At 41.1% G+C, this 72,089-nt stretch overlaps 1 long non-coding RNA gene across 8 annotated transcripts; it reads right to left on the bottom strand.

Annotated features, from left to right (window-relative positions):
* Positions 1-31,428: 31,428 nt before the first annotated feature.
* Positions 31,429-56,031, bottom strand: LOC147347676 (uncharacterized). 8 transcript variants are annotated; one of them, XR_015152452.1, is made up of 5 exons: positions 55,621-56,031; positions 42,208-42,347; positions 39,144-39,245; positions 37,186-37,575; positions 35,452-35,761 (listed from the first exon to the last, which is right to left on the bottom strand). It is a non-coding gene; the product is annotated as an uncharacterized LOC147347676 (long non-coding RNA). The 8 variants fall into 8 exon arrangements; XR_015152450.1 differs by lacking the exon at positions 37,186-37,575 and adding an exon at positions 38,656-38,740 and having other exon boundaries at positions 55,621-55,974; XR_015152449.1 differs by lacking the exons at positions 35,452-35,761; positions 37,186-37,575 and adding an exon at positions 31,429-31,862 and having other exon boundaries at positions 55,621-55,964.
* Between the last annotated feature and the right edge of the window lie 16,058 nt (positions 56,032-72,089).

Genomic DNA, 72,089 nt, shown 5'->3' with positions numbered 1-72,089 from the left:
ATGGATTCTGTTAGTTCCTGGATATTTTCCATAATGTGGCTTCCCAGGTGGTACAATGGTAAAGAATCCACCTGCCGGTACAGGAGACACAGGAGATGTAGGTTCAATCCCTGGGTCAGGAAGATCCCCCGGAGTAGGAAATGGCAACCTACTGCAGTAGTCTTGCCTGAAAAATCCCAAGGACAGAGGAGCCTGGTGGGCTATAGTCCACGGGGTCGCAGAGTTGGACATAACTGAAAACGCACGCATGCATTTTGCATGATGGATTTTATTGACATAATGCTGGACCCAGTACTTGTGTTTCATCGGCCACATTGCTAGTGATAATCTGTGAATGCCTCGTGGCCTTTGGCATGTAAAGGAACACTGCCGGGCAGGCTCTCCCTGTACCATCACATCCTCAGGGCAAGATCATCAGTATGTAGAGAATTCCTGGAGCCTCTCCCCCAAGTGATACATGACTTAGCAAGACTGTTCTTGTAAAATAAGAAAAGAATCCCCAAACTGGAGATGTCTTTTTGAAACCTTGTACTAAAGTTCAAATCTGTATTTATACATAAACTATTTCATGTACTTTGTTCATTACATTTGTTTAACTCAGGAATATTTCATCCATTTAGCTGCAGGCAAAGATCAATATTTTTGGTTTACAAATCCCCTTAAAATATGAATAGTCACATTTTGATCCCTACAAAATGAGCAGAACACTTAAAATATCTACTGTCATTTTCCCCAGATTTTCACCATTCTTTCCCATCACCCAGGATGTCACCCCATAAGATAAGGTCAGTGGTTTTGAGGTTCTGGTTTCAAGGCTATAAATGATTTTGTTTTTAAATGAAGGATAACTGCTTTACAGAATTTTGTTTTCTGTCAGACCTCAACATGAATCAGCCATAGGTATATATATATATATATATATATATCCCTTCCCTTTTGAACCTCCCTCCCATCTACCTCCCCATCCCACCCCTCTAGGTTGATACAGAGCCCCTGTTTGAATTTCCTGAGCCATATAAATGATTTTAAGTAGCACTTGCAAAGCAAAAAAGGATACATGGATGATGATATCCACAGCATATAAAATTTACTTTGCAAAATGTGTGCAGTTTAAGAAACGAAAAGGAAAATGTGCTGGCCAAAAAAGCATCACTGACTATGGCAGAAATTAAATGTGTAAGAAATTCAAAGCACTTCATATAATCAAGGGGCAAGTGCACAGTCTGTCTGCCCCACGCCCCCCAGACTAAATGGCTAAAGTTCCTGTTTTGCAAATCTGATTTCTTGCCCAGAATGCTGTTAATAATTGGTTCCTGGGCTGGCATGCCCATTGAGATGTACGAAATGGCTCTTGTTGATATTTTGATATCAAGAAAAGCTCTGTCAAAGTCTTCTTTCCCATAACCACTCACTCTCTCTTCGCCTCTTGTCACTCCATGCCCCGCCTCACCCACCCCCGCCCCTGCTAATTTTACCCACATTAAAGCTGTAAGTAAATAAATGATAGGCTGTAGCCCATCATCAGGTGACAGATCATCCTCACTGGCTCTGAAGGACGAAGACACTGTCATCTGTCTGGTCCCCCTCACATCCCCTGTCAGCCTCGCTGCATCCGGGTGGCACGTCACAGCCATCGGAGCAAGATGAATACAGCAGTGTAAACATCAGCTGGAGAGCAGAGTCAATCAAACATGTGACTTTGCACAGAAGCCCTTCTGCTGCCGGAAAAGAAAGGCTCGCAGAGGGAAAGAGATGCCTTAGTAGCCTGCTTCTGCTGCTGGTGGTTATTATTTCATTGAATTTAACAGGGTTTGGCTTTTTTTTTTTTTCCCCAAATTGAATGTGAAAAGTTATCGTTTTCCTCCATCGAGAGTGAGAGGCATAGTATTAAATCTCTTCGTTCTTAAGAGTTAATCCATAGTTATTGGACCTACCTAATCATCCAGGTGGCTCAGTGGTAAAGAATCTGCCTGACAATGCCGGAGACACAGGAGTTCAATCCCTGCATCGGGAAGATCCCCTGGAGAAGGAAATGGCAACCCACTCCAGTATTATTGCCTGGAGAATCCCTATGAACAGAGGAGCCTGGTGGTCTACAGTCCATGGGGTCACAAGATTTGGACACGACTGAGCTTGCAGCACAGTGTCAGAGTATGGTAGACACAGAGTGTAGAGTGTCACAGTGTCAGAGTCCAATGAGACCTCTTGAGAACCATGACATTGTGGTCTCAGAGCATCACATCCTTACCCATGATGAAAGTTTAGCCAAGGCGCAAGAAGTGACAACAGAGGAAATGATGAAACATCTCACTGGCGAAGCTGAAGTGGCATTGGGAAGGGTTTCCAAAACAAGTAATGAACCATGTATTAAAATAAACAAAGTCATAAAAACATCAGGAGGCAAATCCAGAATAATGATTTCCCAGTGTGAGGGGAAATTCAAAGAAGGGTAAATGTAACTCCTTCCCAAATGAAAACAGCTGGCTGTGTGCATCCTCATGGATTTTCCATCTCCCTCTTGTTACTCTTTAAGAAGCTTTGTGGTGCTGTCACTTTAGAAGACCTTGCTCGTGGCATGTGAGGAAAAGAAAAATTAAAGTTGCATTAAAAAAAAATCACTGTCAGGGACTTCTGCAGCAGGCCAGTGGTTGGGACTTTGCTTTCCAATGCAGAAAGTATGCGTTCTTTTCCAATGCAGAGGGTGTGGGTTCTATCCCTGGTCAGGGAGCTAAGATGCCACATACCTCATGGCCTTGTAACAAATTTAATTTTTTAAAAAGAAAGACAAAAAAAAATATCTTGTAGTAGCTGGGGGTGGATGTGGAATGATTAAATATGACAACCAGCTTCTACTATGATTTCTTGGACACCGAACACATGGACTCTCACATTGAGAGCAGCATTGACAAAACTTCCACCGTTTGAGGCCATTTAGTCAAGCACTGATGCTTTCTGAAGACTAGGTATTTTTGTTGTTTCTCAAAAGCACTTATGCAGCTCTTCAGCATTATAAAGCACTGAAGCAATAATACCAACAACACTGGAATTTTCCCAAACCCTTAGAGATTCTAAAGAAAGAAAACCTGCAGATTCTGTCCATATCATCAGATTCAAAGCCATTGAACACTCACTACTGATATCTCTACATTATTTGATCTATCTTTAAAGGCAAATTCTGGTCCTATCCTAACTATTCAATCATATTTCTTTATTATTTTCCTGCTATGGTTTGAATGTCTGTGTACCCTAAAAATTCATTTGTTGAAACCCTAATCCTTGATGTGATGGTATCTGAAGATGGGTCCTTTAGAAGGTGACTACATCATGGGGGTGGAGCCCTCGTGAATGGGATTAGTGCCCTTATTAAAGAGATCCCACAGAATTCCCTAGCTCCTTCTTGATCTTGGACTTCCCAGGTTCTAGTACCATGAGAAATAAATTTCTGTTGTTTATAAGCCACTCAGTTTAAGCTATTTTTGCTACAGCAGTCCAACCGGGCTTAGACTTTCCATTATATTCTCTTCTCCAGGCAAATCACACCACCCATTTCACTCCATCCCCGGTGGCCTGTACTTTTCTATATCTAAGCTGCTGCTTACATTATCCTCACCCCTGGAATATATCTTGATCTTCTATGTATACATTAAAAATATACAGATGCAAGACTTGCCTGGTAGCCCAGGGGTTAAGACTCTGCACTCCCACTGAAGGGATGTGGGTTTGATCCCTGAACCAGGAAGTTCTACGTGCTACATGGTGCAACAACAGCAACAAAAAATTACAGATACAGTGACCTGGAAACTCTACTTCAAGATATTCATCCCTAAAAGAATGAATTTGCCTCAAGGATTTCTTTCAGCATGTTTATAATAGGGAAAAAATTAAAAACCTCCAAATTCCCAATATCATGGGATTAGTTAAATAATTTCATAATACTCCAGAAAATTTGGAAAACTCAGCACTGGCCACAGGACTGGAAAAGGTCAGTTTTCATTCCAGTCTCAAAGAAAGGCAATGCCAAAGAATGCTCAAACTACTGCACAATTGCACTCATCTCACATGCTAGTAAAGTAATGCTCAAAATTCTCCAAGCCAGGCTTCAACAATATGTGTGAACTTCCAGAAGTTCAAACTGGTTTTAGAAGAGGCAGAGGAACCAGAGATCAAATTGCCAACATCCATTGGATCATCAAAAAAGCAATTGACTATGCCAAAGCCTTTGACTGTGTGGATCACAATCAACTGTGGAAAATTCTTCAAGAGATGGGAATACCAGACCACCTTCTTGAGAAATCTGTATGCCAGTCAGGAAGTTAGAACTGGACTTGAAACAACAGATTGGTTCCAAATAGGAAAAGGAGTACATGAAGGCTGTATATTGTCACCCTGCTTATTTAACTTATATGCAGAGTACATCATGAGAAATGCTGGGCTGGAGGAAGCACAAGCTGGAATCAAGATTGCCAGGAGAAATATCAATACCCTCAGATATGCAGATGACACCACCCTTATGGCAGAAAGTGAAGAAGAACTAAAGAGCCCCTTGATGAAAGCGAAAGAGGAGAGTGAAAAAGTTGGCTTAAAGCTCAACATTCAGAAAATGAAGATCATGGCATCCGGTCCCATCACTTCATGGGAAATAGATGGGGAAACAGTGTCAGACTTTATTTTTTTGGGCTCCAAAATCACTGCAGATGGTGACTGCAGCCATGAAATTAAAAGACACTTACTCCTTGGAAGGAACGTTATGACCAACCGAGATAGCATATTCAAAAGCAGAGACATTACTTTGCCAAGAAATGTCTGTGTAGTCAAGACTATGGTTTTTCCAGTAATTGTGTATGGATGTGAGAGTTGGACTATAAAGAAAGCTGAGCGCCGAAGAATTGATGCTTTTGAACTGTGGTGTTGGAGAAGACCCTTGAGAGTCCCTTGGACTGCAAGGAGATCCAACCAGTCCATCCTAAAGGAGACTAGTTCTGGGTGTTCGTTGGAAGGACTGATGTCGAAGCTGAAACTCCAATACTTTGGCCACCTGATGCGAACAGCTGACTAATTTGAAAAGACTCTGATGCTGGAAAAGATTGAAAGCATGAGGAGAAGGGGACGACAGAGGATGAGATGGTTGGATGGCATCACCAACTCAATGGACATGAGTTTGAGTAAACTCTGAGAGTTGGTGATGGACAGGGAGGCCTGATGTGCTTCAGTCCATTGGGCCACAAAGAGTGGGACACGACTGAGCGACTGAACTGAACTGAACACATCTACATACAACATACTATTCAGGCAATAAAACATGATTCTATAGATTAATATCAATTCCCATGAAAGATATCCTTGGTGTGTTGTTTGGTGAAATAAAACCCATCATACACAAAATGTTTATATTTTTTTAAATTAACATATCTAATTATGTATATACTCATGTATAATTATACCTATGTTTTATATATCCACATTCATATTTATATCAAGAGAGTCAGGGAATTCACACTTATGTATACATGTGGATTATTTATGGACCAGGGAATCATTTTATGTGTATCTGTGTGTGTGTGTGTGTATGTGTTAAGTGTATCTGCACTTTAAAATCTTTCAATAGTAAACACAGACTGCCTTGGTATTATGGACTGAATAAAAACGCACAACCTAAAACCTGAGGGAAAGAAAGTGAAAGCGTTAGTCATTCAGTTGTGTCCAACTCTTTGCCATATCGTGGACTGCAGCCCGCCAGGCTCCTCTGTCCATGGAGTTCTCCATGCAAGATACTGGAATGCGTTGCCATTTTCTACTCCAGGGGATCTTCCCCACCCAGGCATTGAACTCTCACATTTTATACATTTTATTTGGTGGACTTTCTGAGGACTTCAAGCCCAGGAGGCAGCCTCTCAGATAGCTCTGAGGCATGGTTCTGAAGAGGTAGGGAAGGAACCAGGATATATAGGAGTTTTAGCAACAAAAACCAGGTAGTCAAAACATCAAAAGATTACTGTTCATTAAAGAAAACAAGATATCTCAAGTTAATGAATTTTGCAAGAGTCTGGGCTCACTGAAATCATTTCTTTGATATGCACCTTAGCTCTCTAGGGCCAGTATCCTATTCTTTTCCATCCTGAATGCCTTTAGGGTGCACTCTTAGGGGTGGCAGCGTGGCTGAGGGCTTGGCAGTGGACAGCCCATTGGTCTCTGTACTGAGTTCCCTCAGGGTTCACCGTTGTGGGGGATGTAGGGCTTGGTAGTGGCTGAACACCTGTTGGCCACAGCATCCTTTGCTGATACAGCAGGCAAAAATTTTCCATCCATAGTAGCAGAAATAATTTCATAACCATCTTCAAACTCCAGCTCAAATGTTCTCTTTTCACACAAAGTTTTTCTTGAAATCTCATCAGCAAGTTCTTTTTCTCAGTTGTTTCTGTATCTATTTCATGCTATTTAAATTTTGTTGCCTTAGTCACTAAGTCATGTCTGACTCTTTCATGACCCCATGGACTGTAGCCCACCAGGCTCCTCTGTCCATAGGATTCTCCAGGCAAGAACACTGGAGTGGGTTGCCATTTCCTTCTTCAGGAGATCTTCCCGACCCAGGGATCAAACCCATGTCTCCTGCATTGCAGGCAGATTCATTATTGTCTGAGCCACCTGGAAAGCCATCTGTTTAAATTTTAGCTTTGGGTTAAAAACATCTGTGTATTATTACAATATAAACTACATGAGAGTTGCAGTCCTTCTAATTTATCCTTGCATGTTAGCTAGTAGCAAGTATTTAACAAATATCTTTATATGAATCACTATTAATCATCAGTAATTAAAATTTTAATAGCATGTCATAATCACTTGAAATGTACATTTTAAAGGTCCAGAGAGCTGGGTCCATCCATTCTGTGGCCAATGGAACCAGCCTCACATTTAGGTCAGAAGTGGAGGCCTACAGTCTGAAATTTAATTCCTTGTTTAATCTAAGTATTTCTCCTTCAGCCAGGCATGCTTATTCTATCTGTTCACATAAATGCCCTGAATTAATTCCTGCCCTTGCAAAAAGTGTAGAAACAACGGTAAACTGATTAGCTATCATAATCAAGGTGCCAGGAACAATGCAAACGTTTAATAAATGTTTGCAGGCAAATCATCATACTCTCCCGTCACATTCCTAACCTTCAGCACCTGTAGATAACTTCTACAGGAAGTTCTCTAATTGCCTTTACTCTCCTCTTTTCTAAAGGTTTCCCTGATACTCACCTGTCTACTTGAGAGCTGATTCACCTCTAGTCTGATTATATTTTTGTAAGGACAGGTAGTTCAGCCAGCCTGGCAAAGGAAAGGTAGATATTTCAGCTGGCTTGGCAACAGGAAAGCTTCAGGATCAGGATGAGAGGTTCCTGGGTAGGGAATGGGATCCATGGTGATGAGTTTTGGTTATAGGCTTATCTTATCTCAGAGGTGAGTCGGCACCGACAGGAGCAGGTAATGAAAATCATTACTGGGCAATAGGGAGATAGGAGGGAAGGAAATCCAAACATGAATATTCTTAAGCATTAATTCAAGGAGAAGTGTGCACAGTAGGCAGGTGGGAATTCCATTAAGAAGATTAAACCAGGGAGATATTAGTTAGATAATAGTTAAAACAGTTCTGCCGGATACCTTCTGTATTCAGTACAAGGCAACTAAGTGCGTGTCACTGCCTGCTGTCACTGCTGCTTATCAGCTTTGTTCTTTACTCATTGTTTCTCCTAACCTCTTAGTTTGCTGTTGTTCAGTCGCTAAGTCATGTCCGACTCTTTATGACCCATGGACTGCAGCATGCCAGACTTCGCTGTCCTTTGCTCTCTCCCAGAGTATGCTCAAATTCATGTCCATTGAGTCAGTGATGCTATCTAACCATCTCATCCTCAGCAGCCCCCTTCTCCTTTTGTTTTCAGTCTTTCTCAACATCGGGGTTTTTTTTTCCAATGAGTTGGCTCTCTGCATTAAGTGGCCAATTGTGGTAGCTTTAGCTTCAGCATCAGTCCTTCCTATGAATATTCAGAGTTGATTTCCTTTAGGATGGACTGATTTGATCTCCAGGCAGTCCAACGGACTCTCAAGTCTTCTCCAGCACCACAGTTTGAAAGCATCAGTTCTTTGGCACTCAGCCTTCATTATGGTTCAACTCTCGAATCCATACATGACTACTGGAAAAACCATAGCTTTGACTATATGGACCTTTGTCGGAAAAGTGATGTCTCTGCTTTTTAATACACTGTCTAAGTTCATCATAGCTTTCCTTCCAAGGAGCAAGCGTCTGGGTCCCAAATCCCAGGCACTTATCAGTCCCCACCAGTACAAATCAGGATCCATTTCTGGGAGGAACTGTGTGTCTGACCAAAGAGATGAATATTGAGGAAGAGGGTAAGGATGGGAAGAGAAACAAATACAGAATGGAACATGGCCATTTAGACCAGTGTATTGCTGGACACAACTCTTTATCTGTGTAATCAATACATTTAAACAATACAGTACATGGAAAACCATTTATTGCAATGTTGTGTGCATGCTCAGTCGCTCAGTCCTGTCTGACTCTCTGCAACCCCATGGGCTGTAGCCCGCCAGACTCCTCTGTCCATGGAATTCTCCAGGCAAGAATACTGAAGTGGGCAGCCATTCCCTCCTTCAGGGGATCTTCTTGACCCAAGAATTGAACTTGGATCTCCTACACTACAGGCAGATTCTTTACCATCTGAGTCATAGCAGGATGTGAGTTTTTTCCTTAAAAATGCATATATTTGAGACTTCCCTGGAGGTCCAGTGGTTAAGACTCCACGTTTCCAATACAGGGGGCACAGGTTCAATTCCTGGTTGGTGAACTGGATCCCACATGCTATTTGGCCAAGAAAATATCCATATGTTTACCTAAAATTATACTTTGATACTTTCTCACTCTAGACATTTCTTTCCTTTTATCAGGTATCTGACCTGCGGTGCCCTCTCCCCCAAGCCAAGTCTCAGTTTTATTTCCAGCTACCCTATGGGGATTTACCTGTGATTTCAGTTTTCATAGGAAACATACTGATACCTTGTTTTCTTTGCCTGAATTGTAATGTATAAAAGCCTGCTTGAATTTTCTCAGATTTGCCCACCAGCTTCCCTTTTTCCTTCACACCAAGACAGAAAACACAATGAGTCCATGGAAACAACATGGATGTATAATCATAATCATCGATAATTATTATTATAATAATAATCGATGATTATGATTATAAATTCATAGTTCTTCTCCTTCATAGATGAAAGATGAGAAGCACACAGAAAACTGTCCCTCTAGCCTGTCCCGCTTGTGTGGTTTGGCCCAAGTGCAGAGAAACTAGGCGTGTGCAACTGAAGCCATATGGGAGAAGAGTGTGTGTGCCTGTGTGTGCATGTGTGTGTGTGTGATGGAGAAACAGAGACGGAGAAACACATGAGATAGGAAGAGAGAGAAAGACAAGGAGAAAAAGAGAAAGAATAACAAACTGAGAAAGAGGATGTAGCTACATACGAACATTAAATCCAGAGGTCACCCTGAGAAATATGCTGGTTAATAGCAGTCCACTCTGAAGCCTGGAGTCCGAAAAAGGAAACCCAAGAGACTTATGGTCACTGAGATGATGTTTGTACAAATACAGAGAGACTGGCTCTAACCTTTCCACAAATGTTCTCCTTTCCCTTGCCCACCCCTACCTGTCCTCCATACATCCATACACACACACCCCTAACACCCTAGAATAAGACAGGGCACCCCTGCCTTCATCTGTGTAGCAAGATGTGCTGCAGGATTAATCACTCCCTGGTGGCTCACTCGGTAAAGAATCTGCCCGCAATGAGGGAGACCAGGGTTCGATTCCTGGGTTGGGAAGATCCCCTGCAGAAGGAAATGGCAACCCACTCCAGTATTCTTGCCTGGAGAATTTCATGGACAGAGGAGCCTGGTGGGCTACAGCCCATGGGAACACAAAGAATCAGACACGACTGAGTGACTTTCTTTCTTTCACTTTGCTGCAGGATTCCTCTAAGTAACAAATACCATTAAAACACTTAAAACAACATTTCATTTAAAAAACCAATTTTATCAAAATAATTCCAACTTCATAAATCTAGGCACAGCTTTCCAGCTTTTTTGGAGTACCTTCACTTTCAAACCATACTTTTTTCTAATTTAATACAAAACTATGAAAAACTGAACTCTGGTGGGAATGACACCTATTCTTTTAAAGATCTGCAAACGTCTGCTCCAGTGAAGTGCTTTGGCTCTAATCTGTCATGCTGCTCTTCTACTTCCACCCTATGGAAAGATATAAAAGGTTATTCTGAGAATTCAAGTACTTAAGAGGAAAAAGAAATGTTAAGGAAATTTCCTCAGGAGCAGCAGGCGTGTCTCTTCCAATAAACCCCTTAATGAATTTTCCACATTGTCAGAGTTCTTTAGGCTAAAATTAATTAACCTAAACTTTCAAAATGAATCATAAGGAGCATGGATGCTATTTCTCTGAGACTGCATCTGTCTCCATTCACAAATTCCATCAGAGGGTACTTGAAGTTGGTTTGTTCCACCATCAGTTCTGAAGGTGGAACAGCAGGAAAAAAAAAAAGAGAGTTCACTGGAATCAAGAATGTTTCATTGCGGAAGATTTCATGGAGTAAATGAGACTTTAGGGACATTGGGATATATAGTTTCTAACTTTGGGGGGAAAGAAAGGAGGTGCAGTTAAATTAAGGGGGATTCTCAAATAACAGTGTGGGCAGCCAAGATTCTTTTTTACATGAAACTTTCCAAAACCTCCTGGGTTTAATATAAACGCTCCAAAATGATGAAGGTGGCTTTGGGGTGGATCATTTGATCCAAGATGGCCAGAATGAGCTAGAATAAAAAAGGGGAAACAGAGGTTTCCCCAGCCGCTGTTTGGATGGAGAACTTGTTTCAAATTATCATGCATAGCCTGAAGGGAGAGTGCTTCTGAACTGGACAAAACCTATATTCACTCAATGTGTCTTCCTACTCTGGCAACCAATCTGTACTTACAAACTCTTCTCATCACCAGTAGGAGAGAACCGTCCCCCATCAAGGTAGCAAAGGATAGAAACAGGACACTGCAGGGAGGACTGTAGTCAGTGACTCCTGCACAAAAGACACAGAACTGGCTATGGAACCAAGTATCTCAATGTTTGGGGCTTCCCAGGTGGCACAGCAGTAAAGTATCTGCCTGCAATGCAGGAGACACAAGAGACACTGGTTCGATCCCTGGGTCAGGAAGATTCCCTGGAGGAGGAACTGGCAACCCATTCCAGTATTCTTGCCTGAGAAATCCTATGGACAGAGGAGCCTGGCAGGCTACAGTCCATGACGTCACAAAGAGTCGGACATGACTGAGTGTGCACACACATACACATCTCAATGTTTACCCTCCATGAGTAAATTTATATGGAGATCTCAGTGCTTCTGAGCTTTCCTTTCCTTAAGAAAGTTTATTACTTAAACATATTTCCTAATGTGTTTCTAGGGATACCCACAGGGCTCCACGAGTCAAGCATCACACCAGTCTTTTGTGCATAGCTCTGATTGGCCACATCAGGGCTCTACTGCCTCAGGTTGCCAGAATTTTCCAAGGAGGCTGGGCTGCTCTGGGATTCCTCCTTCATTGTCTGAGATGTTGTCATCACTTCCAAGGAGATGTGGAGAAGCTAGATACTTATCATCACTCCAGCTGAAAACCTGACTCCAAATGTTCCAAGACCACGCTGAGTCAGAACATCTACAACTTGGCTCTAGTAAGTCTAATGACAGAAATCTGTATCTTTGCTTTTGTAAAATAAGGAGTGCATTTCCTCTGTCACAACGAGAAAAAGCTGCTCAAGCCCTCAAACATTACAGAAATTTTAATTACACAATAATTTTGTCCCTGGGGTGGAAAATGCTCTTGGAAAGGCAGAATAAAAAAAAATTATATTTTTCAATCATCATATCTAATACCAATACACCAATTCCCTGCAACAGAGGGCATGAGGGAAACATATACATCTATATCATCTATACCTGTGCTTGAGCACTCAGTTGCTCAGTCTTGTCTGACTCTGCTATGCCATGGACTGTACCCCACAAGGTTCTGTGGGATTCTCCAGGCAAGAATACTGTAGTGGGTTGCCATTTCCTCCTCCAGGGGATCTTCCTGACCCAGGGATCGAACCTGCATCTCCTACATTGGTAGGTGCATTCTTTACCACTGTGCCATATCCATATCTATCTATATCTATATCTATTTGGGAATACACTCAGTAGACTGGAGTTCAGAAACAGTGCTTAAGACTTACACTGATACATTTTTTAAAAGATAGAATATAAGCCACTCAGGTAAATTATCTGGAAAGAGTCCAGGAAGAGAAATGAGGCAAAAGAGAACTCCGTTCTCATTTTAGCCCTGCAGTTCCCAAATGATGTGCGGTGGTACCTTGGCGCTTCAGTGCTTTCGCGTAGACATGCATAGGGAAACACACTGTTGCTTACTACATACCATGTGAGCTATGACTTTTAAGCTGCTTGGATCTGAGTTAATTTAATTAAAAAACTAGTGTGTACATAAACGAAATTAAATGGAACTATTAGATATTTCTTTCGACCTAAGAAGACTTTAAAAAGTTAGCAAGACACAAAGGGTGCTGTGAAGACAGTAAGTTAGGGAACCTCTGGTCTAGTCAGTTGATGATGGCCGGCATGCCTGTGCCAGAAAGCCAAATATAGCAAAGCCCTAGTCTTTGGATGGTTAGAAATAAGGTAATGCTTTTGCAAAACCTGATGTTGCTTAATGTGGGAAACTTTTATTTGCTTGCATATTTACACTGAAAAAAAAATATCTTTTAGTTTAATATAGATGGGAAATACAGTCAACCAATCACCTTCCTTTTTTCTTACTTGGTGTGTTAGAACAAAGAAAAATTCAGAGTTTGTAGATTGCCTATGTATCTTCCTTTACCCATCTTTCCAGAACTGATGGTTTTATAAAATGGTGGTGTAAAAAGGACATGGAAACTCATGAGAAAGCTAAGATAGGAAGAGATGGCCTGGCATATATAACACAGGCTACTCAAGAATCACCTACATGAAAATTTGACCTTGAAATATTTACTGCACTACAGTTTTTGATACTTTGAAAGCCATCTACCAATGAGGAATGTATAAAAATTGAAAGCTATAGGGTACAGTCTTACCATTATTTCTAAGATACATATTTTTAAGGCATTCTTTTTTTATTCTAGTATGTGTTAAGACAGAATAGAGAAGTTATTTTCCTATATGATCTCTCTGTTCTGTTAAATACCATGGGAGTTTGTAATGGGTCAACTTGGCTAAGTTGGAACTTCATTTCCTAGATGGCTCTTCCATGTGCGGTTCTGAGTTAAAGTTGGCCCAAGGAGTAATTAGGCTTCCCTGATGGCTCAGTGGTAAAGAATCCTCCTGCCAATGCAGGAGACATAAGAGACACGGGTTTGATCCCTGGGTTGGGAAGATCCCCTGAAGAAGGAAATGGCAACCCACTCCAGTATTCTTGCACAGACAATCACATGGACAGAGGAGCCTGGTGAGCTACAGTCCATGGGGTCACAAAGAGTTGGACACAACTTAGTGACTAAACAACGACAAGGAGGAATTCACATGAGATCTGGAAGCAGAAGTGAAACAGCAACCATGCTCCCCGGAGGTCACCATGACTAGATATGGTGACAGAAGATGCAGAGATGCTGGCAGGTTGCAACACATCCTCACTCCTCCACTCTGCATCTCATGAGTCTATGGAGCTGCCTCTATTGACCAGCGGGAGCCTGAGTTCACCACCAGATACTTGGCAGTAAATCCACAGAAGGGGTCACTACACAGAGGCACAGCCCCCCAAACCCCTCCACGACCTTCCCGCTCCCCATCCACCTGGGTGACTGGCTGCACTTGACTTCTGGCTCACAGCTTCTCCAACTCCCCACTTGGACCTCCACCTCCCCCACATCGTGGACGCTCTAATTCCCATAATAAATCCCTTACCTCCTAATGCACAGTGGTTGGGCCTCCCTGACTGATGCAAGCAGATACTGTAGACATCCCAAGAGACAAAGAGAGCATGAAAAATGATTCTCCAGTATATATACATATATATATATGTATATATTTGGTAAATGATTTCCTTATGGGGACACTGGGTTGTAATACAAAGTGTCTATCGTTCATCAGTTCTGTTTTTAGAACATCCTAGACTGTTGCTCTTGAAATCCTTAACACTAAAGAAGGCTTGGGAATGAACCATACAAGGACGGCTGGATTGTCTAAAACTCATTAAAGTTACTCAGGTTTCTCATGGACTATTCCCTCTGAGGAAGAAGAAACTGTTTCCACAGCCAGGGAAACAGGCCTATCTGGTATAGTTTTCTCTTTCAATCAGCCAGTTTCTCTGCAGATTTAATAAACAGCATTCAAAAGGGGTATAAACGTGTCTGCTCAAAAGCCTGCAGTCTGTTATTTGTGGAAGTGTCTGTGGATTCACGGACCCATTTCCAAAGGAGTGGATTATCATCTCGTGATAACTCATAGCACAGCACAGGGTCATACAGTTCTGTGGGCAAACAAAAAAGCCATTCTCTTTTGGTGACAAAAGATGAAGCTAGTTATTAGCAATTCGATACAAAAGGAGTAAAAAAGACTGGAAATGAGGAGTCAAGCCAAGTTTGGCATCTATTATTCACACAAAACCTTCTGGTAATAACAACTACCCAAATCACAGAAAAATCCTATTCAGAGGATCCGTGTTCTTGCTTTGCTCTCAAAAGTGTAGATGAAAGATAAACTTCCAGTGGCTGTCAAAATTAAAATCAAATCAATTTTAATGAAAGAAAACAGACTATTCCTGTTTGTTGGTTCCCAAGAAAATGTGTGATGATGAATTTCTGAAATCTTTAGTTTATCATTCCACCCTGAAAAGAATCTATTTTTGCAAACAATACTTCTCTATATTATTGACATCCTTGTTTAAAAATTTTTTTAAAAATGTGTATCAGCTTAAATGTTGAGCACTATTTATGAACTCCATTCTACTGAGTTTTTCCCAGAGATATTTTTTTCTATATTATCTCATAGTTGCAGGCTTCATCAAAGGTCATCAGATCCACTGATTTTTGTCAAATATTCCCATGTTATTTCATCTGATAAATTATAATTTGTGATTGGCCTTTGGAAATTTCAAAGGATAGCAAACAATAGGCATATTTTCCAAAACAAAGAAGAATTGCAAATAAAAAGTAAACTCAAAACTCAGACAAACAAAAATCAAAAGGAAAATTTTAGCAAGTTCACAATTCAGAAGGCTTAATCTCATTTAATAATTTTTCTGAGTTTCTTTTTATTTATCTTTCAAATGAACATGAAACCAAATTCTCATTTACATAAAGGCTAACACAACAGGAACAAAAGAGCACAATGTGTCAATTTCCAACTGAAGTTAATACTTGAGACATGAATTTATCTCATAACACAGGGATCATACGCTGTACATAAACTTGAAAACCCAAAGCCAACCATGACTATTAGCTAGATGTTATTTTAGTATTCTATTAAAACAGCATTTGTGCTTAATTATATCATACTACTGCTATTAAGAGTTCTTAAGGGCATGAGAATATAATGCATTTCTCTGTTCTTTAAAATATGTCGAAAATGAAACAATAGAATCAATTGGAATTGGATAGCTGAAACTTCCTTTTATTAGATATGTCTTATACAGCTAATCTTAAGCCTCAGAAGCATTTTATTTGGTATCAGTTTGTTATTTAGGCTAATACAACTCCAAGGCCAATAGTCATGCCTTCGTACTTCCACAGTATGTAAGTAGCCAACATGGTTTTTAATCACATGAAAGGCAGTCAGTATACATATTGGCTCAAAGAGAGAATGAGAGAGATGAAGCAACCAAAATACACCAATTTGTCTAACACCTCACATTGTACTGAACCATCTCAACAGCTTAAGTTTTCTCAAGGGTTTGTGCCATGTTTATGGATAACAACATTCTATGCCTAAATTTCCTCTTTCCCTGAAGCTTCAGACAACAGACACTGAGCACATGGCTTACATTAAAGATGGAGCAAAATGCTTGACTAAAAGTATGTCTGAATCAGCTGTTTTGTAATAGAAATAATTTATGAGTAAATATCTACTCTAATGTATGTGTAATAAAAATATTTTTTTACTTGTTAGGAGCCTTCCAAGAGCATCAATGCTAGTGATTTAAAGACCTTGAGCTTTGGAAAGCTTCTATAAATCTTCAAGAATGACACCAGCACTTCAGTAGCAAAGAGCATTCATTAATGGATCAGTTGCTAGGAGCTGAAAAACATAATATAGTCCCCCTATCATTTTCTGTGTAGAAGGTACATATAAAAGTAAACATTCTTCCCAGTAATCAAAATGACACCAAAAATCATGATACGATTATTGAATAAGAAAATAAAAAGTTTTTCATTTTTCTTTCCTTTCTTTAATTCTTTCTTTTTTTATTGGTAGAAATTAATATGATTTAAATCTTCTGGACAATCACTTAGCAGCATAAACCCAAAGCTTTTAAATGTTCATATTTGATGTGAAAATGGACATTCTAGTACACTATTAGTAAGGAATATAACTTGTAAAACTTTCCAAAGGACAATTTGGAAGTAAATTTTAGCCCTTAAAATGTTTACATCTCTTGCCTGAGCATTTCCACTTATAGAAGTTTATCTAAAAAAAATCTCATAAATGTGTATATATACATATGGAGAAAACAGCATAACAATCTCAACTTCTCTCAGTAAAGAAGGTGTTAAACTATTGTTGCTTGTTGTTCAGTCACTCAGTCATGTCTGACTCTGCGACCCCATTGACTGGAGCATGCCAGGCTCCTCTCTTCATGGAATTCTCCAGGCGAGAATACTGGAGCAGGTAGCCATTTCCTTCTCCAAGGGATCTTCCTGACCCAGAGATCAAACCTACGTCTCCTACATTTGCAGGTGGATTCTTTACCATCTAAGCCACCAGGGGAGCTTCCCTTAGATGGTAAAGCGTCTGCCTACAATGCGGGAGACCCGGGCTCAATCCCTGGGTTGGGAAGATCTCCTGGAGAAGGAAATGGCAACCCACTCCAGTATTCTCGCCTGGAGAATCCCACAGACGGGGGAGCCTGGTGGGCTGCCGTCTATGGGGTCACACAGAGTCAGACACAACTGAAGCGACTTAGCAGCAGCAGCAGCATTTCTTTCCTGTAACATTTTAAACTTTAGAAAATGTATATCTTATTTATGACCCAGAGAAAAAAATATATATGTGAATGTGAAGGTTTTGGGCTCAGAAATTTCATTTCTAGAAATTTTTCCTGATACTGGATAATGTGTTCCTAATACAAAGAATGATTTAAGTAGGGGATGGGTTGAATATTGTATGCATATATACTACTAAATTCATTCAGTAAATATAAAAGCTATTTAAAGGTATATTTTTAATTAAAATGTCTATTATAGATTTTAAATTTTAGATGGATTATAAACTTCATTTATGATATAATCTCACTTTGGCAAACAACTTTTAAAAATGTTTCTCATGTTTGTAAGCAAAATATATAAATGAACACAAATGTATACACATACATACCCAAAGAAAAATGTCTGGGAGATGTTAACAATGGTTAATTTTGTATTGTTTATGAGTGTTTTTTGTCTTTACATTTAATCAAAATTCTGTTTCTTCTCCCCAGAAGGCAGTATAGCTTGAAAAGATAAAAGACATCTTTTTTAAAACATATGTATAAAAATGACACATCCAAAAAGCAAAAGGTTTACACTTACTATGATCATCAAAGAAATATTAATTTAAAACAATAATAAATGCAAATTTTCACAAATAAACTGGCAAACACTTTTAAGAGACCATTCACTAGAGGCAAGAAGTAAGAGATGGTTCCTTCATTGTTTGTGAAGGATATGTTGGTGTGACGTTTTTAGAAAACAATTCAGCATTAGTTAAGACCCTTTAAAATGTTCCTAATTTGGGCCAGTAACTCAGCTTTTAAAAAAATACATTAAGAAAGTAATAAGAATTGTACGTAAAGATGTGTGTCACTTGGCTGCTTATCTGAAAAATCAGGAAAAAAAGCCAAGTATTCAATCACAGGGAAAATAATTAAACCATATTAATAATCATGTCTGAAGTATTGTGAAGCCATTTAATATTACAATTTCAAATAAATTCGAGAGCAATCATGTGACAGCATAAAGTGGAAAGAAAAAAGAACCAGGATGCCAACTGATATAAATAGCATAATTCCAAAGAGGAAAACACTAACAGAAAATACATAAATGTAATACTTTCTCACTCTTTTTGCAGGAGACTCGCAAGTGATTTATTTGCATGTTCATCTTCATACTTCTGCCTTTAAAAATTGTATCTTTGAAAACTACTCAAACATCTGTTGAGTAAGAGGCATGGACAAAAACAACAACAAGCATGTGATGCAAGTTTCAAAAATCAGACAGGTGGGGGGATGCGATGAGCACCTCACATATTTATAGGGGGGTTGCAAAGGGCAGGATCTCTGGATCAAGTAGGAAGAAGCTGAAATTTATCATCAAAGTTTACAGCCTGCTCAGTGGCTCTCAAAGCGTGGTCCCTGGACCAGGACCATCAACACCATGGAAGGACTTAGAAATACAAATTTTCAGGCACCACCCCAGACTTATTAAATCAGATGTTCTGAGGATGGGGCCCAGCAACCTGTGTTTCAACAAGCTTCATTGGGAATTCTAAGGTACATTGAAGTTTGGGAACCACAGTTCTGGCAGGTGCAAGAAAATTTCCAGTCCTCAGAGGAATTATGCATATCCTAATTGGTTTGGGCTGCACACACTGAAGCCAGAGGACCTGAAGGGAAGTCTGGGATCATCCTCGGTGGCCAATCCTGCCAAAAATGCCATAACCTCCAATGGTTTTGAAACCACAGGCAGAAGAAGGTATGTTTGCTTCTCATGTTTGCAAAGCTGTGGTTCTGAAAAGGAATTTAGAAGTGGTCTGATCTTCACATATTTAAAGATGAGAAAAAGACACTCAGCAAGATGAAATGATTGGATGGGGCCCCACTGTCAGAATCTGACCGATGTCAGCCACCAGCCACCAGTTCACAGCACACTGCATTGTCCACCAAGCCAAAAGTCCTAAGGAGAGCTGTTCAAGTTCATTCTGGAAAAAAGTCAATATTCTTTCATATTCCAAACAAACAAAAATAGGAGCATTTATTCCACTTAATAATATCTCCAATGTACCTTCCACGCCTGCCATCGAACATCTGTCTTTTTTAGATAGCCGTGAGAAATTATCTACTAGAAGCAGAGCTAAACAGATTCTGTGAGTTGGGAGGAAACTGGGAGGCCAAATAACTCATAGTTTAGGAGGCTAAAATACATAGAGATTATTAAATGATATTATTATTTTAAAATTGTGAGTCCTGGAGGATTTTGTTATTCCTCACATGGTCACTGGTGGAGATAACCTGTGTATCACCTGGGAGATTGTTAGCAATGCAAACTCTCAAGCCCCACCCAGAGTGACTGTGTCAGAATCTATGTTTTAACAAGATCTCTGTGTGATTCTTATGCACATTGACCTCTGAGAAATACTGCTCTAGGAGATTCCCATTTGCCTTTAATGATAGGAAATTTATAATTTCTTTGGGGAAAATATGGTGCTTTCAATAGAACTGGTAAAGTTCTTAACAGGGGCATTAATATCCAAAAAGAAAAAGTATCAGGGGGTCTGATGTACATGTAATCATATCCAGATTCGGAAGACATTACAGAAAGAGATCAGAACTTACTGAGAGATGGAAGAGTTAGGGTTATCTGGTCAACAAGCAACAGAGTAACAAATCAATCTGTCCTGCATGATAATAGCATGTTGACTCATACAGGTAGAAGTCCAGGGTAGGATAGGATCCAGATATTATGTAATCGACAACTCAACTATGTTGAGTTGAGGTTCAGAGCTTCTCCGGTGGTCCAATGGTTAAGAATCTGCCCATCAGTACAGGAGACATGGGTCCGATCCCTGGTCTGGGAAGATCCCACATGCTGCAGTCGTGGGCCATGACTATTGAGCCTGTGCTCTAGACTCGGAGCTGAAACTACTGACCCCACGTACCACAGCTACTGAAGCCCGCATGCCCAAGAGCTCGTACTCTGCAACAAGAGAAGCCACTCAATGAGAAGCCCACACACCACAACTTAAGAGTACCCTCTGCCAGCTGCCAGTAGAGAAAAGCCTGCCCAGCAATGAAGATCCAGCACAGTCAAAAATAAATAAATAAATACATTTTAAATAAAAGAATTGAGATTCTTTTAGTCTCTCCACTTCCCAGACTGCAGGATCAGGGTTACGTTAAGATGGGTGTCCCTCCTATTTTCCAGATGACTGTAAACAGGACTATATGAATTTTTGTTTATATTCGGTAGGAAAGAGAAAGAAAATGTCTCCCCCAAGTATGATTTATAGTAAGAATGAACATATATGGGTAGACCTCAGAGATACTGCAAGCTCGGTTTTAGACTACTGCAATAAAGCAAATATTGCAATAAAGCAAGTCACATGAATTTCTTGGTTCCTGGTGTATATACAAGTTATATTTTTCACTATCCTGTAATCTATTAAATGTGCAATAGCATTGTGTCTTTAAAAAATGTACATAGTTTAATTAAAAAATGTGTGCTTGCAAGCTAAGTCACTTCAGTCATGTCCAACTCTTTGCAATCTGATGGACTACATAGCCCACCAGGCTCCTCTTTCCCTGGGATTCTCCAGGCAAGAATATTGGAGTGGGTTGCCATGCCCTCCTCCAGGGGATCTTCCCAACCCAGGGATGGAACCCGTGTCTCTGGCATCTCCTGCATTGGCAGGCAAGTTCTTTACCACTAGCGCCAACTGGGAAGCCAAATTAAAAAATACTTTATTGCTGAAAAATGCGAGCCATCATGTGAGCCTTCAGTGAGTTATTATAGTAACATCGAAGATCACTGAGCACAGATACCATGACAAACAGCACAATAACGAAAAGTCCGAAATACTGTGAGATTGCCAACATGTGATGCAGAGAAACTACAAATTAGGCCACATGCCTACCTTTTGGACTTGTAAATAGCAACCAGGGGAATGTCATAATAAAATTGACTTAGACTAAAGTTGAATCCCATTCTACAACTGGAAACAGGGTGGATAGATAACTTTTAAAAATGAGAGAGGATTACTATTAGGAAAGAAGAAAAAAAAGGGGGGGACATAGGTAGTGGGCATACAACTGACAGTGTCCATTACAAAATGCATTGACAGAAACCTCTGGGACTGCAAGTTCAGATGGAGCGTTGCTGTTCAGCATTCACAGCACCATACGGAAGACAGGTGCCCTCAGGCAGTGATGATGCTCTGTGCTCATCACTAACACTTCGGTTGCCTCTCTTGCTTCATTAGGTATAATTTTTGGTGTTGAGACGGTCTTTCGTTTTGGAAAAGACTGTAATAGTAGATGGAGGATGCATTTCTATTCTTACTTGCAAATGTAAAAGCTAGCCACCCAGTGTGAGCTGTTCACATTTATGCTTATAATTCCTTTGACTGCTGACATTTCAGTCTGGGCATAACGTTATAGGGCTTGATGATAATTTGATCTTGTCTCAAATAAAGTGTTTAACATTATTATTGTGAAACTTTTTCCAAATAATAAAAGCACTACTGATAGCAATATTAAAGAGGTTTCAAAAGTGAAAAATGAAGCATGTCAACTTCCTGCCACTAACATAGTAAGTAATTTCACCTTGGGGATATTCTCTATCAGGCTTTGCTCACAAGCATACATATTTTAACACATATGTAATCATGGCTTAACTGTATTTTTGAGTTCTGTTTTATCATTTTAGCACCATATTGTAAACATTTCAATTTGCATGCCATTCCCACAAGCAGTGCTCAGGTGAAAGATGTCAAAGAAATGAAACCCCTGAAAGAACCGACAGCTACATGAAAATTTTCTGTTCAAACTGATATATTCCAAATCACTACGGAAGTGGAGAAATAGTCCCATTTGCTTTAACTCTAGCTTTTATTGACAATCCAAAATCAGTAATCATAGACTAAAGCCCCTAAAAAATATGGCACTGATTATCAAAAAGAAGATGTGAGAAGCAAGTGACAAATGAGCATTTTGGCTAAAGACAAAATTCTCCTCATTTTTCACTCTTATTAGGGATTCTGTGATTACAACTCACTCTGCTGTTTGGTGATGTCTCATGGATCTGTAGAAAGATTTGACATCTAATGATAAATTCAGGTATGTGTCCATACATATCACTTTTAAATGGAAAACAATAATTGTTAAATGACTCTGTCCAGTCACTACAATAGATGGCCTTGGGGAGAGATAAGCAATAATCCGGGACTTGAGGTTTCTTTTTGTGCTCACAGGAGGTCAGAGCGCATTTCCACCAGGACATACGTGGAGGAAAGAGCCTAACGTATAAGTGGGGACTCTGCCCCAGAGTTCCTGAGGCTCATCCGTCTACCCCACAGAAGAATCCTGCCCCATTTGACTATGAGCTCCCAAATCAGATGTGAGGGTTTTATTCTTTCCTGCACTCCAGACTCCTAGCATAGTTCCAGGCTCAATAAATATTGACTGAGCGTCTAAACTAATCATGAGATAAATTTCATGGTATTTTTTAAGACAACAGTGTTCATGGCATTGTTTCTTTTAAAACTGTGCTCTCTACTTACTCAACCTCTACAAGATGCTTCCTTCATAAAAGGGCATATTTAATAAACTGCCACTCTGGTTCAGCAGGCCAATTTGTTAGAAGAACACGCGTGTGTGTGTGCACAGTAGCTCAGTCGTGTCCGACTCTTTGTAACCCTTTGGACGTTGCCTGCCAGGCTCCTCTGTCTATGGATTTTTCAGGTAAGAATATTGAAGTGGGTTGCCATTTCCCTCGTTCAGGAGATCTTCCCAACCCAGGGATCGAACCCACAACTCCTGCATTGGCAGGCAGACCCTTTACCACCTGAGCCGCCAGGAAAGCCCGGAGAATACATTGGGACCCCATAAATTGCCCACTGCTTCTGCAATGGAAGTTTCAATGCCCCCAAGGGTGCTTGATGTGTCTCAGTCTTGAAACCATTGTTTCAAGACTAACTAGTCTGGATTAAGTGTTGTGTGGTAGGAATGAGGGGAATATTTTCTGGGAATCAGAAAAACTATAGGTACAACCTTTCTGAGGAAGTAGGCAATTTGCACAAAAAGATTTGGGCACAAAAATTCCACTTCCAGGAATTCATTCTCAAGAAATATTTGAGGAGTGACATAAGATGTTTTAAGTAACAATTTTGGTACCAGAATGTGCATGTCTTCACTTGTGAAAATATGAAGAGCATTTTTGTTAATACAAGCCAGACCCTGAGCTTCCTACAGTCATAGGACATTGATGGGATGAAGCCTGTGCCTTTTCCATCCTAAAGATCCCCTAAAGGGGATGCAACTTGTATATTGGCCCATATCTGTTAAGCATGGTTTTATGAAGCCTAAAATAATTACGATCTGGTCCTTTTCAGAAAAAAGTTTGTCAATCCCTGCCTAGAGGAGTACATTTTGTATATAAGACACTGGTTTACTTTTTATAGAGAGTAAGCACCCTAAGGATTTCACTCCCTTTGTCCCCAGAGTGAAGCCCTATAGGAGGAAATGCATAAAAGAAGGAAGAAAATCCTACAGTCCTGTTCTGAACTCTGATCATCCCACAGGGTCCACATTGTTGTTGACTCAGGAGGTAGAGTTCTCCTGGTCAACGAGCCTCTTTTACTCTGCATGTGCCATCTTTGGCAGTTACATCTGCATCAGGCAATTACAGATAAGTTAAGCCATGCCAGTTACATCAGATATGGGACCGCAATCAAGAAAATCCTCAAGGACTTCCCAGGTCCATGGGGAAAAAAAAAAAAGACTTTCAAAGAAATCCAGGTAGTTAAAACACTGCCATATGAAAAAGTCTCAAGACCTACAGGGACTTCACCAACTTCAAATGGTTTGGGGGTCACAATGTCTGCTTTTCTCTATTGTATTCTTCTCATTATTCTCACTTTTCCCATTTTCCACCCATTGTCTCTTTTTCTCAGTGTGCTGCTTTTCCCATAAGTATCCTCACCAGTGCGTCTCCCCAAAGTCCATTCCTATGTTTCACTTTCCCACACGTTGCATTATAGTAACTCCCCTACATACAAACCTTCAAGTTGCCAGCTTTCAAAGTGCAAACGTGCGTTTGTCTGATCGACCACGGAAGTTAGTTCAAGTGTCTGGCGTGCACTGTCACGAGCATCTTCTACAAGCGGTTGTGCTTTGTGTACTCAACTGTATGGAATTGCATAGGGTGCAGTAGTACAGCACCTTTAATTCAAGCCCTGGACGTCTGGAAGCAAGCACAAAAGCAGTGATGTAGCTCCTACTGCTAAGAGGCACCAGGCAGTAACGATGGAAACAAAAGTGAAAATGATTAAGAGAGCGGAGCAAGGCAATAAGGTGGTAGACATCTCTCATTCTTGTAACAAGGTGCTTACTAATGAAGACCTGGTGAAACTGGAGGCCCAGAGATAGGACAAAGAGAGACAAGAGGAAGAAGTAACTGAAGAACCGATGAGATTCACAATGTAGGAAATGGCAAGAGGATTTTCTTTATTAGAGGAAGGAGTGTTTTTGAGACACAGGACCCGAACATGGAACAGCACACAGAGGTTGCAGCAGCCGTTCAGAATGCAATCCAGCGCTACTCTGTCATCTATGATGAGAAAAAAGAAAAGATCTGCTACCCAGACATCCCTGGATGGTTTTTACAAGAGGGTAGATAGAAATGAATCCACCAAGGAAGGAACCAGAACCTGTGCCATCAACATCAGGCGTGAGTGAAATTGCAGCGTTCCCTCCGTCTCCGATTGCTGACGACCCTTCAGCTCTACCATCTCCCACTTCCTCCCCCTCATTTGTCAGTAACTCTTCTTGCCTGTTCACTCGATGCCATTCCCTGTTTGCCAGCCATTGTGCTACTACACTTTTCAAGGTTCTGTACTGTAAGATTAAAAATGTTTCATTTTTTTGTATTATTTGTGTGAAAAGCATTATGAACTTATTACAGCATGGTACTATAGAGCCAATTGTGTTAGTTGGGTACCTAGACTAACTTTGTTGGACTTACCAACAAGTTGGACTTACGGATATGCTCTCAGAATGGAACTCGTTCATAAGTAAAGGATGCTGTATTTTGCTTTCCCCACCACCTTTGATCTCCAGACACAATTATAAAAATTAGTGAATTACAAAAATAGAACAACCAGGTTCTATTCCAGACTTTGCTACTCTCTAGCTTGGTATCTTTGGGATATCTTTTTATTCTGTGGGTGTTAATATTAACCTGTAACTGAGTAGACTGACCCAAAATCTCTAAGACAAAAATTTGTAGCTAAGATAAAATTAAAGCTTATTTGTTTCTCCACAAGAAAAGTAACAAGTAACAGGTGTTTTAGAAGCTACGCATACAACATTTCACAGCAATGCACCAGATGTATATGGCCAGATTATCTGCAAAGCTGCCAAGAAGATGCACAAAGACATCTCCATTAAGAACTACAAACCACACACTAATCTCTTCTAGCCATATTGCCAGACATGCTTCTAGAGCCAAGAAAACTGGGTCTGATTTAACATAACCCACGAGCCCTATTTTCTAAGAAAATATATTCTGTAGACTACGAAAGTAGGTAATTTTATATAATTATTTAATATTATATATAATTCTAAAACATGCCAAATCAATTATATACTATTTGTTTTCATTTTGTCCCATATCTGGCAACTGAGAGTCATCCCCATCCACTTTTAAGGTAGATCCAGCTTCCTGAAATCCAGCCAGGGCTTGACTCAAGGATCACCAATTAGTTGGAGAGAAGTTCAGATAATGGCTTCTCTATCCCATGAAAAACATCTGTCAAACTGAATTGCATCAAAGGTAACAGAATGTTGTGTAATACCGAAATTCCATAGTGAAACAACCTTATGCTCCCTGAGTTTCAAGGATCCCTTGTTCCTTTTATTCACTACGGGGAGAATGGAAAAGACTTCATTTTGTACCTGGAGAAGTTGAAGATAATACAGGACTGGACTATGGTGCTGGCAGTGGAAACATAAAGGAAAAGACAGAAGTGAGAGAAACTGGGAATGAAAATATGTTAAGGACCTACCTGTCATCTAAATCTCAAGAGCAAAGAAGATCAATATTCCAGTGATGATGCAATCTTTCCAGCTTGAATGAGTGAATGCTTTATTCCACTGGCAAATAGGGAAGGGAACAGGAGACCAAGCATAGAAAGAATTAATAGAAACTATTATCTTAAAAGTAAAATAAAGAACCAAATCAACACAAAGTTGTGTTTTTTAACTAATGTGGGGGTGGTAGGAAATGAATAGACAGATTCTATAATTTTCCTAAGTTATTGAAAATTTTCCTTTCTGACTCCTACTGTGAAACTACCCTGAAACTCCCAGACTACAGCTCATATTTTAAACTATATTCCTTGGGCATGGTCACCAAGAGAAAAAAAAAAATGAAATAAAAAAGAAATGTTCAATGAATTAAAATAACAAAGCAAGTGCCTTGTAATGGTAGCCAAACTACCAAAAAAACACCAAAGAGAAAGTCAAAAAACAATTCAATATGCTAAATATTTTAAGAAATAGAACTGAGAAAAGGTGATTGTATTTGCAATTAGGTTACTGGATCAGTTCAGTTGCTCAGTCATGTCTGACTCTTTGCAACCCCAAGGACTGCAGCACACCAGGCCTCCCTGTCCATCACCAACTCCTGGAGTTTACTCAAACTCATGTCCATTGAGTTGGTGATGCCATCCAACCATCTTATCCTCTGTTGTCCCCTTCGTCTCCTGCCCTCAATCTTTCCCAGCATCAGGGTCTTTTCAAATGGGTCAATTTTTCATATCAGGTGGCCAAAGTATTGCAGTTTCAGCTTCAACATCAGTCCTTCCAATGAATATTCAGGACTGATTTCCTTTAGGATGGGCTAGTTGGATCTCCTTGCAGTCCAAGGGACTCTCAAGAGTCTTCTCCAACACCGCAGTTCAAAAGTATCAATTCTTCAGCACTCAGCTTTCTTCACAGTCCAATTCTCACATCCATACATGACTACTGGAAAAACCATAATTTTGACTAGATGGACTTTGTTGGCAAAGTAGTGTCTCTGCTTTTTAATATGCTGTCTAGGTTGGTCATAGCTTTCTTCCAAGGAGTAAGCGTCTTTTAATTTCATTGCTGCAGTCACCATCTGCAGTGATTTTGGAGCCCCCCAAAATAATGTCTGTCACTGTTTCCAGTGTTTCCCCATCTATTTGCCATGAAGTTACTGGATAGTCAATAATTAAACACAGTAGGAGAAGTGAAAATTTGCTATTATTATAACACAAGAACTGACTGAATCTGCTTTTTCATTCCAAGGTGATAGTAAAATTCATATTTGGGAGAAGGTTCTATGTTTATAGAAAAGAAGGAAGAAAGAACCTTAGTGCCAAGGCAGGCAATCTAAGAAGAGAAGAAGAAGACATCATATTTTCAGAAATGGCAGAGAAATTTTTGAGGCTGCAAGATCTTGTATTAAATTTAAGTTGAAGTCTACAACTGTCCATGGGATTTCCCAGTCAAGAATACTGGAGTGGGTTGTCATTTCCTACTCCAAAGTGACATTTAAAAAGCAAAGTAACAGGGAACTCAACTCGGTGCTCTGTGATGACCTAGCGGGGTGGGATGGCAGTGGGGAGGGAGGGTCAATAGAGAGAGGATATATGTATACTTATAGCTGATTCACACTGTTGTACAGCAGAAACTAACACAACCTTGTAAAAAGTTATCCTTCAATAAATAAATAAAAAGCAAATTACTTTGTGGGTCAATCAAGAGATTGAAACCCCCTGAAATTCATAGAAATGATAAGGATATTTTTTTATCCTGATATAAGAAGGAGTCTCAGGTCACCATACTTAGATATTAAAGTAAAGGATGACTGTCAAAATCTAGAGAATCAGCTGACTCTTAGACAAAAATACTTTGACAATTTGAGTTTTCACTTTTGTGATCAATACTGGCAACAGATGCCTGTTCTGGGCTTATTTAATGTCATTTGAGGGTTTTGAGAGTCCCTTAGACTGCAAGGAGATCCAACCAGTCCATTCTGAAGGAGATCAGCCCTGGGATGTCTTTGGAAGGAATGATGCTAAAGCTGAAACTCCAGTACTTTGGCCACCTCATGTGAAGAGTTGACTCATTGGAAAAGACTCTGATGCTGGGAGGGATTGGGGGCAAGAGGAGAAGGGGACGACAGAGGATGAGATGGCTGGATGGCATCACTGACTTGATGGATGTGAGTCTCGGTGAACTCTGGGAGTTGGTGATGGACAGGGAGGCCTGGCGTGCTGTGATTCATGGGGTTGCAAAGAGTCGGACACGACTGAGCAACTGATCTGATCTGAGGGTTATCATGGCATTCCTCTCTACTTAAAATTATCTCCCTACACTTCCTGAATGCTATAAATCAGAGATTAATTTGGGGCTATCAACTATTCCCACATTGGTATAAAAATTAGTTCAAACAAGTTGCCTTTCCTGAGATTATCTGAGAATTTTGATGGGAGGAAAGAGGAGAAAGAAAAGAGAAGCTGAGGTTTCCCTGGTAGCTCAATGGTGAAGAATTCACTTGCTAAGCAGGAGACAAGGGTTTGGTCCCTGGTCTGGGACGATCCCACATGCCTCGAGGTAACTGAGCCCATGCACCGTAATTACTGAGCCCACAAGCTCTAGAGCCCACGCTCTGCAACAAAGGCTGCCACCGCCATGAGAAGCCTGAACACCAACAACTCCCCTTGCCACAACTAGAGAAAGCTCATGCAAAGCAATGAAGAAGATCCAGCACAGTCAACAATACATGAATTTTTTTAATTTTTAAAAAAGGAAAGAGAAGCCAGGAGATGCAGACCCCACCCAAGGCAAAGAGAAGGTTTTGAGTCCACCCAGTGGCACTGGCGCCATGGTATTGGAGGTGACAGGGAGAGTAAGAAAAGGCAAAACTCATCACATGACAAAGATCATTCCATTTATTTAGAATTTTTGCCTAGATTCAGATTTGTCTCAAACTGTTACCTGTCTTTAAAAAAAAAAAAAGAATTTTTGCCACTCTCTAGTTTTCCAAGGTCATCCTTAAATGTTTGTTTTAGCTGTCTGATCTCTTTTTCTGTCCTTCTCTAGATGTGGAAACAAGCAGGAAAATGGTTAAATTTAAGCCATGGGAAAAGAAAGCGATACTTTTAATGTGAGTCATCAGCTACTTGGCATTTTGATGCCTCAGTCTTAGAATCTGACCACATTTTTCCTGGAAGCTAGTTTCTGTTTAGTTCACAGACAATGCATCCATAGACTGTGAACTCTTCAATAATTACATTCAGAGGATGGGCTCTGAGACTCATCCAAGAAGGAGAGGGTCACATTGTCTTCAGAGTTTAAATTCTCACCTCAGCTATTTATTTGCTCTGAATAAAGTCTGTAGGATTAGAAAGGAAACCACTCACTCTCTCCCAAAGAAGCTTTTTCTGCTACAGCGATATGTCTGAGCCCTTGTCTTGAATTTTAATGGTTATTAATCTATGATTGTCTGTGTTGGTCCCAATCCTCTCCATGGGGAAAAGAAAGTTTAAAAATGTTAAGCAGTGATAAAGCTACCACTAGAACAGGTGTGTGTGAGCAAATTATAACCCTTGGTCCAAATCTGCCCTCTTGCCTCTTTTTAGCAGGTTTTATTGGAACACAGATATGCTTGTCTGTTTACATACCGACTGTGGCTGCTTCTACACTATAATGACAGGACTGAGCAGTTATAACAGAAATCATATGGCCTTTGAAAGCAAAAATAGTTACTCTCTAGCCCTTTATAGAAAAAAATTTGTTAACTCCTGACTGCAGCATTTCATCTTCCACTATATCTTGTTCAGTCGCTAAGTCATGTTCAACTCTTTGTAACCCATGGATGCCAGGCTTCCCTGTCTTTCACTATCTCCCAAAGTTTGCTAAAATTCATGTCCATTGAGTTAATGATGCCATCCAACCATCTCATCCTCTGCCGCCCCCTTCTCCTCCTGCCCTCCTCCTAGCTGAAGCATAGATGCAATATAAATATTTGAAGACTCCTCGGAGTTGCCCAGACCATGGTCAACTTGGTGATTCTCTTGCTTCCTTTTGACCATTTTGAACAGGGGACAGGGCTTCCAGAAATCTACAGATCTTAGGTGGAGTAAGTTCCAAACATCACACAAGCTCTTCAAAGAGTTTCAACTGTTCCTTAGCCAGCTTGAAGCAACGCACTGTTATTACGAGGGAGAATTTTGACTCAGTGCAGCAGAGCAAAAGGTATTAGTCACATCCGCACCAGAGGTATTTATAACATTGCTACTGTTGTGGTTGTTCAGTCACTCAGTCGTGTCCAACTCTTTGCAACCCCATGGACTGCAGCACACCAGGCTTCCCTGTCCTTCACTCTCTCCTGTAATTTGCTCAAATTCATGACCATTGAGTCTGTGATGTCATTCAACCATCTCATCCTCTGCTGCTCTCTTCTCCTTTTGCCTTCAATCTTTCCCAGCATCAAATTTTAAAACCTTTTAAACCACTTTAGCTTAGAGTGCATTTCAAATGCACTTTTGACTGAAGACCAACATTCAAAAAAATTTTTAAAAACACATAAGTTAGAGAAAAATTCCAACTCTTAACATCTCTAATTATACTTGGTGGTGTCAGACTTTCTCACTCATTGAACATCTTCCAGGAACAACTCCCTTGATGACCACAATCTGAAATCTTCCCGCAAAGTAAAAAGACTAATATTCTTAAAAGTAACATTCTTCTTTTATATAAAACATCAATATTGTGAGCTCTCTATTTTATAGAACAGATATAAGGCTAGAGTATGAGATAAATAAATTTTGGGAAATACTTTTACATTCCAACTGACAGAATTCTCTAAGGTTTTTAGTTCCATTCATCTAAAATTTTAATACCAAGACTTCACTCAAGATAGACACTGCTGTGTCTGACTTTTTCTTATGTTCTCATGTCTGGTTTTTACTTGTTTCTAAAGGCTATTTCAGACCAACATGAACGTGTGAGACAGCCCGTAGTTTGTAATTTCTGTACTCATTATACGTTGTATCAAACATATTGTCAGGCTTAAATATTCAGAGTGGCTTAAAAGTCTAGGAAACTTATTTTAAAATAATTTACAAACACTAGGTTTACAGAACCTTCAATTTCATGTGTCTTGCATATCTAAATTTAGCAAACAATAAAAGAGCAGTTCTCACTGGTTTCCAAAGATGATCCAGTGCAGAGTTGGCTATCTTTCCAAGGTGATATGCCAAATCCTAATATTTTCACTTCTTGCCTTAGGAGAGTTTGTTATTAGAGTTTGCAGAGGATTTTTTTGTTAAGAACTTCTTAAGACTGGTGCAAAGCACTAATTTTGGATGTGGCAGAAACGGTTTAGTGTTGATCTGTAAAGTCCTTCTACATATATTATCTCGTTCATTCTGGAGGAAAGAGTATTGTTATTACCCCTTTTCCACAGATGTGGGATGTGAGTTCCAAGAGTCTAAGTTACGGGTCATGCAGCTGGAAGGATATAGTTAGAGTTCAAATCCATGCCTTCAAGCTCCAAGATCAGATCTTGCAAACAGAAAGAAAATGGTGATTAGAATCTGGACAGATATCAGTAGTCAAAGCCAAATAGGCAAACTGTGCTCATCTAAACTAAATTTTGGCTGTAACTGCAGCAAAGGCAGGTTGCTATTGGTGTTGTTTAAGTCGCTCAGTCATGTCTAACTCTTTTCGACCCCATGAACTGTAGCCCATCAAGTTTCTCTGTCCTGGAGTGGATTGCCATTGCCTTCTCCAGGGGATCTTCCCAACCCAAGGATCAAACCCGAGTCTCGTGCATTGACAAGCAGATTCTTTCCTACTGAGCCACCAGGGAAGCCCATAAAGGCAGGTTACACTGTAGATTTGAAGCTAGGAAAAAAAGACACACATCATAACAATATAAATATGGGAAATACAGTAAAACACAATACTCAATATACAGTTGGGAAATCCGGGAACCCTCAGAAGTTGAAAGGAAAAACAGAGTTGATGACCAAAGTCCTAGAAGACAGTCAGAAAATTACAGTAATTGGGAGAGCAAAGGAAGGCAGCAGAAAATCTTAGATTCCTAAGCTTCCAGGGACTATTTTATTGCAAGAAAGTTGCTAGGTACTGAGCATACATTAACACAATAATATCTTAGCCCTTCACAATTTCATAATATTGTAGAAGAGAGAGAAATGTAGGCAAATAATTACTACAAAATGCTATAAATCATAAAGGAAAAGCCACATACAAAATTCTGTGAAAGCACTGGGAAGAAATTATATAATGACACAATGACAAGAAATAATAATCACCTCATACCAGAAGCTTTCATCTCATCCTGACCTGTGCAGAATGAGGAGGCAGTGGGTGGACTGAAGTGTGGGGAGCACAATGGTTGAGAACTCTCAGCTGGTGTGTGGATGAAGGAGGCCTACAGGAATCTAGTTGCACCAAGTTAATAGTCAGCTGAGACAGAATAAGTCAGGGAAGCACAGAAGTTAAAAGACCCAGGGGTCAGAAAATTATGTTCCCAGGAATATTCCTCCTGGAGATAGTCTGACAGATGATGCCAGAGAGGCCAAAGACAAGCTCCTCCCACTTTACAATTTTGCTTCAGATCAATTCTGCTGTTAACGAACTGGGAGGACTATATAATATATTGACCAAGCCTGGAATGGAGAGTAAAACAAAGATTTACTGATAATTACCCAGGAAAACGAATGGTCATCTTAGATCTGACTCTGCCCGTGGGAATGTGGCCAAGATATCTTTTTGAGCTTTCATTTAAGGGGGAGTGATAATATCCATCTTTTGAGTTGCAAGCTTTTGAAAGAAAAGAAGAAAGAAAGAAAGAAGTGAGGGAGGGAGGGGTAAAGGGAGGAAGAGTAAAAGGAAGGAAGGAAGCTATGTGAAATGCCTGGTTTATTGTGGGCAACCCAACAAATACTATTGATAAGTAACTAAAATAAGCTAGGTCCCACTTTTAACTTTGGTCTTACGTTAGTACACATTAACAGAAAGTAGAGATAAGAGTAATCGTGACTTTTATTTATTGCTTCCTTCATATTTATTTATTTATTTGGCTGCATCGGGTCTTAGTTGTGGCATGAGGGATCTTTCACTGTGGCACGCGGACTCTTCTAGTTTTTGCCAAAGGGCTTATTTGCTCCACAGCAAGTGGGATCTTAGTTCCCCAACCAGGGATGGAACCCACGCCCCCTGCTTTGCAAGGCAGATTCTTAACCACTGGGCCACCAGAGAAGTCCCTAATCATGACTTTCAGAAGCTTGGGGAAAAAGCTGAGGAAGATGCTGAGTTGGGTAGATGTCAAGGAGACCATCCATCACACATTTCTGACTTCCGGGGCTGCTTAAACATACCCAGGCTTCTGCGGCAGCCGACACAATACTGTAGGGCTCTGTGTTAAAAACAAAGGTCATCCTAACGGTGTTATCTCAGACACAAAGCCAGACCAAACAGACATGTCACGAAATAGCCTTACATTCAAGTGAAACACAGGCAATTTGTAAGTTCTCACGTCGGAGCATCATGAGTGATCCCTGTTTCCATGTAATCTTCTCTGTTGTCCCTGCTTAGTATTTATAATGGCTGCCTGGACACAGGACAGCCCTGTTGCAAAGGAGCATGTCTAATGTTTGCTTATCTCTTGTTTTATCAGAGCTGCCAAGTAAAAGCTGCAAAATTACAGCGAGAAGCAGGCAGACAATTCAGCAAACAAGGGGAAGAATATTATCTTCACTATTGTGGGTGATGACAGGTACTTGGGAGGCATTCTGTGGACAAATGGAAAATGTGAACCCACCTCCTTTTCTGTTTGTAGGGTTTGCATAGCTCAGTTTACAGTAATGACTCTAGGGTTGAAGGCACAGTGGGGGAGAAGACAACAAACAGTGATTGTCTCCCGACCCCTGCAGCCCAAATTGACAATGGTTTGCATGCAGGCTTCTCTCATTGTATGTATATATTGTCATTCTGGCGGGCTACAGACCATGGGTTCAGCAAAGAGTCAAACAGGACTGAGAGATTAAGCACAACACAACACAGGTTCTGTTCCTAGGCATCTCTTTGAACTTGACCTTGAATTTCTTGACCACAGTGTCTCTATTTGCTCCTGCCTGAGGCATGCAGTAGCCCACCAGGCCCCTCTGTCCATGGAATTTTCCAGGCAAGAATACTGGAGTGACTTGCCATTTCCTACTCCAGGGGATCTTCTTGACCCAGGGATCAATCTCGCATCTGCGTAAGGGCAAAAGTATTTTTCCTACTGTCTAGAACCAGTGGTATTAAAGATTTAGAACATGCTTTTTAAAAAATTGTAATAGGGGACTTCGCTGATGATCCAGTGGTTAAAACTTCACTTTCCAATTCAGGGGGTGAGAGTTCAATCCCTGGTTGGGGATCTGGGATCCCACACGCCTCACAGCCAAAAAAAAAAAAACAAAACATAAAACAAGAGCAATATTGTCACAAATTCAATAAAGAATTTGAAAAAAAAAAATGGTTCACATCAAAAAATCTTTAAAAAATGGTAATAAAAGACATCAGAAACAGGTTTCAAGTAGTGTTTCTTCTATTAAATAGCTACATGACCTTGGACAAATCACCTTGTATTTCTCATCTGTAAAATAAAGAGATTGGGCCAATGGGTCCTAAAAATGCCTTCCAGTTCTAATGTTCTAGGATCTCATCATTCTGAAGACAAGCCCCTCAGGCAATCGAGTGCGGGGTAGAGATATACATTGCTTGTACTCTGCAAAAATTAAAAAAAAAAATATAGCTCTTTAGTCCTATGATGACTAGAAAGCCTTTAGGAAATCAGGACGGCAAAGATTTCCTCTTTTATGGAACAAAATTGTTTCCCTTTTTTTTTTTTTTTTTTTTGAGGTTCAGAAAGATGTCATGTTTCTTTCTTGGGTGAGCACTTCATTTCCAGAATTAGAATTGATCTCAAGGAAATGAAACATTCATCACAAGTGATAAAACTCCAGTGTATTTGTCACAGCTTTAATAATATATGGCTATATTTAAAGAAGCTCTATTAACCTGGCAGTGACGAGGTGCCAATCTGAATAACCACAGAAAGTTTCCAAAGCAGAAAGCAAACACTTTTGCTTTACACTCCAGAGGTAACTTTAATGCAAAAAAAAAGCATAATAATAAAAAGGAGGGAAGCAAAGATAACTACACATCACTAGCTAAATTAAAAAATTTTTAAAAAAACCTCAAAAGAAAGAAATGTAAAAACTTGTAAGCCATACACATTTTGAAGAAATACGAAAATAATTTCCATTTTGATATAATGAATATTTTTTCAAGTTTTGTAAGTGTGTTCCTTTTTTGGTTTCAATTATCCAGAGTTGGAAGAAGACTCCAAAATCTTTAGCTTGACCTCTTACTTCTGAGAACCACCCCAGAGTCTGCCGAACAGAAAAAAAAAAAAAAAAACCTCAGTCCTGATGCTTAGAAATTGGGATTCTTGTCTAGGTACAAGCCAACTGACTTGAGGGAAAAATCAGACTTACTTTCTGATCGGTAAAATAATATGTTGCATGCACGCATGTTAAGTCGCTTCAGTCATATTTGACTCTGTGCAACCCTATGGACTGTAGCCCACCAGGCTCCTCTGTCCATGGTGTTCTCCAGGCAAGAATACTAGACAACCCACTCTAGTATCTTCCCAGACCCAAGGATCGAACCACGTCTCTTACATCTGCATTGACAGGCAGGTTCTTTACCACTAGCGCCACCTGGGAAGCCCCAAAATAACATGTTTGAATGCCTCAAATCCTGTATTCTTGAAGTCATTCCAAAGAGGTGGACATCTTTTCTTTGCTGAGACAACTGTAGTCCCAACAATGCTGGGAAGGAGAACAAGAGGCATTCGCAGAAATGTGTTCTATAAAACCCAGCACCCAGAATGGACGGACTCAGAGACAAAGGACTTTCCTAAACCTGATTCTAATCCCTCCCTTTAGCTGAAGTCCATTTCTGTCCTCAAAGAAGACATAATTGCTATCCCTCCTTATCTTACACCAGGGTTTTCCATAAACACAAAGAGAGTCATTAGTTATATCTTAGCTTCTTTTCATCTGCTTCCACTAGAAAAATAGAAGAAAAAAGGCACACTTCCCTGCACTAGGGAGGAGGACAGGGGAATCACAGTTTCTAAAAATACTTTTTTTTTGACCGCAGAGCATGGCTTGTGAAATTTTAGTTCCCTGACCAGGGATCGAACCTGGGACCTCAACAGTGAAAGCACTAAGACCTAACCACTGGACTGCCAGGAAATTCCCTAGAAACACTTTCTGTATTTCCAACAGAACAGTCTTAGAAATTCCAAACTGAGTCTAGATAAGAAAGCAAATGAACACCCTAATAAAACAGAAACATGTAACCAAACTGGTAAGATCATTTTAAGATGTCAAAATACGGTTTTGGTTTATCTGCTTCCCGGTTTTTCTGGACAGTTCATGCCGGATCCCACCCTGCAGTCCCTGTGACCATCTGTCTAAAGACCTTTCCTTTCCTACTATTGCTATTTGTTAAACAGTTGAAAGACAAGAAAGCACTTTTCCTCTGGAAAAAGTAAATGCGAATTTTGTAAAAGAAGACCCTAATAGCTATCGTGATTCTGCTCTCTTATATCTGAACCTTCCACTGAGGCTCTGCCCTAAGACAGAGTAGATGACATTGGTTCCACAAAAGGAGGACTGAATTGATGACATAACCAGGCAGGAAAGAGCTCCAACACTCCTGCCTCACCCAAACCACACAAATCATTCTGATGCAGAGATAACATAGGACAAATATTTTTTAAAAAATTAAAGAAATTGTCCCAAACCTTGCTGTCAAGAAGGGATCCACACCTTTTCATTAAAATCAAGTAAGCAAGGGACTTTGCTGGCCATCCAGTGGTTAATACTTTGCCTTCCAGTGCAAGGGGGAACTTCTCAGGTGGCTCAGTGGTAAAGAATCCGCCTGCCAATGCAGAAGACACAGGAGACTCTGGGTCTATCCCTGGATTGGGAAGATCCCCTGGAGGAGGAAATGGCAACTCACTCCAGTATTCTTGCCTGGAAAAATCCCACGGACGGAGGAGCCTGGAGGGCTACAGTCCATCGGGTCGCAAAGAGTTGGACACAACTGAGCATGTAGACACGCTTGCTTACAACGCGGTGGTGCAGAGGGGTACAGGTTCCATCCCTGCTGGGGGAGCAAAGACCCCGCATGCCTCATGGCCAAAAAAAAAATCAGAACATAAATAACAGAAGCAATGCTGTTAACAAATTCAATAAAGATTATACATATATATGTATACATACATAATTATATAATGAAATAATTCCCTTTTTAAAAAATCAAGCAAACAAAACTTGTCCTTACAAAGCAACAAAGTGAAGAATTCTAATGGTTCTATCAGCCAGGAAGCTGATATCTTCCTAAACGCAAAATTGTTGATATTCTTGGATGCTGAAAACATGTGATTACCTCGAAACATAAGAGTGCCTTATGTGGTCCTGGGATCACTGAAGGAGAAGACTCCATAAAGTCTACAACTGTGAGACTTCAAGGTACTTTAGCAAAATCTACATAATTATGTCATCATAAGCCTGCATGAACACACATACAGCCAACATCTTTACATCATGCACACATGGTTAATATCTCACTAACGCATGTGAGCAGGAGAATAAAGCCTTTGTGTAACAACAAAAGGATCATACTGTTTCATTCATACAACACCCACCCTGGAGTCGCCAGACCCTCCAACACCGAAGCTTTTAATAAGATACTTGCCCACAAATTAAAAGGGATTCTGCAATTCCATCACTAGACAAGAATGTGATTTCAGCATCACAAGAGTAAATAAAATAGTAATCCTACTGTTATAAATTATGCATCATTCATCTCAAAGGACAATAAATAAAGCATCTTTCATCTCTATGAATCCCAAAGCAGTTAACAATTTATAAACTAGCACATGGGAATCACTTGATTCATTCTGAAAGAGATCCTGCCCTGGGATGCTGTGGTATTTTTTAAATAGTACACACAGAACTATATTGAAAGGCAAGAAGCAAGGAAATACTATACCAGTGTCCTAGATTTGAGTTGAGGAGGTAAGAACCTGATTGAAATGCATTCAGAAGTTCTTTTCTCCCATTTACCTCAAGGAGATGTGAATTTTGACACTTCCCAGACATTAATTCTCCAAAGTTTTTTGCCAGTGTTCCCATTTCTTTTCAGCTGGGTTATTACAATAAGTTTTTCTGAAGCAAATATTTGGTGTATCATTTACTTATTGACAAACCTTGTTAATTTCCTTTGCCCAGCATGATGCCCAATCTTCTTAGAATAGCAGGAAGGATCCTCCAACATCTAGCCATCCCACCACACTTGGAGAAAAACATCAAAATAATTTGAAGGACTTTCCTGGTGGTTCAGTGGTCTGCCTGCTATTGCAAGGGACGTGGGTTCGATCCCTGGTCCAGGAAGATCCCACATGCCCCAGGGCAGCGAAAGCAGTGCACCACAAGCTCTGAGCCCATGCTCTACAACAAAAGGAAGCCACTGCAATGGGAAACACGCACATTGCAGTGAAGAGCAGCCTCAGCTAAAGAAAGCCTGCACACAGCAATGAGGACCCGGGGCAGCCAAAATAATAATAATTTTTTGAAAGTGACTAACACTTGGTGTGTTAGTACAAGGGAGGAAGTAGATAATATCTGTCCATGTGCTATACTGGGCTTAGTTGCCTGTTGTGTCCAACTCTGCAACCCCATGGACTGTATAGCATACCAGGTTCCTCTGTCCATGAGATTCCCCAGGCAAGGATACTGGAGTGGGTTGCCTTTACTTCTCCAAGGGATCCTCCTGATCCAGGGATTGAACCCGCGTCTCCTGCAAAGGCAGATGGATTCTTTACCACTGAGCCGCTTGACATATTCAGAAAGAGAAACTCTTCTCCCAAGACCTCATCTTTGGTATTGCATGAACCTCTGGACGGCTGCCAAAGCCTTTCCAAAGATTGTGTTTTCCTTATTCACACATCTGAGATGTAATACCATGGGTGATGATTATAACCAAGGGCCATGTTTTTGTCTGCCAAATACAGCATCTCCTGAATGAACTAGGCATCTCTACCCTGCATTTTAGACCTTAAATTTCACCATGATCAAACAGAACAAATATCATCTACCCAGCTGTTAACATCACTATACACATATTTATAGTTTTCTTAAAAAGATATCTTTTCAAATACATAAGGGATTCCCTGGTGGCTCAGAGGGTAAAGTATCTACCCGCAATGTGGGAGACCCGGGTTCAATCCCTGGGTCGGGAAGATGCCCTGGAGAAGAAAATGGCAACCCACTCCAGTACTCTTGCCTAGAAAATTCCATGGATGGAGGAGCCTGGTGGGCTACAGTCCATGGGGTCACCAAGAGTCGGACACGACTGAGCAACTTCACATCAAATACATATTTGATGCTGAGATCCTATATAATATCAGAATCAGAAGTCTGGATTGGCTTCTTAGAAGTGCTTTGTATCATTTTTTCCCCAGTCTTGAGTGCTGTCTATGTGCCAGTTTGTTCGTTTTGGCCTTTTTTTTTTTTAACATAAACTCAACTTGAGCTGCACTATAAGGTCCATGAAAGTACACATCTATAGAGAATAAGCTTCCTCCACGTTACCAAGTCTTAGACTTTGCAAATATTGACAATGTCAGCCCTGTAAGAGTCTTTACACATGTAAGCATTCAATCAATACATGGATTGATACTTGGGATGTGATCTGGAGGCAGTTAAAAAGAGCAGTGCTTGAAAACAGTGAGGAGGAAAGATTTGTTTGCAGCCCAGATTTCTAAATACACTGCAGAGCTCGGAATAAGGTAGGTGTTCAATAAATATTTGTTGAGTAAGTGTTGAAAGAATGCCTATAAATCTTTTCTCTTCTCGCAGTGACTCAAACATACAAAGTAGAATGATAGCCCTTGGGCTAGGAAGGTTGGCCTTTGCCGTCTCCCCGTTTGCCTGCCTGATTCCAGGTGGTGGCAAAGCAGCTTGGATGCCTCTGTTTCAACTGCAAGCTCTCAGTTTTCCTACGTCTTATTAGATAACCCATCTTTTATTCACCCTCAACAGACTCAGGCACAGATGGCTATCCCAAAGTGAAAGACTCTATGCTTGGGAAAGACACAGCTATAAAGAGAAGCCCTAGATCAGGAGAAATTGGGTGATCCTCAATACTTACCCTTCTCTGAAACTAGCTAACCCAGGAATGCAGATTTTAAAGTAAAAGAGATTCTGCTCAGGATTTTTCTGGCGGTCCAGTGGTAAGGTATATACCTGCTAATTTAGGGGACACAGGTTAGATTCCTGATCTGGGAAGATTCCATAAGCTGAGGGGCAACTAAGCCCATGCGCCCCAGCTACTGAGCCTGCAATCTTGAGTCCGCAAGCCTCAGCTACGGAAGCCCACGCACCCTAGAGCCCAGGCTCTGAATCAAGAAGCCTGCCCATCACAACTAGAGAGGAGCCCGAGCTCCCTGCAACTACAGAAAGCCCATGCGCGGCAATGAAGACCCAGAGCAGCCAAAAAAAAAAATTTTTTTAAGAGATCCTCTGCTATTTTAAACAATAATAAAAGAGATTCTGCCCTTAAACCTTGGGCCTTTCTCTGTAAATGTGTTACAGGCCAGGACCACCACCTATTCTGCAGTACAGTCATGTCTCTGTCCACGTAAAGCTTTTCTTATTCAAGGGGAATGAAACTCAGAAGAGCACACGAATGACCAGGAGCTACTATTACCCTCTAAAAGACAAAACAGCATTAGCTGAGAACAAAGCAGGTCCTTACACATCTGGCCTTATTTGGGGACAAGGAGTTCCACATTTGTGAATTTACCAGATAAATGATTTAAGAAATGGCAGACTCTATAAGCAGACCATATACAAGGGACCACGTCACTCATGATCTGAATTAAATCCATGTAAGAAGAAAGTAGGAATTATAGAAGGTAAAGAAAATTAAGTCCTCAAGAATTCCTAAAGAGATGGTGGGGAATTCTGGGTTTCCTAAAACACACAGAGATTTGAGCAAATAGTGTGTGAATCTCAAATGAAGCTATGACTTCCAGATAAAACTGATCATGAAGAAAGTTGCAAAACTGGGACTAGAATCCAGCTATTTTCAATCAGTCAGTGGCTCTTTCCAAAAATCATTTTACTCTTCACCTGTATAAAAATGTGCTCCTTAAATTTGTCCAAGATTGAGGGGAATTTTAGAACGTAACTGTATAAAGGACAGGAGTTGTGCTTTAAATACATTTATATACAGGTGGCGTGTGGGTTTCCCAGTTGGCACTAATAGTAAAGAACCTGCCTGCCGGTGCAAGAGTTGTAAGAGATGCGGGTTCAATCCCTGGGTTGGGAAGATCCCTGGAGAAGGAAATGACCACTCATTCCAGTACTCTTGCCTGGGAAAACCCACGGACAGAGGAGCCTGGTGGGCTATATAGTCCATGGGATCACTGAAGAGTCAGACAAGACTTAGCAACTTTACAACAACAAGAATGCTTTATAATGCACAGCAGGGCTTTCCTTCCTTCTGTGTGATCATGACTAATCAGGGCCCTGCCACAGCACAGGCAGCCAAGGAAGAAAAACCGTTCAGGGCCAAACCAGGCTTGTTCCCACTTGCCACATAGGTGAGGGGCAGTCCCACTGCCAGCTGCCCTGAGAGTGACTCCGTTTGCCCTGCCCCCTATCACAGCCCCAGGCAATGCCCACACCTCTCCAAGCCCAACTGCAGGCCTTCTTAAAGGACCCGGAGGCCCCAGTGTTACCTGGCAACCACGCACCTGCGAGTTAGGTCAGCCAGGCGTGCTAACCTGTGTGTTCAGGCTTGCTGGCTCTGGACGTATTCTTGTGCTCCCTTATTATAGCTCACTCCCCCAGCTCAGAGAGAAGAACAGAGCTGATTGTTTTCCTTCTCGGTTTCCTAGAGACAACAGATCCTCTGATTAGCTCTATGTTGAATGTGCAAAAAGGCTAAGGTATACACCACAGCATTAACCTTGAAAACGTAGCTTTCAAGTAAGTGTCCAGTTTTATTTTGGGAACTGAATCACTGCTAGGAAAGTAGCTCCTTAACTTGGAAGATTTAAGAACTCTGAAAAATAAATTTAAAAAAATTTTAAAGGAAAAATTATTTAATAATTAGGCTTTTGGGGTTTTTTGCTTAACCTCCGTGTCTCTCCAGCCCCTTCCCACCAGAAGAGGTTCCTGGCATCAAGATTTCAAGGGAGATTTAACGAAAGGTTCTGGGACTAGCCTTCTGACCATTCCAATGAGCTGCACTGGTGCATTGGGGTTTGACCAGCTGTAACCCTCCTATGTACCCAGAGTTCCTATTCCTGGCATGGAACCCTGACATTGACGTCCTGTCTGCTGACCTCCCTCCTCTAGGACACTGTTTTCTGGAGCAGATGAACATCTGTCAGGACAGAGAACCAGGCTGCTACAGGGCCTCCTTCCATTGCCCCAAAGGGAGTAAATCTGGGCAGGGCAGGACCTACCCAGATGTGGACGTCTGTGTGCTGCTGAGGCAACCTCAATAAATATTTTGTAAACATTTCCTCAGTCCACCTTAGTGCCTTAAGAAAATGCACTGTTCCTTTTTTTTTTTTAGTACCATATCCCTAGCCTTTTAGTTCTAGGCATGGATTAAGGTTTAGTAAAATCGGACTTCCCTTGCTATCTAGTTTTCTTTTCTTTTCTCTGACTGTTCCCCCTCACTGGTTTCTCTCCTGTCTCATTCTCCTCACATGTCACTTCTCATCTTATCCCATTTCTCTTTGCTCTGCTCGCTCCTCTGTCCTATTTATCCTTATCCCATTCTACAGCCATTGACTGCTTGGCCTGAAAATGGCCAAGTTAAGATGTTCAAGATTCCATGAAAGGCGTTTTCTGAACCATCCTGTTTGATCAAAAAGCTGGAATGTAGGGATTTCCCTGGTGGTCCAGTGGCTAAGACTCTGTATTCCTAACACGGGGGGTCTGGGTTCAATCCCTGGTCAGGGAACTAGATCTCACATGCCAAAATTGAGAGTTAGCATGCTGCAATTAAATATCCCACGCACTGCAATGAAGACTTGGCACAGCCAAATAAATAAACAAATATTCTTTCTTTTAAATTTAAAAAGCTGGAACATAAAGGAAGCCAAAATGTGAAGTAAGCCAGGAATCCAGTGGCTTCCAAGACTTCTTTTTAGGATCAGGCAATCCTCATTGTGCAGACACAAACACTGGTTGTTATTGCCCTATTAAATTTCATTTCTCCTATTTGGGGGGCCATTGCTGAATCACCCTAATCCCTTAAATCTTCTGTTGTTAAACTTTGCCCCTAAGAGTGTTTGTTTCCCAGCCACTTTGCAGACATTACCTCCAGGTTCAACCCTCAAAGTCTCTGAACTCCTAGAACAGAAGGTGAGCTATTAGTCCAGGCTCCTTTACAAATGCCTGAGCACAATGATGAAGAAAGAAGTCAAGGTCACTCTGAGTTTCCTTCCTTTTCTTCCTTCCTGCCTTGTCACAAAGACTCAGACCTTTCCTTCTAGTCAAGAAAGCTGTTACATTGTGATTGTTGATTTTCAAATGTGTTACTTAAAAAAAAAATAAGTGTAGGAATAGAATACTAAACAAGCATTTTTTAAGAAAAGGAAATCTCTCCCTTTAGGGGTCTATTGTAATTTACTTTGTTTTCCAACACCAGTATTTTGCAAACCTGTTTCTCTCTTGCAATCTCATTTGGGGGGAAAAAAAAAAATCTCCTTTTCTTTTTTTTCCTCCTTGCTGGTGGGGTTGATTATGCTTTGAGTTTTCTTGTTTGAATAAGAAACATTTACATGTTTTATGTGCTGTGTGTGTGTGTGTGTATATATATATAAAAGAAATCATTAGCAGTGCCGAAAGTTAATAGCCTTAGAATGTATACCATAATATACTGCGATGTCACTGATAGAGTGAAAAAGATTTAACATAGGACTCAAGGGGAGAAAGTATAAACAGTATGAAACTATTACTACTCCAACTAGTTCTGAAAGAGCTCAATGTGAAACCAAGCAGAAAATGATCATCCCACAACTATAAATATAAAGCACTAAAAAAGACAAAAGCTCTCCGGCATTGTGAAAAATCCATAAATAAAAAGCACCCCCAAAAGCATTTGCTGGCAAAAGTATTTAGTGTGGCAATAAAAAAGAGTATTTGTTTTCTTTATATTAAGTGAATTTTTATGGAATCCGTACAATTAAACACTACATAAGAACATAAGAATTAGAGTTACGTTTGGCACCTAATTGAGACTAGGATCAGGAAGATGCAGAATTTGCAGAGGTTGTGTGCCTTCTCAGTACAGTCAAGGTTACTTGTAATGTCTTGTTAAATGAAAAATGCTCCATACTGAAAAAAAATTCATTTTTTACAGATACACATCAACACACAATATAAAACAGGGCTCTCTTTCATGGCTTTATATATTGCACACAAATGTTTCAGTACAAACAGAACAGCATCTTGAGGCAGGGCTGTATACTCCAAGAAATAATTCTACCAGGCCAATCTTCATATCAAATGTATTTAAGAAACATATTAGTATCTCATTTTATTTTGTTGCTATTCATTAGACTACACGAGAAAGAGTGACTTTTAAAAACAAATTATTTACCTATTCGGCTGTGCTGGGTCTTTGCTGCTGCATGTGGGCCTTATCTGAACTCTGGGAGTGGGGGCTCCTCTCTAGTTGTGATGTGCGGGCTTCTCATTGAGGTGGCTTCTCTTATTGCAAGAGCATGGGCTCTAGGGTGGTCGAGGGCTCAGCAGTTGCGACTCTGGGGCTTAGATGCCCCTTGGCATGTGGGATCTTTCCAGATCAGGGATCGAACCCCTATCCCCTGCACTGGCAGGCAGATTCTTAACCACTGGACCATCATCAGGGAAGTCCCCAAACAGCGGCTTTTTTAAAGACAGAGTTACCTATTCTCAGCTAAAAGAAGATCACAATAGAACCCAACACTACATATGAAGCACTTTAGAACCAAAAAGTAGAGAATTAAAGAATAAACTTAACAAATTACACATAATATCTTCTTGATTCATCAAGTCAAAGATTTCCAAGCCTTAGCCAGACATTAGGGATCATGGTGTTAATAATGAACCTAATAATGAAATGATAATAAAAGTAATTTTGCCTTATATGTTTGTACTTCCATGAGTCCAAGTGACTAAAGTGTGTGGACCAGCTGCTTCAGTCTGCGGGAGACAGAGGTAACTAGTAATCCTGATGGGCAAGATGCTGGTAATGAAGACACAGCAACTGACGTTGGCATAACCTTTGCCCCCACCCCAGTATCTTTAGCAAAAGAGTTGTTAATGCAATGTCAGGTGGAATCACGTGCCCTTCCAATGTCTAGACTGTAGCTCAGATGGTAAAGACTATGCCTGTAATGCAGGAGACTCGGGTTTGTTCCTGGGCTTGGGAAGACCCCCTGGAGAAGGAAATGGCAACCCACTCCAGTTTTCTTTTCTGGGAAATCCCATGGACAGAGGAACCTGGTGCATCCCTGGGGTCGCAAAGAGTGGAATGCGACTGAGAGACTTCCTCCCCTCCAATGTATGGACTGCCCCAGGGCACTTTGAAAGGGAAGTATTACCACTATTTACAGTGTAAACTGGACTATTTACAGTTTCCAATAATTGCCTGAAAAAAAAATCCTCTAAGAATAGCAATTTCAGATGGATTTAAACTAATAGTTAGACTTAGTACAGAACTTGATCCATTGAGGATAGTTTGCCTACTGCAAAAGAAAGGTTCTTAACTCACCCAAATCCCCTTGTTTTTACAAGTCTCTTCTTCTGAGAGTGAGAACTTTTGAGGGACTATATACTTGGTTATCTCAAAGATTAAATCAAGGGGTGTCACTATAGAATTTGTCAAGAACTTACAAATTACACATATTAGCCTCTGAAATGCCCACAACAACCTCTGAGAAAGGTAGTGCTATCGTCTCTTTATAGACCGGAAACTGAACAAAGAGACTTCAGCAACTTGCCAAAGGGTCAGAAAGGCACTGCGTGGTAAAGCCAGGACCTAAGTTCAAGGCTTCTATTTCTAAAGCTAGTCTTTTTCTCTCTCTATGCCAGTGCCTGTCTCAGGAACTTGAAAATGCCCTTTACACAACAATGGTGTGGAAAGTCTTATGATCTATAATGATTCTCCAAGGAAGGAGGAAGATTAGGGCTGATTTAAAGTTGATTCCAGGTTTCAAAGCTACAGAGCTAGGAGGATTTCTCTTGTATTCACAAAAATAGAGACCTCCTAGAGAGAAGCCGGGTTTGGAGGGAAAGAGGATGGGTGTATTTTTAAACTCAGTGTTCAAACAATTTGTACGTTATGTGCATGGTTGGAGGTGGTCTACAGAGAGCTCAGAAAAGAGGGTGAGAATTAGGCTGAGGTCCCTCGGAAGCTGGATGAGATCCACCAAGGAAACAGCTACACACGGAGAAGGCTGTGAGCAGAATCTCAGGGGAACATGGAGGAGGGTGGGGGACGAGCACATGTCTTCCAGAAAGATGGGAAAAGTAAAGTCTCATTTCAAAGAATGGAAAAAATAGTGAAAGATCACTCCTTCCTCAAAGATAAAAATGAAACAGATTTTAGTAAAGGCATAAAGAAATCATGACGGGCAAGGAAAAAGAGTCAAGAAAGTGCAGTGCCTGGTGGTACTAGTGGTAAAGAACTCGTTTGCCAGTGCAGGAGATATAAGAGACCTGGGTTCCATCCCTGGGTCGGGAAGATCCCCTGCAGGAGGACATGGCACCCACTCCAGTATTCTTGCCTGGAGAATCCCATGGACAGAGGAGCCTGGTGGGCTACAGTTCATGGGGCCGCAAAGAGTCGGACACGACTGAAGTGACTTAGCACTCACACTCACGCATGTCTGAATAATCCCAATATTCTCATTAAAGATAAATGAAAGAGCTGGGTAATGTTCTCAAAAGTAAAATTTGGGGACAGTTACCATGGGCAAGTTAGAAGAGAGGACCTGGAGCTGAATAAAAGCGAAATTGATCTGCAGGGAGGACCTAAGTGCTGTCAGATGAACCAAACATGTAGCGGGAAAATAATCATTGCAACCAGAATTTCTCTGGAGAGCAGAGAAATAGAGGAATTTAACCAGGTTCAGGAATTGACAAGAAACATATGCTGTAAGGTCAGAAGAAGGAGAGAGGTTTTAACATGATGTGAGAACTTGGCTAAAATGGCCAAATGTAGAGTCTAAGGCTGTATGTATAAGAGGGAATGGAATGAAAGCAGGAAAGACCACCATAAAGATGGACAGGAAGTTGGCTGAGTGTGAAGGTGGGGAAGGAGGCACGGAAATACAGCCCGTGCGCTGATTCAGGAGGCTGGACACAGCATCTCAAATTCACCGGTTTTTAACACTTCCATGTTCATTTTCAATGATTCACTTTACCTACCTGTCCCTCGAGAACATTTGAGTTTGTAGTTATTTGTCAAATTTTTCTGTCTTCAGTAGCTTAGTGGTAAAGAGTCCACTTGCCATTGCAGGAGGTGTGGGGAGATGCAGGTTCCTGAGACGGGATGATCCCTGGGTTGGGAAGATCCACTGGGAGAGAGCATGGCAACCCACTCCAGTATTCTTGCCTGGAAAATCTCATGGATAGAAGAGCCCAGCTGGCTACAGGAGGCCCACAGGATCGCAAAGAGTTGGACACAATAAGCGACTTAGCATGCAAAGTGACATTTATAAGAAGTGGCTCCATGTCTCAGTCCTGCTGCCGACTCTTCCTGTTCTCTTCTCAGTCACCCACTGTCCTGGGCTGTTTTCTAGACTTCTCGTTCCAACACACTTTGCCTTTTGTCTGCCATCTTTCCCTTTAAAATATCAAACCAGAGTGATCTCATTCCTTTCCTAGACTTTGTACTACCAAGCATTAGAATACTGTATCATCCTTTTACTATAAAAGAGCCCTTGTTTGTTTATCCAAGCCAGTAAGAACAGAGAGCCACAGATGAGCGTGCTTTAAACCTTGCTTTTGTGTAAGAATTTGTACTACCTCCGTAGTTCCTTTTAGTTACGTATCTGTTGGTTACACCATGTGCCAACTCTGTGCTATGGACAGAACAGTGAATAGATATGGTCTCTACCTTCAAATAACTTTCAATCTATGGGGGAGAAATGAAATTAAATATATGCTATCTAAGCAGTGTCTTAGACAAAGTGTGTACTGGGAGGAGTTTTATCCAAGATGGATACAAAACGGACATGACTGAAGCGACTTAGCATGCACTCACGCGGCACCCCACAGTTGCCACTGGCCAAATGTGGCCATCAAGTGCTTGAAATGCGGTTGGCTACTAAGGAACTGGATTTTAAATTAGTATCCTTGTAATAAAATTTAAGTAGCCACATGTGATACTATTAATAACTCCCTCATCGAATGGTGCAAATCTAAAGTGCCCTCTCCCCTATGGGGCAATCCTAGTGAACTTCCTGTTCATTCACACTAGATGTCTTTCTCCTGGGTGACTGTCTTTCAGGACTCAGTCGTCACCTTCTCTGTGAAGTCTTCTTAATGACTCCAGGTTAAATTATTTGATTCCAGTTTTGTCTTTCTGTAAGTCATTTTCCATTATATTGTTGCATATAATAATAATAATATATATATATTACTTCTTGGAAGGAAAGTTATGACCAACCTAGATAGCATATTCAAAAGCAGAGACATTACTTTGCCAACAAAGGTTCATCTAGTCAAGGCTATGGTTTTTCCAGTGATCATGTATGGATGTGAGAGTTGGACTGTGAAGACAGCTGAGCACCGAAGAATTGATGCTTTTGAACTGTGGTGTTGGAGAAGACTCTTGAGAGTCCCTTGGACTGCAAGGAGATCCAACCAGTCCATTCTGAAGGAGATCAGCCCTGGGATTTCTTTGGAAGGAATGATGCTAAAGCTGAAACTCCAGTACTTTGGCCACCTCATGCGAAGAGTTGACTCATTGGAAAAGACTGTGATGCTGGGAGGGATTCGGGGCAGGAGGAAAAGGGGACGACAGAGGATGAGATGGCTGGATGGCATCACCAACTCAATGGACGTGAGTTTGAGTAAACTCCGGGAGTTGGTGATGGACAGGGAGGCCTGGCGTGCCACAATTCATGGGGTCGCAAAGAGTCAGACATGACTAAGTGACTGAACTGAACTGAACTGATAATATTATAGTCATTTATTGTAATAAATATATAACATATGCTACATATTATATGGGGCTTTCCTGGTAGCTCAGATGGTAAAGAATCTGCCTGTAATGCAGGAGATCCAGGTTCAATCCCTGGGTCATGAAGATCCTCTGAAGAAGGGAATGGCTACCCATTCCAGTATTCCTGCCTGGAGAATTCCATGGACAGAGGAATCTGGTGGGCTACAGTCCATGGGGTTGCAAAGAGTCGGACATGATAATATTTTACATAGATATGTAATTTTATAGCTTTATATGCTTGTGTCATGAACTCCTTGAAAAGAAAGACTATCTCTTAAGTCATTCTATAGTTTTATACGCCAACACAGGACCTGGTACCTGCCTACTGAATCAATACAGAAAAAAAAATGAGTAACCACATGTTGCTTGGATGTGACTTTGAATTACGAGAGAGAAAACTTGAGAAATCTTTATACAGGTCAGGAAGCAACAGTTAGAACTGGACATGGAACAATAGACTGGCTCCAAATAGGAAAAGGAATACATCAAGGCTGTATATTGTCACCCTGCTTATTTAACTTATATGCAGAGAACATCATGAGAAATGCTGGACTGGAAGAAACACAAGCTGGAATCAAGATTGCCGGGAGAAATATCAATAACCTCAGATATGCAGATAACACCACCCTTATGGCAGAAAGTGAAGAGGAACTAAAAAGCCTCTTGATGAAAGTGAAAGTGAAGAGTGAAAAAGTTGGCTTAAAGCTCAACATTCAGAAAACGAAGATCATGGCATCCAGTCCCATCACTTCATGGCAAATAGATGGGGAAACAGTGGAAACAGTGTCAGACTTTATTTTGGGGGGCTCCAAAATCACTGCAGATGGTGACTGCAGCCATGAAATTAAAAGACACTTACTCCTTGGAAGGAAAGTTATGACCAACCTAGATAGCATATTCAAAAGCAGAGACATTACTTTGCCAACAAAGGTTCATCTAGTCAAGGCTTTGGTTTTTCCTGTGGTCATGTATGGATGTGAGAGTTGGACTATGAAGACAGCTGAGCACCAAAGAATTGATGCTTTTGAACTGTGGTGTTGGAGAAGACTCTTGAGAGTCCCTTGGACTGCAAGGAGATCCAGCCAGTCCATTCTGAAGGAGATCAGCCCTGGGTGTTCTTTGGAGGGAATGATGCTAAAGCTGAAACTCCAGTACTTTGGCCACCTCATGCGAAGAGTTGACTCATTGGAAAAGACTCTGATGCTGGGAGGGATTGAGGGTAGGAGGAAAAGGGGACGACAGAGGATGAGATGGTTGGATGGCATCACTGACTCTATGGACGTGAGTCTGGGTGAACCCTGGGAGTTGGTGATGGACAGGGAGGCCTGGCGTGCTGCGATTCATGGGGTCACAAAGAGTTGGACACAACTGAGCGACTGAACTGAACTGAACTGAAGGTGCAGGCTCTAAACACAAGCTTCTGCTTCCTTTCACAATCCCCTCATGAGAATGGCCAAGTCCAATAATTCAGGAAGGTTTTGCATCCATAAGATGGATGATGGAAAAATCTTGTTTTTTGTTTGTCTGGTTTGGTTTTGGCTTTTAATGAGTTGCAGTTTTAGCCTTAAACACTGGGAGTTAACATGGTTAACTGGGTGCACGGGCCATTTGGCTGTCACCCTGCATGACTGAAGTACAAATCATTCTAAGAACCACTCTTCTCTGAAATCTGAAATATGGTGATTTGGAGAATTCCAAATAGTGATGCATAATTTTTCAAAACCGTAGCTAAAAGGAGTGGGGCGGGAAGAGTTGATACTTTGGCTAAAGGAGAGAAAAAGCAAAAAAGGTCTCTGATTTGGGCTATAGAATGTACATGGGTGCAGGCATCTGTTAATGGAGTAAACCGGGGGTCCCCAACCTCTAGGATCTAACACCTAATGATCTGAGCTTGGAGCTGGTATAATAATATTTATAAAAATGAAGTGCACAAGAAATGCAATGCACTTGAATCCTCCCCAAACCACCCCCCTCCCTGTCCATGGAAGAACTATCTTCCACAAGACCAGTTCCCAGTGCCAAAAAGGTTGGGGCCTGCTGGAATGGAGGACAGCATCAGTACAGAGTTAGGCAGGCATACAGATTGCAGGAAAGGAGACTAACGGAGGCTTTTTCTGGTCCTGCGCGTTCAGCCCACCGTTCACCGCCTGTGGCTGCTCTTTTTATGAGAACTGGCGCACGTTTAACTGCTATAGCTGTTGGCTTCTAGGCTTCCTTCTACCCACAGAGGAGGCATTCATTCACATTTCAGCTATCATTTCCATTAAACCATGAAAGTACTAATGGTACCTAATCTAACTGGATAAGGCACAACCAAATAAATACATCCCCTAAATACCCTAATTATAAAGTATCTAGAAACATAGTGGTGGTACTTATTGAAAATAACTACATTCACTGGAAACTTAAAATTTTCCTTTCTAAGTGTATGGAAAAACCAAATAATCTTTGTGCAGAAAGCAGGGAGTAGCAATTCCATTAAGATATTTCATAGGGGAAAAAAAAAAAGCACTAGCCCCATTTTGTCTATTTCAAGCTCCATTTTGCTCATATGGTAACTTAGAGAATCATTCAGAGAAAGGGAGTGGGAGGAAGAAAGAGCTACATTTCCTTGGAAACTTAGATACATTTTTCTTTCCTGTTTTATCTGTGCACACAGGTGACATCTTCTTAATGAGGGTCTTCAAACGTCTCCGCCTTTCAGAAGTGTCTCTGGTGTGCCCCCGGACAACAGTCTCTGATTTTAGCTTTCAAATATGCTCAGGATATGGAGTAATTTTTTTTCACTTAACACTATTCATTGTTTTACCTGCCTTAGTGGGAATTATGGATTTGATTAATGGGCTCAAAGATTTGGTTCTTTTTAGGTTCCTTATCTCCGTTCCTTCCTGATGCATGATGTTTCCAACAGCCTCTGAATACTTGTGAATCATATCTGCCAGAGAACTTTAAAAGTAAAATAAAAGCAGGGTGGTTTATCCTGGCATGTGTGGTGACCACTTACATTAAGTATATTCATACATATATGTATGTGTTTAGTCATATATTTGGGAGAAGGCGATGGCACCCACTCCAGTACTCTTGCCTGGAAAATCCCATGGATGGAGGAGCCTGGTAGGCTGCAGTCCATGGGGTCGCTAAGAGTCGGACACGACTGAGCGACTTCACTTTCACTTTTCACTTTCATGCGTTGGAGTAGGAAATGGCAACCCACTCAGTGTTCTTGCCTGGAGAATCCCAGGGATGGGGGAGCCTGGTGGGCTGCACAGCGTTGGACCCGACTGAAGCAACTTAGCAGCAGCAGCAGCAGCAGTCAGATATTTACTTCATTCAGCAGACTATTCTGCGTTAGGCATTAAGCTTGGTACTTGGAAGAATCTGTAGTGATTTTAGGCTCTACTGAGTTAAATGAGATAGTGGGACTTCCCTGGCGGTCCAGTGGCTAAGACTCCACGCTGCTAATGCAGGGAGCTCGGGTTTGATCCCTGGTCAGGAAACTCGATCCCACGTGCTACAACTAATGTCCTGTGAGCTGCAACTAAGATCCAGAGCAGCCAAAATAAATAAATATTAAAAAATAAATGCAAAAGTTACAAAAAATAATGAGATGGTGGCCAACCATGGAGCGCCACTTTGAACAGTCTCCATGGTTATGACAATGCAAATAGGTATGCAAAGTGAAAGTAACTATAGCAGGGCTTGTTTATTCTGTTTTAATTTTGGTCACCCTGTTAATCAAATAGATAATCAGGAAGCACCTGGGTTCAGAGAGTTAATAAAAATGTATGACACATGCTCCCGATGAAGCAAACCACCAACACTGAAATTTACAGGTGCTACAAAAATAACCACAAATAACCAGGCAACTAATCCCTCATCACTGGGAGTGCAAGCTTTGAGTCAGATATGCATATTTATCACCCCAAGTGGCTCTCAAAGATGAACTAACACTTATAGGTTTATTCAAGGCCTTGCAGAAGAAGGATTATCTAAGAACACAAAGTATTTGGGTGTGGGGAATTAAATATACATGATTTCGGTGACAGCTTCTCCCCAGTTTGTATTAACCAGTAGAAATGTGCTATTTTTGACGCATGCACACCTTCATGGACAAGTAGAAATCCAGACAAGTGTTTAATCCGTGGGGTGATCAGATAAACAGTCTAGCACTAGGATGGCACTAACAGCCACTCCTTGGAAAAGAGTGTATTTTTTCTTCCATTTGGGCAGCATATGAGTAAGTTCACTAAAATAAGCTGGAAAATATTCCTGACTCGTTCAAATGCAATCTGTGAGCTCCAAAAATAAATAAAGATTGCTCCTAAGAAGTCTAGAACATGATACGATGCAAAGCAGTGGTAACAGATTAAGTGCTCTCATACTCCCAAACATCTGAACCAGCCTGTTCTGCCTGGTTAACAAGGAAATAAGATGTGCACAGAGATCTTAAATTATGACTTTTCTCACAGGTCCTCAGATCCAGAATTTTTAAAATGCATTTGTTGAAACGTAAGTAGTAGTGATAAATGTATGTGTGTATTCACTCTGAAATGTGACATCAGTTCAGTCACTTAGTCATGTCCAACTCTTTGTGACCCCATGGACTGCGACCCCGTGGACTGAGCACACATTATTTCATACTTACTGATGGGCATAGGAAACACAGACCTGAAAAAGTGAAAGTGTTAGTCACTCAGTTGTGTCCAACTCTTTGCGACTCCATGGACCGTAGCCTGCCAGGCTCCTCTGTCCATGGGATTTTGCAGCCAAGAATACTGGAGTGGATTGCCATTTCCTTCTCTAGGGGATCTTCCCCACCTAGGGAATGACCGTGGGTCTCCTGCATTGCAGGCTGATTCTTTACTGTCTGAGCTACCAGGGAAGCCCAGGAAGAACAGAAGATGCTGCTACTACAGAAAAAGTTCCATATTCTGAGTAATTATAAAATAAGCACACTTTGCTTAATCATACACACACATCAGTATACACACACAAGCTCAAACTCTTTCTACCATCCCTCGCAACAGCACACATGATCCTTAATACAGAAGAATTCAAGCACAAATGATGGTGGGTATGAATTGACTATAAGTTGATGACAATCAAGAAATTTCCAGAGAAACTTTAGATGTGCATGCATGCTCACTCGTGTTCAACTCTTTGTGACCCCATGGATTGTAGCCCACCAAAGGTCCTCTGTCCATGGGATTTCCCAGGCAAGAATACCGGAGTGGGTTGCCATGTCCTCCTCCAGGGGATCTTCCCCACCCCGGAATCGAACCTGGGTCTCTTGCATTGCAGGCAGATTCCTTACCACTGAGCCAACTGGGAAGCCCCAAACTTTAGATGACTTTGCTTATATATGCACGTATCGAGTATAGTTGTTAAGGTTCTTACTCTAGAGTCAGACAGATATAGTTACAGATTCCAGCTCTGATACTTAATAGCTATGTGACCTTTGATAGAATGTTTACCAGCCTGGTAAGAAAATTGTGCACACAGCAAGTGTTTAATAAATACAGCCACTGCCACCACCATCATCAAAACCATCATTATTATCAAAATCATCATTATCATAAAAAATTTGGGGGAAGAAGGAGTATGATCCAAGCTGTGCCTTTGGAGATGAATTTGGCAGGAATGCACAGAGTGAGCTGGAGAGCTAAAGCAAACCAGAAATACTCATGGTTCTATTTAGAATATCTCTATCTTGTCCATCATCCTCTTTGCAACACCCCACACACCCACAAGAGTTGGAGTAGAAAACCTAAAACTACCACACAAATGAGGCAAGGCTGGCATTTCGGCCTGAAGTGAGTAATAGCCAAGGATCCAGACAGAAGTCTTAATATTCCCTATCCCCGCTTTTCTCAGGAGCTCAGGACTAAAGAGCGGACAGACGTATCTCCGGGCTCACACCTAGAGATCTCACCCTCAGCATTCACTTGCGATGCTCCTCCATGGTCTCTGCTGCCTGCACTGCTGGCCATCTGTTACAGTGGCATCGTGCCAGCTTACAGGATAGCTCGCCGGCTTCACAGAAGCCCTGGGGCCAAGAAATGGTTTCAACAGGAAGCCCTTATGCAACTCACAAGAGTGCCTGGAGAGAACTCCTGATTGCCTCTTCTTTTCCCCACACAGCAATGCTGATGGTGATTTCTGCTTCATGACATTTTATTTCACCTGTTGATTAAACTAGTAGGGTCTCCAATCTAAATCTTGAAATCTGGAGAGGAAAAACACGAACCATGTGTAGATACCTGTGGCTGCCAAACAGACAGGTGGTGTTATTGCCTGCTTCTTGGCAGGGCTAATGGGAAGCAGCACGGTTTCCATCAATACTCTGCGAGTTTCTCCTCTAATTCCCCAGGATTCTCCCCCGCCATGAAACCCCCTCTTTTCCCCAGTCCTTATACTATCTGTGAGGTTTAGCAACGATGGCTTTGCTCAGCTCATCTTCCACCTGTGTCCACATTAATTTAAATACATACACATAAGTTGTTCTTGTAAGACACAAAGATATTTAAATACATCTGGTGTTTTGAACTAACGCATATGTGTGACTGTAATATGCTTTATCATTACATTAAAGAATATATATCCTTTGGGGCTGAGAGAACCAGAAGAATAAATGTCAATTTTAACTAAATAAAATAAAAATCTTCAACCTAATGATCAAGAGAATTTTCAGTTTCTATTCCATTAGGTATTAGCATTTAAAAAAAAAAAATAGAGAATGTATCCAAAACAAAACACTTTAGTCCTAATAGTAGGGATTTGCACCTGGTAGACAGAAAGTGCAGTGGTAAGAGTTTAATGCCCCCTGATAGGGCTCCCCAGGTGGCGTAGTGGTAAAGATCCTGTCTGTCAAGGCAGGAGATACAGGAGATGCAAATTTGATTCCTGATCAGGAAGGAGAAGGAAATGGCAACCCACTCCAGTATTCTTGCTTGGAAAATTCCACAGACAGAGTAGCCCGGTGGGCTATAGTCCATGGGGTCGAAAAGAGTCGGACATGACTGAGCAACTGAACACATGCATGATGATGAAAGGAATGTTGATTTTCCAGGCTTGATTTTCACTGGTTCATTTATTCAACAGCTGTGGATCAGGTATTGGGCTGAAGGTTAATATGTAGATAGCAAGTCAGCCAGAATAGCTCTGGTCAAGAATTTTACCATCTAGTGTCATATGTGTGTGTATATGTGACCAGACAAACACAAAACAAAACAGAAATTCAGGGATGGGGACACACACAGGTATTATGAAAGGACTTACTCCAGCCTGCAGAGAAAAGAAAACTTCCTGGAAAAGCCCCAAAGCAGGTTTCATTAAAAGTTTGAATTCACAAAGCATAAGAACTATACATCACTTTTCCTTATCTAACTGGCTGGATAATTCTACACATATATTCATTATTCAAATTTTGCAAAAATTTCTGAGATAGATTAAAAAGAACCTATGAAATGGGACTAATTATTCTTCTCTGTCACCACTGGGAGAATATAAAAATCCAGAGATAAAGAAAGAAGATGGCATTGTATAAATGCAAGTTATTATCGTTTATCTCTAGTGGTCTTTTGCATCTACCAAAGGATCAAACAAACAAAGAAAAATAAGAAAAAACTACAAGAGATATAATGAGTAGTCTTTGCTCATTCATTTCAGAGATGAAGTTTTCTAGATGATCATGGAATCTTAGCACCAGCAAAGGCTCTGTGAGGGTCCGTCTGTCCACCTCTCTGGCTTCTGAAGACAAGAGGAGCCCCAAATGGTGAGCAACTTGCCCATTCCTTCCAGCACTACTAAGACTTTATTCCTTTCTGGAAGCATTCTCCTCATTAAGATCCCTCCTTGTTTATATTACGAGTGGGATACAAGATATGGGAAAAGCTGAAAATGCTGACAACTGCACTGAATCCTCAAGAAACAAGCAAACAAAAAAGACTGAATATCCAATTCTTCAATATAGATCATTACCATTGATATGTTTTCTTCTATATAACTCAGGTTGCTTCCTGACACTCAGTTGAGAGTCAAAGAAGGAGCTGTTTTGAAAATGTGCCTAGTCCCGGTCTAAGCAAAAGCAACTCGAAGGTTTAGAGTGAGTGATGGAAAGGAAACAGACAAGAAAAGGGCAGAACCTGAATTTCAGTCCCAACCTAAACCCTGCTTCACTCTGAGACTATCCACCAGGAATTTAATAGGATCTTCATTTTTTCATCTAATACATACATCAATTCCCAGACTCCCCTCCAGCTCGCAGCCAATCAAAATCTTGAACCAAGAGGCTCTGTCTCCATAAGCTCCATCCATAGCACTAATAGTCTCCACAACACCATGGAGATTTACAAATGTACATGAGAAGCCCATAACAGATTCTAAACTTCTACGGGTCAAATGCCAGCTCTGTAGTTTCCATTGTTTATAACCTTTTATGTAACTCTTCATAGATAAAGAATCATGCTAAAAAAAAAAAAAAGAGGTAGAATGATCAACTTTCTTAATAGTTCGTGTGTTTGCCTCTTTCTGTTGCTGCTGCTACTGCTGCTAAGTTGCTTCAGTCGTGTCCGACTCTGTGTGACCCCACAGACAGCAGCCTACCAGGCTCCCCCATCCCTGGGATTCTCCAGGCAAGAACACTGGAGCAGGTTGCCATTTCCTTCTCCAATGCATGAGAGTGAAAAGTGAAAGTGAAGTCGTTCAGTCCTGTCCGACTCCCAGTGACCCCATGGACTGCAACCCACCAGGCTCCTCCACCCATGGGATTCTCCAGGCAAGAGTACTGGAGTGGGGTGGCATTGCCTTCTACAGCCTCTTTTTGTTACTGCCTAGTATTTATTTGTACTGATACTTCAAAGGCAAAATAATGAAACATGAGTTTTTCTTTTTCTTAGAGTGTTCAAGAAGAGTTAAGTTCTTGGATTCCATTTGATTCAACATGATAGGATTAGCTATATCCCAGAAGGTGGGAGGGCAGTGAAGGAGGTGATATTTCAACATCTAAATATTTGAAATGAAAACCTTGTGTATATATTCACATATAGGCATGCAGCATCCCCAAGCATGTACATATATTCTCCCTTGATGTACGATCTCAGTAAAATATCGGAGAGAAAAAAATGTCAGACATACATAGCATATCAATCAAGGGCTAATGAAGATCCAGGTATTAAATCAATTAAGAAGTATCAAAAGCTACCTAATCATCAAGGAACAAAATTGGCACCACAATATGTAGTGAGTATGGGAAAGCCTAATTTACTAAACATACCCTGCAGTCACATAATTGCATGTAATTTTACCAGCATAATTAACTAATTTAATTACCACTTCTCAAGTGCATCAATTATTGACATTACAGAGTTTTCAGACAGCAGAATTACTGTGTGGTACATCCAGAGAATGCAAAATGCTTTGTACGCTGATTTTCCCAGTCACAGTCAACTACAGAAGAAGAACGTGGAGTTGCAGGGAGAAAATTCCTGTGGGGGAGCCTCTGTTGGGCAGGTTGAAAGAGGGAGCACCCCCAAATGTGTCTGATGTGAGGCGGAGAAGAGGAGGAAGCCCCAAGACTATGCTCCTCAAGGCATTCTTTGCCAGGGTGCAGACAAAATGTGCAGAATCCAGGTGAGGAAAGACATAGAAAGCTCTAATTTTTTGGAAAAAATGATGCAACAGCAATTCAAAATGTGCCAAAGAAGAATACTGCCAAGAAGGAAAGGAAATAAAAGAGACAGAAGTTGAGCATTTCATTGAAGAATCAAAGCCAGCCTTGGAGAAAAAGGTTTTTCATATATAGAGAGAGATAGGTTGGTAGATAGATAGATAGATTTAATAATATTGATATAAATATTACATATATATATTTAGTAACAGTGATAAAACCAAAGCTTGCCTTGAGAGTATCTAATATATATATATATTAGATATATATGTCTTTGATTCTTCAATGAAATGCTCAACTTCTGTCTTTTTATTTCCTTTCCTTCTTGGCAGTATTCTTCTTTGGCACATTTTGAATCGCTATTGCATCATTTTTTCCAAAAAATTAGACCATATTAAACCATATATATATATATGGTTTCCCAAGTGGCTCAGCGGTAAAAGAATCCGCCTGCCCATATAGGAGATGCAAGAGAGATGAGTTTGATCCCTGGATTGGGAAGATCCCCTGGAGGAAGAAATGGCAACCCACTCAAGTATTCTTGTCTGAAAAATCCCACGGACAGAGGAGCCTGGTGGTCTAAAGTCCATGGGGCTGCAAAGAGTCAGATATGCCTGAGCAAATAAACACACAACAGAGGACAATATTTATTACATTTCTATGATATCCCAGGACATCTGGGAAGTCCCCTACATCTGCTGTCTCATTTCTCCTAATGGTCCTGTGAGACAGATATTAGAGATAACATATACAAATATATATACATTATCCTACTTGTCAAGTCTGAAAGATGTTGTATTTCACTCTCAGATGGGTCATAGATTCACAGCTGTTTTTAAAAAAAATAGGCATCATCATTTAAGCCTGTTCTCATGTCATGAACTTTGTGAACAGAGATTGCTGGAACTGCAGGAGCTCTGTTGGATTTTGCATTTCTTGTTGCGTCGCCCTCTTGCAGCTGACCTCTGCATAGCTGCTTCATCCTAAATGGAGGTGTGAAACAGGGCTCACATTAGCGGGCTATTTTAATGAGGCCATTTAGTTGGCGAAAGGGATGTGAGACTAGCACATCTCCCTTACCTTTCAAATCCTTGGATATCCATAATACGGTGCCTTTGGGTTTAAACTGGGATTTTTATGTCCTTTATTGGCTATGGGAATAAGAAAGGAAGTCTTTATTACTCCTATCTTTAGGAGTTGATTTTTTGCCTTCCTTGTAAGTGACTTAGTCAAGCAATTCGAAAATTAACTCAAAGGAAAGGAAAACATGTTTCCACTCATGTGGTTGAAAATGAGATGGCAGTCTAAAGATGTGAGCCTTCTACTGGGGAAAACCTTTCAGAGCCTGGGAATAACTGGTTGCAAATTTATTAGGCCTGGTTTTACAAAGAGTCAGTACCTGAGAATCATGTTTATTTACTTTATGTAATAAACTTTTTGGAACTGAGAGCTGGAGACCCAGAACTATTACCTCATCCCTGGTGCGCATCTCTAAGCAGGGCAAAGTTGTCGTGAGCATGAAGTTTCCTTCGGAGCTTTCACTGGCCCTAATACACAGTGTCTTTTGGAGAAGGCAATGGCACCCCACTCCAATACTCTTGCCTGGAAAATCTCATAGATGGAGGAGCCTGGTAGGCTGCAGTCCACGGGGTCACAAAGAGTCGGACACGACTGAGTGACTTCACTTTCACTTTTCACTTTCATGCATTGGAGAAGGAAGTGGCAACCCACTCCAGTGTTCTTGCCTGGAGAATCCCAGGGACGAGGGGGCCTGGTGGGCTGCCGTCTATGGGGTCGCACAGAGTCGGGCACAACTGAAGCGACTTAGCAGCAGCAGCAGCAGTACATAGCGTCTTTAATAGCAGGCGATGCTTTTTCCTACTCCTACCACCTATCAAAGCCCCAGAGCTTCTTTTTATCTTCTTCTACCAGAGCTTCTTTTTATCTTCTTCTACCCTCTATCTTGGGGCTTCCCTGGTGGCTCAGACAGTAAAGCGTCTGCTGGCAATGCGGGAGACACAGGTTCGATCCCTGGGTTGGGAAGATCCCCTGGAGAAGGAAATGGCAACCCACTCCAGTACTCTTACCTGGAAAGTTCCGTGGACTAAGGAGCCTGGTAGGCTACAGTCCATGGGGTTGCAAAGAGTCGGACACGACTGAGTGACTTCACTTTCACCCTCTATCTTAAAGTGGCTTAAATTTAAGTCAATGTGTTACCTCTAATATATTGTATTATCTCTAACAGGAGTATTGACTGTAAGCTTTCTCTATGATTTTCTATGCAAAGTTTTAGATCTTTTCAAACAATTACAACTTTGTAATATGATTTCTAATGTTAATAATCAGTGAGAAATGATGTTGACAGCTTGGGAGGTGAGTGGGTAGAGGGTCTGCCCTGTGCTCCTGAAGCTAAATCAGATTAGTAGCACTTCTTCCACAAAAGGCCATTTCCATTATTGAGACACATTCTTGTGACTTAAGCCCACTGAATTTTTCAGTCCTAATCCAGTTCTCTCTGAAATGTATTCATATAACCCACAGAACAGTTAATAAAATATGTCCTGCATGAGAAAAGCCTTTCAGGAATGCCTGTTATGAGAAGTTTATTAATTTAAGTCTAAGCTTCTGTCTAGAGGAAGTCCTTATTAATGAGGTTTTAAAATTAACCTCTGTCCTTGGGGACATGGTAGGCCAGTGACTAAGACTCCCTGCTCACAATGCAGGGATCCTGGGTTCGATTCCTAGTCAGGAAACTAGCTACCACATGCTGCAATATTCCAGGGGCTTCCCTGGTGGTGCAGTAGTAAAGAATCTGCCTGCTAATGCAGGAGACATGTTCAATCCCTGGTCGGGACGATCCCCTGGAGGAGTAAATGGCAACCTCCTCCAGTATTCTTGCCTGAAAAATTCCATGGATAGAGGAGCTCAGTGAGCTACAGTCCATGGGATCACAGAGCTGGATACGACTGAACAGCTAAGCACGTGCATGCTGCAACTAAGATCTGGTGCAGCCAATTAATCAACCTCCATCCTCAATACACTCAAACTAAAGATATTTACTCTTCACCTCCTGTTATTGTTATATTGTCCCTTTGGTAATGTGGATCCATGGGAGCAATGTTTCAGGAAGACCAGTTAAAAAGGAAGAGGTCACTGGAGTTAGCTGGTACTAAAATAATTTAGTTGGACCAAAAACACCCCTTACCATCATCATCAAGAAGAAGGCATAGAAACAAAGCTTACATGGAAAGATGTAAGAGTTCCTGTAGAGAGAGCAGATATGTGTAAGGCATATTCCTTCCAATGGCACTCATGATCTGGAGGCATTTGGAGCTGTGCATAAATAAGAAAAACACAAGAATAAATCAATGCACTAGAACTGTTCAGAAGGAGGAAACTGTTAAGAATGGTGTTCAGGGAATTCTTTGTGGAAGATGTAAAATTTTAAAGAAATCTCAAAGGACAGGATTTCACAGAGACTTAAGAGTGTAGAACAAGCTTAAGAAACAGCATCATCAAAAGCATAGAGGTGGGAAGTTTGTCAGGAGACAGGTGGTATCCACATGGCCAGAAGCAGGTACAAAATCATAAAGGCAGTGGGGAGGGGAAAGAATATATGAGTGAGGTCCCTAAGCTGTAGTTCCAGGCTTACTACTAAGTAGTCACAAAATCCAGAAAAGCTCCTTCACTTTTCCAGTTGTCAAATGAGCAGGTTTAGTTTGAACCATCTCTGTGCTCCTTCCCAAGACTACACAAATCCTACGCATTGAAACTGAAGTTCACCATATTCATAGGCTAATGTGTGCTAAGTCGCTTCATTTGTGTCTGACTCTTTGTGATCCCATGGACCGCCAGTCTCCTCTGTCCATGGAGTTCTCCAGGCAAGAATACTGGAGTGGGTTGCCATGCCCTCCTCCATAGTATCTTCCAGACCCAGGCATCGAACCCCCGTCTCTCATGTCTCCTGAATTGGCAGGTAGGTTCTTTACCACTGGGGCCACCTGGGAAGCCCCTTACAGGCTAATAAATATTGCTTATTTTTCATCTTTGACACACCTTCCTGTTCTTCTCCATAGCCACTACAATTTCTCATTGTACTATCTTTCCCGTGTTGAATCCATTCCTGTTATAGCAATCACACTTGTAATACCACTGTCATTCACATATTTGAGGTGGAATGATAGCACTCCCTACAGAGGAGCTCCAAAAAGCAGTCAGCTGAGTCAAGGATGCCTGCAGATTGTTTGGGCCTTTCGGGTCCTGTCTTTTCTGCCAATGGTTTTCAAGCAAGTGATCTGCCTACCTGCTCTCCCTATCCTCAAAATCATAGTTTTACTCCTTATTCTTAGAACTGACTTCTGTCACCACTCAATTTAATGTAGCACAGGGAGCTCAGCTTGGTACCCCGTGGTGACCTAGATGGATGGGATGGGGGAACGATGGGAAGGGGGGGTCAAAGATGGAGGGGATTTGGGGACTTCCCTGGTGGTTAAGTGACTAAGACTTTGCATTCCCAATGCAGTGGGCCCAGGTTTAATCCCTGGTCGGGGAACTAGATCTCCCATAGGCTGCAACTAAAGATTGAAGATCCTGTGTGCCACAGCTAAGACCCAGAGGAGCCAAATAAATAAATATTTTTAAAAGGAGGGAAGGGATATATGTATACATATAGCTGATTCACTTCCATGTACATACAGCAGAAACTAACATAATATTGTAAAGCAACTATACCCTAATAAAAAATTTTTAGAAGATCATTGGCTACCTTCTCCATGAATTCTCTGCAGCACTGTTGATGTATGATGACAGAAAGTGACATTCATGGCTAGGAGTCAGAATACACCCATGTTGGTCAGAACAGAGTAAGAACGATGAATTCCCAGAATTTATGAATATTACTGATCAACTCAACACCCTCCGGGACTGCAGAGAGATTTTTCTTTTTCTGATGACACCAAATATCAGAAAAGACACCAAATATGTGGTGTCTTTACAAACACCCATCAGTTATCTGATCCTCAGACACCAACTGGGTGTCTAACAATTCAATTTGATTTTGGTACTAAATACCCAGAGTTACAATCAGACCCTAAAGTTTAAGGGTTCAGTTCTACAGGACTGCTGTCATTTCAGACACCAGGAGCAATGGGGTACCTGGACTGCTCACACTTCTTCCTGACTCCTTACAAATTCAGTGTTTCCAACCACCTCCCACTCAGGTTTGATAATTCACTTGAACGACTTACAAAATTCAAGAAAGTGCTTTATTTACTAATACTAGTCTATTAGGGCTTCCCTGGTGGCTCAGCAATAAAGAATCCACCTGCAATGAAGGAGATGAGGGTTTGATTCCTGGGTAGGAAGATCCCCTGGAAGAGGAAATGGCTACCTTGCTTGGGAGATCCCAAGGACCGAGTCGCCTGGCAGACTACAGTCTATAGGGTCGCACAGAGTTGGATACAACTGAAGTGACTGAACACTCAGGCACGCACTGGTTTATTATAAAGTATGCAACTCAGGAACACGCAAAAGCAGAGATTTACCTGGAAATGTGTGGTTGGCAGGGGGCTGGTGGCGGGGAGTGTCTGTGCAGGGCTTTCATGGCTTCTTCGGACGCTCCATGCTTTCACCACTCCGATGTGTTCACCAGCCCAGAAGCCCTGCAAATTCTGTTGTTTAGAAATTTTCATGGAGCTTTCATTATGTAGGCATGATTGATTAAATCAGTGGCCTTTGGTGACTGAATTCAATCTTCAATCCTCTCTCCTCCCAGAGATGGGAGCCAGGAGAAAGCACTGAAATATCCAAACTTCCAATCTTATCTTGGTTCTGGTGACCGGTCCCCATGCAGAAGCTAGGAGTCCTCACCAGGAGTCATCTCATTAGCATGAAAAAAGCCACTGTTATCACTCAGATTTGCCAGGTTTTAGGAGCTCTGTGCCAGGAACCAGGACAAAGGTCAAATATTTATTTTTTATAATACCACAACTACCTTATCTAATATTATTAGGGCATGTCATGATTCTACCCCCTGGCTCTTAAATAAGTATGTCTTTCCTTTGGTCCAGGGAGAAAACCCAGGATGACTTGGGAGAAACATTTCTTATCGCCATCTCTCTGTCCAGAACTGTATTCATTAGCTACTCGAAGCATGCAGAGACATAAGAAGGCTAACGTTGGCACACCTGAATTATTGAGGATCAATCAGAAAGAGGATAATTATTCATCATGAATCCACAGTTGTTTGGACAACGCTCAGTCCTCAGCCCTCTGCTCATTTCACTCTCCACAGCTCCTTCAGATATCATCTCACGGCAAGTTTCCACTGTGGAAATGGTGATCTGTAGAAACACTCTCAAGTCCACCCCTCCAACCCTCTCCCTTGAACCCAGACCTTCAACATCAACTGAAAACTGTGTGCTGTATATGTTAGTCACTCATTCTTTGTCTGACTTTTTGGGACCCCATGAACTGTAGCCCACCAGGCTCCTTTGTCCATGGAATTCTCCAGGTAAGAATACTAGAGTGGGTTGTCATTTCCTCCTCCAGGGGATCTTCCTGACCCAGGGTTCGAAGCAGGGTCCCCTGCATTGCACGTGGATTCTTTACCATCTGAGCCACCAGGGAAGCCCAACTGTGTGTTACCTACTGACTATTACAATATCATTTCCTTCTCAACACCCCAAAAGTAGGCCTATCATCTCTCCCTGAAATAAAATTCCTCCCAATTGCTTCTGCTTCTTTGTTTGTGGTTAGGACAACTATGCACTGTCAAACTCTCAAGTTCAAAATTTGAACACAAGCTTTAACCTTTCCTTGATTCCAAATCTCATATCCAAGCAGTTATCACTCATCAACTATTTCTCAATATGCACCCCTACAGAAAAAGACAAATACTACATATCTCTCTTACATGGGGAATCTAAAAACCAAAACAAACCAACTAGCTCATAAATACAAAGAACAGATTGGTGATTTCCAGAGGTGGAAGTTAAGAGAGGTGATGGGGAAAGATGTTCAAAAAGTACAAAATTCCAAGCTATAAAATAAATAAGTCATGGGAATGTAATCTCTATCATGACAACTGCAGTTAATACTATAATGCATATTTGAAAGCAACTAACAGAGTAGATCTTATAAGTTCTCATCACAAGAAAAAACAATGTGTAACTATGTACGGTGATGGATATTAACTAGACTTACTATGGTGATCATTTTGTGATATTGACAGATATCAAATCATTAGGTTTTACATTTGAAAGTTATATAATGTTACATCACTTACACTCCAAGTTAAAAATAAATAAAACTGAAAGGCAAGGAACTTTGCTGGTGGTACAGTGGCTAAGAATGTGCTCCCAATGCAGCAAGTCCAGGTTCAATCCCTAGTCAAGGAACTAGAACACACATGACACAGTTATGATCGTGCAAATGCTGCAGCTAAGACCCAGTGCAGCCAGATGACAATAATAAATAAATAAAAATAAATATTTAAAAACTGAAAGGCAAGAAAACAAAAAACCAAGACGTGCATATCATAATGAATATACTAATAAATTAGAATCACTTTCTTAATAAACAGAATTCTAGTACATAAAAAAAAAAAAAAAACCCACCATCCTTATATTTGCTCCTCTATTCCCATTTCTGTGGCAACCTCTAGCCATTAAGGTCAGCTGTACTCAATGCTGGAATACACTGAGGTGTCACCTTGTGATGGGATCATGGCTGATCTGTTGGCAACAATTTCTCCATCTTCGGCTAACTGTACCTACCACCCCAGGATTAACTGCATTACTACAGTATTCTCTTTACTAAGATGTCTCCCTTCAAAATGTAATAGGGCCCATTTCCAAATTTCTTAACCTTTCCTTTAAGAGTTTGCCTAATCTTACCCTCAATGAATTTTTTAGACACTTTTTTCTACTTCTCATGGATGAAACCTTCACTCCAATTAGACTGCTCTCCTCCCATATCCTTGAAACCAGAAGACCAGATTTCAAGTCCAGTTTCAGCCACCTTACTGCTGTGAGACTTTGAAAATTCACTTCCCTCTTTTTAGTTATGTTCATCAAAAACTGGAGGTAATAAATACCATCATCTTAAGGTTGGATTGATCATATAATTAAATATCAAATATTTACAAGAAGAGTTCCATAAACCCATCTATATTATTCAAATTAAATGATTTATTAGTTATTATTGAATCGGGAAATGAACTGTGCTCCACTCTGTTTTACATCTAGCATTTCGTGTAGTACCTAATGCATAGGCCCTCAATAAATATTAGCCAGGTAGAGTGGATACATGAGTAATATTATAATTGCCTTTGCTATATCCTGAGACTCATGAAGAACCTTTTCTAACACCACACTTCCTCAGAATCTTAGGTACTTATGGTCTGTAAAACATTAGCTATACTCTTATATGAGTTATGAGTTTCTCCCAGGCCCTGGTGGCTCAGATGGTAAAGGATCCGCCTGCAATGCAGGAGACCTGGGTTGGGAATATACCCGGGAGAAGGGAATGGCAACCCATTCCAGTATCCTTGCCTGGAGAATTCCATGGACAGAGGAGCCTGATGGGCTACTGCCGAGGTCCAGCCCTGGCTGATCCAGGGAGTTCAAAGCAGGGACGGCGTCGGCAAGGATCAGGATACAATAGCTTCAATTAGATATTAATTAGAGATGTAAAGAGTAATATAATGAGGATAGCTCAGTAGGAAAATTCAGTGGAGAAAAGAGGCTGAGTAGCTTGGTTTACTCGGAAAACCAATAAAACTTCAAGACGAGAAGCTTGCACCACTTATGTAGGCTGCAAGCGTCCTTCCGTTCTCCCGAAGGAGAGGAGACACTGAGGCCTCCCTGGTTGGATCTTAGAAGCCCAGGCATAATTAGTAAGCATGGCGGGCTCCGCGCTCCAGATGGAGACTCAGCCAGAGTTTGAGAGAGAGAGCGACATGGGGAGCCCAGTATTTCGAGAAACTGATCCCCATTCTTTATTTTCCATGGTCTACTTTTATACACTGAGATGTTATGCAAAAGTCACGTGGGGTCAACAGTCCTGACTTTTATCAAAGTCAGGTGCTTCATACAAATGTATACAGAGGTCTTAGGGGTGTTACAACATCTTCTGGCCAGGGGGCCTGCTGACAATTTATGACCCTCTCCTTGTGACAGCGGTCAGTCAACCAGGACACATTTCTCCAGGGGTGATTATTCTTAAAAAAGACTCCTCCTTCTGAAGGTACCAGATAAAGTTACATTCCTATAGGGTGAGGGTGTAGTGGGTTTTAATTAAGGAAAGAATTTACTTAGCCTAAGGTCTAACGTGATTAATATCAAAGGTTAATATTTATTTCTTCTATATATTCATTAATGTGTATAAGGGCAGGGGATGTGGAGACTTAGCAACAAACATTGGCTCAACAAATGAAAAACCCTTCACCAATACAATTTCTAATCAGCCCACTATATTTATACTAATGGTTTTCTAACTTTTCTAAGGAACCTGTTTTTAGAAGGTTTAAAGCATCTCGTGCCTCTCACGGTTGGGAGGCTGTGAGCAATCACATGTGGCCGGACAAGCCTGTCAGGCAGGCTAGAGAACCTTCAGAGGAGTTTGTAGGTTAAAACACTCTTGTCACGCCCAGGAGTTTTTATTAACTGGAGCTCTAAGTTAACTCTTTTTCTGAAAGAGGTGGTGGGGGACAGCCCCCCATAAAGTCAGAGGCGTAGGTGAGAGCACAAAGTAATAAAGTAGGCAGGCTCTGATTATGGGGGTAGATGCTCAAGGATTTCCAAGGGGACTCCTGAGGTTCGATCCCGCCTTTGCGTATGTCGAGCCTCCTTCCTCATGACCTTTGCCATGGGCGAAGTGCCTCCTGCCGGCTCCCCGAAGGCTACAGTCCATGGGGTTGCAAGGAGTCAAATACGACTAAGCAACTAACACTACATGGGCTTGCTTTGTCTTCCCAGCCAGAGCAGAGCTGAAGTGAGGGTGAGGATGTCGTTGTATCTCTTTGTATTCCTGCAGAGTGCCTATCATCTTAACAATAACTTTGAATCTCTTAGCAATACACAAACATTTCCATTTTCCCTAATTCAGTTCAATTCAGTTCAGTTCAGTCGCTCAGTCATGTCCGACTACTTGCGACCCCATGAATCACAGCACGCCAGGCTTCCCTGTCCATCACCAACTCAAGGAGTTTACTCAAACTCATGTCCATCAAGTCAGTGATGCCATCCAGCCATCTCATCCTCTGTCGTCCCCTTCTCCTCCTGCCCCCAATCCCTCCCAGCATCAGAGTCTTTTCCAATGAATCAACTCTTCACACGTGGTGGCCAAAGTATTGGAGTTTCAGCTTTAGCATCATTCCTTCCAAAGAACACCCAGGACTAATCTCTTTTAGAATGCAATTCTTTAAATTATCATGGAGGAGTATGTGTGTGTGTGTGTGTGTGTGTGTGGTTGTATGTACCAGATCTAACTATGCTGGAAAGCACAAGTCACTTCTGAATTAATTGGACTCTGAAATCAAACATCTCACCCTTATTAGCAAGTATTTCCAGATGCAGTGACTTTCTCTGCTACTAATTTGAGGAAAATACCTTACACTAACAAACCTTCATTCTCCCCATCAAAATGATGTCTAGGATGCCATCCTTGGACAAATATGCTCCTCATTAGAATTTTCTACTTGATGTGTTTCCTTTATTTTTATTCCTAAACATCTGAAATATTTAGTTGTACAGAAACATGAGCCCCTCTTATGTATGGATCACAGATTTATTTATTTTCTTTGTTAGTTTAAAACTAAAACCATTTGGAAGGGATTAAGTGATAGAACATCCAAATAGCTGTTCTTAGGAGTTTTAGGGTAATGAGAAGAAGAAAAAACCTCTCTGGGCTTAGAGAGTAAGGTTAATAAAAATCAATCTCCCATCTCAAATTTGAAAATTTCATCCATACAACTGACTTCTTCACTTTAGCTTTTCACCATCACGATGACAGATCCTGCAGCAGAATCAGAACAATTTACAACATCTTGTGTCACTGTCACTGCTTTTCATTTTGTTGGGGTTGAGACTGGGAGAAGCCTGAGAGTTAATTTTAATAAGACTAATCAGCCCATCTTGACAATAGAGGGGAAGGAACAGGGACAGGTACATGACTGTGTGTTTTGACATCCGGCCATTAACATGCAAATCATATGCAAAATCATATGCTAACAAGTTTGAGCCTTTGTTTGTGGTTGGACACTTTTATTCCCTCAAATGGACAACAGCCCGGATGAAGGCCCGACTCAATTCTATACAGGAAGGCACTAAGCAAGGCACTTGATATGCACAAGAAAAATATAAAATGCTCTTGGAACACTTGATTTGATCTCTTTGGAAGAGTGGGATCCCTTTAAATTTGACTAGACTGCCTGCTCATGGGAAGGAAGCGCCGAAGCATGGCAGGGAACAGAAGCCCATGTAATGCCCATGCTCACTGCACACAGTAAAAAACAGTAGTGAGAACACAGGGCAACCAATGCAGACAGTGTCCTTCACATCACCCAGAGGCCACTGCGGAGCTCCCTGGGACAAGCAGCATTCATTATAGACTAATGATCCCATTTGCATGCACATTTTTAAAAAACAGTGGCGAACATAGCCCTAATAATTGAGGATGAGTGAGATGAGGCTGCATTAAAATGCTCTATTGAGCCTCTTATCTCCTTTTTTAAAAAGACCTCTATCACCTTGGTGCTCATCAGTACACATTAACATTGGGTAGCCATGCGACATGGAACGTCATGCTGGTTCTCTGCAGATCCAGTCACTTCATCAACCCGTTTTTCAAGTGTTTGCTCTCTCTATAACCTCTTCTGATCATCAGCTCAAGATTTTGGTGAGCGATACCAATAAAGCATAATAACTTAAAAAACATTGTTTTTCAATGTGGACCATTTTTAAAGTCTTCATTGAATTTGCTACAACATTGTTTCTGTTTTATGTTTAAGTTTTCTGGCCATGAGGCATGTGTGATCTTAGCTCCCCAACCAAGGATTGAACCCAAACCCTCTGCATTGGAAGGCAAAATCCTAACCACTGGACCCCAGGGAAGTCCCCAAATATAATAACTTTTGATATAAGTGAGAAGACAAAAATATAAGAAATTTTGACATAAGTGGAAAGAGTTACATAAATAATAAACCAAGCATCATTTTGTATGTATATCAGGAATATGTTCGGGAACAATCAAGTATCAGTTTGTGTAATCCAGGCAATTATCAAATTGGAGGACAACAAGGGGAAAAATCAGTTCAAGACAGTGGCTCAAAGCCATGGAGAGTCTTAGTATTGTTAAGGGCTCAAGAATAAACTTCATGGCCTCAGGGAAGGGCATCAGCCAAACCAGGAGCTGAGGTTTTGCAGCTTACGAGGGCCAGGGAACCCTGAACTGAACTTGGTTTCCATAGGATTTCTCTGTCTACTGTTGAAAGAAATGATGGTCAGCCAGGAAGCCTTTGATGCGGAGCTCTTTGTTTTTTGAATCAAGAAGAGTCAGGCAGATGGACAGCTTGACATCTGTTTAAAAGTGTCTCACTTTCATGGGACTTCCTTGGTGGTCCAGCGATTAAGAATCCACCTTGCAATGAAGAGGACATTGAGTCAGGAAGGTCTCCTGGAGAAGGAAATGGTAATCCACGCCAATATTCTTGCTGGGAAATCCCATGGACAGAG

The sequence above is a fragment of the Bos grunniens genome, chromosome 23 (genome assembly GCF_055505025.1).
Source record: "Bos grunniens cultivar Pamir isolate PY7600 chromosome 23, Bosgru_T2T1.0, whole genome shotgun sequence".
NCBI lineage: Eukaryota > Metazoa > Chordata > Mammalia > Artiodactyla > Bovidae > Bos > Bos grunniens.
The sequence above is the reverse complement of the archived record's forward strand: the minus strand, read 5'-3'. Positions and strand labels throughout refer to the sequence as shown.